Here is a 72,089-nt window from a genome sequence, read left to right as displayed (position 1 = left end):
TTATTTTTAATGATATTCTATTTTTAATTTTGAGATGTTCTTAATTTTAATGACAATTCCAGTCTGAAAATGACCTGGACAGCAAGCCAGAAATACTCTTTGGTGAATTTATTAGGCATTATTTAGGCTTATAACAATCTGTGTTGTAAATCAGGAGAAACTGAACAATTACCCAGATGTCCCCTAAGCAAGGATCACATTGGGTTTGAACAGATTGCTGTCTTTTTTTTTTTTTGTTTTCCTCTCAGTGCTTCATATTGCTTTTCTGCCTTTAAGAATTTGCTTGATGGTAAAAGAGGGAATGTAAACATGAATCTATGTGACAATATGCTACATGACCCACATCTAACACATTGTGGCTTTCCTTGAATAAAGGTTTCATGACAAGCCATTGCAGGAAATACTTCAGGGCTTTATAAGCCTCATTAGAATTTCATTAACTTAATCATAAATTACCCCTGGCTCTTGTCTGCTTGTTACCTTTTCCCTCTCAGTTTGGATTTTGACCCATGGGTTTCCTGTTTAATGTGGCAGCTGCTTAGATCCTATGTGAAGGGCAGCCTTGAAATGCATGCAGTCAAGGGGCTATCTTTCTCAATCTGTTTGAAGTACACCTGGAAATTGTAGGCTTAGCAGGAAGAGAAGAAGCTCAAATGCTGGCGGACACTGCAGCTTGAAGTGTTAAATGGGCAGCACTCTAAGGGAACATGGAAACATGCTGCCTCGGCACCAAGAGTGCTTTGCTCTTAAAAAAATTCAGGTCTCATTTGAAAAGACTGCATGCGGTTTCTTCCTCCGATCTGATCTGAGTTTCAGGATTCACTTAGAATTAAAATCAGGCAGTGGTAAAATATCAAAAGTTTAAAATGTCACACATAAACTCATCAGTATCTGGAAATGGAAAAATGCTGAAGAAGGTACATCTGGAATGTAGTCCAGTATCTCTGAGAGTTATGTGCTGCTCAAAGGTGTTAATCCTGTATCACTTAAGACAGTCTGCTGACTGCCCCAAGCCTGCCAGTCGATAATGCATTGTAAAATCACCTGAATCTGATTTATGTACAAGTAAACACTGTAATGAGAAGAATTACTATGACTGTTAGTGGTGGATGATATCTGAATGGGTGCCAAGATGTTGGCTGATTGTTGGTGCAATGCCAAGCTTTTTTTTTTTTTTTTCTTTTATTTCTGTTTTGTGTGTGTGTATGTGTTTTAATGCAGTTAGATCATTCTGCATTTTAAATTGCCCAGGGTTTTAATTGGCTGGATGAGTGGCATTTTGTTTGGTTTGATCTGGTTTTCTGTGCATCCAAGGGTACTATAGTTAACTCTCTGCTACCAGTACCAGATTGCTTTGCTATCTATCTTTTCAGTTCAGTTCAGTCACTCAGTCGTGTCCAACTCTTTGTGACCCCATGGAAAGAAGCACACCAAGCTTCCCTGTCCATCACCAACTCCTGGAGCTTGCTCAAACTCTGGTCCAATGAGTCGGTGATGCCATCCAATCATCTCATCCTCTGTCATCCCTTTCTGTTGCCTTCAATCTTTCCCACCATCAGGGTCTTTTCAAATGAGTCAGTTCTTCACATCAGGTGACCAAACTATCGGAGCTTCAGCTTCAGCATCAGTCCTCCCAATGAATATTCAGGATTGATTTCCTTTAGGATGGGCTGGTTGGATCTCCTTGCAGTCCAAGGGACTCTTAAGAGTCTTCTCCAACACCACAGTTCAAAGGCATCAATTCTTCAACTCTCAGCTTTCTATAAAGTTTGACTTTCATATCCATATATGACTACTGGAAAAACCATAGCTTTGACTATGTGGACCTTTGTCAGAAAAGTAATGTCTCTGCTTTTTAATATGCTGTCTATGTCATAACTTTTCTTCAAGAAGCAAGCATTTTTTAATTTCATGGCTGCAGTCACTATCTGCAGTGATTTTGGAGCACAAGAAAATAAAGTCTCTGTTTCCATTGTTTCCCCATCTATTTGCCATGAAGTGATGGGACCTGATGCCATGATCTTCGTTTTTTGAATGTTGAGTTTTAAGCCAGTGTTTTCACTCTCCTCTTTCACCTTTATCAAGAGGCTCTTTAGTTCCTCTTTGCTTTCTGCCATAAGGGTGGTGTCATTTGCATATCTGAGTTATTGATATTTCTCCCAGCAATCTTAATTCCAGCTTATGCTTCATCCAGTCTGTCATTTCGCATGATGTATTCTGCATATAAGTTAAATAAGCAAGGTGACAATATATAGCCTTGACATACTCCTTTCCCAATTTGGAACCAGTTCATTGTTCCATGTCTGGTTCTAAATGTTGCTTCTTGACCTGAATACAGAAGTCTCAGGAGGCAGGTAAGGTGGTCTGGTATTCCCTTCTTTTTAAGAATTTTCCACAGTTTGTTGTGATCCACACAGTCAAAGGCTTTAACATAGTCAGTGAAACAGAAGTAGGTGTTTTTCTGGAATTCTCTTGCTTTTTCTATGATCCAGAGGATGTTGGCAATTTGATCTCTGGTTCCTCTGCCTTTTCTAAATCCAGCTTGAATATCTGAAAGTTCTTGGTTAATGTACTTTTGAAGCCTGGCTTGGAGAATTTTGAGCATTACTTTGCTAGCATGTGAGATGAGTGAAATTGTATGGTAGCTTGAATATTTTTTGGCATTGCCTTTCTCTGGGATTGGAATGAAAATTGACCTTTTTTAGTCCTGTGGCCACTGCTGAGTTTTCCAAATTTACTGACATATTGAGTTCAGCACTTTCACAACTTCATCTTTTAGAACTTGAAATAGCTCAACTGGAATTTCATCACCTCCACTAGCTTTGTTCGCAGTGATGCTTTCTAAGGCCCACTTGACTTCGCATTCCAGATTGTCTGGCTCTAGGTGAGTGATCACACCATTGTGATTATCTGGGTCATGAAGATGTTTTTTGTGTAGTTCTTCTGCATATTCTCGCCACCTCTTCTTAATATCTTCTGCTTCCATTAGGTCCATACCACTTATCTCCTTTATTGTGCCCATCTTTGCATGAAATGTTCCCTTGGTATCTCTAATTTTCTTGAAGAGATCTCTAGTCTTTCCTATTCTACTGTTTTCCTTTCTTTGCACTGATCACTTAGAAAGGCTTTTTTAAATCTCTCCTTGCTATTCTTTGGAACTCTGCATTCAAATGTGTATATCTTTCCTTTTCTCCTTTGCCTTTCACATCTTTTCTTTTCTCAGCTATTTGCAAGGCTTCCTCAGACAACCATTTTGCCTTTTTGCATTTCTTCTTCTTGGGGATGGTTTTGATCACTGCCTCCTGTGCAATATTATGAACCTCTGTCAATAGTTCTTCAGGCACTATATCATGTCTAATCCCTTGAATCTATTTGTCACTTTCACTGTATAATCGTTAGGGATTTGATTCAGGTCATACATGAATGACCTACTGGTTTTCCCTACATTCTTCAATTTAAGTCTGAATTTTGCAATAAGGAGTTCATGACCTGAGACACAGTCAGCTCCTTGTCTTGTTTTTGCTACTGTCTAGAGCTTTTCCATCTTTGGCTACAAAGAATATAATCAGTCTGCTTTTGGTATTGACCGTCTGGTGATGTCCATGTGTATAGAGTCTTCTTGTGTTGTTGGAAGTGGGTGTTTGCTATGACCAGTCTGTTCTTTTAAACTCTGTTATCTTTTGCCCTGCTTCATTTTGTACTGCAGGGCCAAACTTGCCTGTTACTCCAGGCATCTCTTGACTTCTGCTTTTGCATTCCAGTCCTCTATGGTGAGAAGGACTTTTTTTTTTTTTTGGTGTTAGTTCTAGAAGGTCTTGTAGGTCTTCATAGAACCGTTCAACTTCAGCTTCTTCAGCATTACTGGTTGGGGGACAGACTTGGATTACTGTGATACTGAATGGTTTGCCTTGGAAACAAATGAAGATCAGTCTGTCGTTTTTTAGATTGCATCCAAGTACTGCATTTCAGACTCTTTTGTTGACTATGATGGCTACTCCATTTCTTCTAAGGGATTCTTGCCCACAGTAGTAGATATGATGGTCATCTAAATTAAATTCATCCATTCCAGTCCATTTTAGTTCTCTGATTCCTAAAATGTCAATGTTCACTCTTGTCATCTCCTGTTTCACCACTTCCAATTTACCCTGAATCATGGACCTAACATTCCAGGTTCCTACGCAATATTATTCTTTTCAGCATTGGACTTTACTTCCATCGCCAGTCCCATCCACAACTGGGTGTTGTTTTTGCTTTGGCTCAGCTTCTTCATTCTTTCTGGAGCTATTTCTCCACACTTTTCCAGTAGCATATTGGGCATCTGCTGACTTGGGGAGTTCATCTTTCAGTGTCATATCTTTTTGCCTTTTCATACTGTTCATGGGTTCTCAAGGCCAGAATATTGAAGTGATTTTCCATTCTCTTCTCTCATGGACCACATGTTGTCAGGACTCTCTACCATCGTCCGTCTTGGGTGGCCTTACATTTCATGGCTCATAATTTCATTGAATTAGACAAGGCTGTGATCCATATGATCAGTTTTCTGTAACTGTGGTTTCCATTCTGTCTGCCTTCTGATGCAGAAGGATGAGAGGCTTGTGGAAGCTTCCTAATGGGAGGGACTGGCTATGGGAGAATCTGGGTCTTGCTTTGTTGGGCATGGCCATGCTTGGTAAATCTTTAATTCAATTTTCTGTTGATGGGTGGGGCTGTGTTTCCTCCCTGTAGTTTGGTGTGAGGCAGGGGTAGGGCTAATAGCAATAATAGCACCTCCTTCAAAAGGACTTATGCTAGGACTGCTATATTCAGTCCCCCTGACCCCAGGTCAGGCCTCTGTTGACCCCTGCCTCTGCTGGAGATTTCTGGACACTCACAGACAAGACTGGCTCAGTTTCTTGTGGTGTCATTGTTCCTTTCTCATGGATCTTGGTGTGCACAGGGTTTTGTTTGTGCCCTCTAGGAGTCTGTTTCCCCAGTCATGTGGAAGCTCTGTAATCGAATCCCACTCACTGGCCTTCAAAGTCAAATTCCCTGGGGCTTCTCAGTCCCTTTGCTGGATCCTCCAGGCTGGAAAATCTGTTGTGGGCCCTAGAACTTTTGCAACAGTGCGAGAACTTCTTTGGTCTAATTGTTCTCTAGTTTGTGGGTTGTCTGCTCGGTGGCTCTCTGGTGAGGCTCACATGCTCTGCCTCCCAGGTCTGCTGCAGCCAGAGCCCCTGTCCCCATGGCAGGCCATTGTTGACCCGCGCCACTGCAAGAGACACTCAAACACTCAAAGGCAGATCTGGCTCAGTCTCTTGTAGGTTCCCCAGGTCCTGGTTCACACGAGGTTTTGTTTGAATCCTCTGAGCATCTCTGGCGTCTGAGTTCTGATTCTAAACATGATTTTACTCCTCCTACCATCTTGTTGTGACTTCTCCTTTGCCCTTGGACATGGTGTATTTTTTTTTTTTTTTTTTTTTGGTGGGATTCAGCATTCTCCTGTCAATGGTTTTTCAATGGTTTGTTGCAATTTTTGAGTCCTCACAGGAGAAGATGAGTGCATGTCCTACTCTGCCATCTTACATCATGTCTATACATCTTTTAAAAAGATACCATAGTTATTTTTGTAAGTGTTCATGTAAATGGACTATTTTATAGATTAAAAAAAAATTTCTTTAGTATTAAAGTTTTGATTAAATTCCACTTTAGTGGAATTCTAATTGTACTTAATTTCTGCCTCTTTACCTGCCTGGAAAATATCAGAGCCTTAGACCAATAGTTCTTAAACTATCTACTTTCTCTAGCTCCGGAAGGAAAAGTCCCATCTACTTTTAGAATTCTATGCTGAGATTATGAGAATGGATTCTTTGAAAATGAAGATTTTTTTTCAAGAAAATCTTTAAACTTTTTGAAAAAAATACAGCTTATTTGAACATTGAGGGACCCAAAGGAAATCCCACTGAAATCTAGATGCATAACCCAGGCCAGAACGCTCACAGCTACTTGCCAGACTCCAGAGTGTTTTCTTGTTTAGGTTCATATAAGTTTCCACTCAAGACAGGGGAGTCTTTCACTTCCTCACCTGTTGAGTCCCAAGATCACTTCTTGTCATAGTTGTACTAAACCAGCATTATACTAAAGTATCAGATTCTCACTGTCCTTCTGCAATATCACCTTAGTAAGTCCAGCTAAACCCAGATGGCAGAAAGATTCCTCTTCTTATAAGTTAAGCATACCTAGGAAAGAAGGGCAAAGAACTAGGGACTTCAAAGAAAAAGAATAATAGGGGAACTGAGGTTCTAAATGCAGTTAGTGCAATAAGGCCAGACTTGATCTTTCAATCAAACATTCACACCCCAAATTTTTGGTGTGCCTACAGCATACATGGTATTCAGTGAGTTATTGAATTGTCAGGAAGAACTGTGAAATATTGATATGCGTCAAAAAAAAAAAAAAAAGAATTTTCAGCATGACTTTTTGGGTTATCTGCCTTATCTCTGATTTTCGTTGTCTTTTGTTATTTTATTACTTCTCTAAGTTGTAGAGAACCAATAATAATGCAAATGATTCTAGTCCCTGGAAATGTAAATTAATTGCATCTGGTGGAATTAAATTGATTATAGCCCTGTGAAAAGACCTGTTTGGCATCTAGTTGCAAATTTATTTCAGAATTCTTTATCCTATTACATATGCATGGTACTTCAAATTCTTCTCTGAATAGGTTGCAACATCTTATTGGTCCCCTCATTAATTACTGAGTTAAATAAAGTCTTTGACATGTTCATTTTATATTTGTTTAAGAGTCATGATTATGCTATCTTTTAAACAGTCTAATAATTTGGTAGTAGAAAATATGACTCATACTTGCTCTTAAATTTTTTGCTTTTTAATTGGGGGAATAAGACAACTACAAGTTAACATGCAATTCTGAGCTCTCTCAGTCAATAAGATTGGTGTTACTGTATATTTTTAGGGCAGATTGTACTAACCAATAACTCTACACTTCTTATTTCATTTCCTTTAACTAGTTGATTACTTATAAGTGAGAAAATTCATATAAAAAATAAAAGGTATCTTTTATAGACTCTTGTAACCACAGGGATTTAAAAAAATCTTTTTTGGATAAGACATTTTTTCATTATCAAAATAAGAGTTTTATTAATATCTATTGATAAAATAGTAAATCATGGAAAATAATAAAATCTGGATATCAAGGAAAATCAAGGAGAATAAAAATAAAAACTTACAGCTGTACTAAGTAATACAGACATTTTCATATGTTCTTGTCTAGATTTTCTATGAGAAGTTTTGTCATTGTTTTTGTTTTTAGTTTTGTTTGGTTGTTTGGTTTGTTTTTCTTGCATAGTATATGTAGGCTGAATAATGGTCCCCCCAAATAGCCATCCTGCTCCATAGAACCCATGAATATGCGAGGTTACATGGCAAAGGAGAAAAAATGCTGCAGATGAAATTAAGGTTGCTAATCAACTGACCTTAAAATAGGTAGGTAATCCTGGATTATGTAGGTGGGCCCTGAATAACTACAAGGATCCTTAAAAATGGAAAATGGAGGCAGAAAAGATGCCAGCTTGCTGGAGAAGAGGGCCATATGCCAAGGAGTGCAGGTGGCCTCTAGAATCTGGAAAAGTGAAGCAATGGATCGTCTCCTAGAGCATCCAGGAGCAATGTAGTCCTGCTGACACCTTTTTTTTTAGTCCACTGAGATGTATTTCAGACTTCTGTGACATAATGCAACAATATTGTTTAAGCTACTAAGTTTGTGGTAATTTTTTTTTTTTACAGCAGCAATATGAAATAAATACAGTGCATGTATATAGATGTTTAAAATCTATAATAGTGTACTTTCGTATTGTATGCATCTACATGTTATTTTAAACTTTTGCAAACATAATTTGTAATGGACACTTCATGATTTACTCAATCATTTTTTTGTTATTGTCCATTCACAATGTTTATTTTTCTATAAAAATGAAATGTTTCTGTTAATATAATTGGGGCATAAAGCTTTTGGTATATTTTACATTGTTTCCCCAGGATAGATTCACAAAAGCAGAATTATTGCATCAAAAGGTAGAAGCATTTTTAGGGCAAAAAGTTGTGAGGAAAGGCAGAACTCATATTTCTGACCCATGGGAGGGAGTATTTTCAGCTCTTATCAAGCCCACTCAGTGCAGGTGAGTAATAATTCTCCTTGTCCCCTTTTCCACCCTTTTCAGTTGCCCAGCATGACCCACTCATAAAGAAGAATGAGGAACATTTGCAAAATCTGGGTGATGTTCTTATACACTCTGATATGGAGCAGCATCAGAGTGACATTATTAACCCTGAAAATAAGTAACTGGTGAAAGACACAGAATTTAGCAGTGCTTCTTGAAGAAAAACAATCTCCTTCAGGTATATTTATAAAGACAGCTTTTCATGGAATTAGCCTTTGTACAAGACAGTGGTCATCTTGGGATAGAGCCTCAGTGGGTGATCACAGTTTTCAGAGTACAAGAAGATATTTTGAGAATGGACAAGAGATGCTTCCTTTGGTATTATGGTTCAAGTGTTTGCTAATTCCTAGTAAGTGAAACTGAAGGTGTTGGTTGCTTAGTCGTGTCTGACTCTTTGTGGTCCCATGAACTGTACACCGCCAGTGTATGTGTTCATGGACATGAACTGTGCATGGAATTCTCCAGACAAGAACACTGGAGTTGGTTGCCATTCCCTTCCCCAGGGGTCTTCCTTACCCAGGGATCAAACCCAGGTCTCCTGCATTGTAGACAGATTCTTTGCCATGTGAGCCAAATGTTGGAATTAACTATATTATCTTAATATGTTATTTATAAACAGCTGCATGGTAAAAACACCAATTATTCTTACTATATATAGCAGGATCAGTGATTTCCAATAAATTCTATTATTATTTTCCTATTGGGTTGTAAAAACAAATCTCTCTATTCTCATAGCTAGCTATCTTGGCAAAATTGACAAAATTGACAAATCTAGTCAGAATTCTGTATATTGGGTGTGCAGACCAGGTAAATAATGTCTTCTTCCTTTCTCTCCCTCTAAGCCTATATGGAATATATCACCTTTATCTGGGTATACTTTACAACACTCTGTCACATCCTGAACTTTGTACTTTCAGAGGCTATCCTTGAAGTGGATAAAATGATGCAACCAGTCAGAGAAAAGAATAATGTGGAATCTTTCAATTAGCTATTTCTTGGATTCCCTAGATAAATAGCAGAAGAGAGGCTTTAAGCTCTTAATCCTATCTTAGTGAAATAAAGACTTCATTCCTAGATATGCAGGAAGAAGTGAATCTGGGGAAAAGAAGTTAACTCAAAGGTCCAAGCATAATGTTAATTATTATATTTAAAATTTTCCATTTATTAGAAATTCCTCAGCCACCACATTATCATCTCTTTGACTTATTCTACATTTGATTTCATTTAACATGCTGTGAGAAGGTGAATCACGATAGGTTGAAAGGTTTATTAGGGGTGTTTGTAGGCTGGGGAGGTGACCTCATGGGACACATCCCTGTATGAATGATGCTCAGATTAAACAGCAGGAAAACAACTGTGTGGAAAATGTGTTGTTCCAGAGTAGAGTTGAACTTTTGCTCTGCTATGGTGGTGGTTTAATCTCTAAGTCGTGTCCAACTCTTGTGACCCCATGGACTGTAGCCTGTTAGGCTCCTCTGTTCATAGCATTTTCTAGGCAAGAATACTGGAGTGGGTTGCCATTTCCTTCTGGTATAAAATTAGAAAAAGGGAGCATTAAGTGTTGACCTTGAAAGACCAAAGAAAGGTTGTAATTTCACTAGAATAATTTTTTTTTGAATGAGGTAAGTTTTATATGGGACTACAAGGAGATTGGGGACTATTACAGATATTTACTTAAACTTCTGGGAGAATAGTCTGCACTCCATATCCACAGTTTCAACCACCTATGGATTGAAAATATTCAGGGAAAAAAAAATCCCAGAAAGTTCCAAAAAGCAAAACTTGAATTTACATAGCATTTACATTGTATTTACAATTATTTACATAGCCTTTGCCTTGTATTAGGTATTGCAAGTAATCTAGAGATGATTTCTGTTCCGTTCATGGAAAAGAACTGATGCTGAAGCTGAAGCTCCAATACTTTGGCCACGTGATGAAAGAACTGACTCATTGGAAAAGATCCTGATGCTGGGGAAGATTCAGGGCAAGAGGAGAAGGGGATGACAGAGAATGGGATGGTTGGATGGCATTTTTGACTCAATGGGCATGAGTTTGAGCAAGCTCCGGGAGTTGGTGATGGACAGGGAAGCCTGGAGGACTGCAGCCCATGGGGTTGCAAAGAGTAGGAGATGACTGAGAGATTTGACTGAACTGAAGAGATGATTTAAAGTATATGAGAGGATACACATAGCTTATATACAAATACTGTGCCATTTTATATAAGGAACTTTAGCATCTGGACATTTAGATATCTGTGCATGGATGCAGAGGGACAACTGTAATAAGGAAAAACACTGAATAAAATGGCAACAGTTGCTCAGGAACCAGCCAATAGTTCCTCTATTTTATTTTTCCAGTGTAGAGACATTTGCTTAGAATGTAATGGATTTCACTTACAAATCCAAAAAATAATCACTTTTGTCCTAAATGAGTGTACCCAGGAAGAAAAAGCTATTAAGCCGTCAAGACAGCCCCTCCCTGTTCCCTCCCTAGGTTTTAAAACAAAATTCTTACAAACCAAGGATCGCATTTTCAAGAGAGGCCTATAAGTTAACAACCTTGTCTATGGAATATCAATTTGCAAACATATTCCAAATATTTGTCTAAAAATATGAGTTCCTAAAATACCAGTTGTTTGGAGATTAGATACTGTGGACACATGATCCACGTAAAGAAGTATACTATAAGACCACTTTGGAGAAGTGAATATGCAAAAAATAGTATTTGAAACTGTAGTTGTTTGAATATTCAATTGTGTGAATAAATTAAGTATTCTAATTCCACATTCTTGCTTTGCATATGTAAATATGGTATTTTGTTCTTGTGGATTTGTTTAGATAATTGGACAGTTAGATTCTGAGCTCAAGAATCAAATCGTTTAAAGATATATTTGGCTGAGAAAAGAGTGTGGCAGTTTTTTTTTTTTTTTCATCTTTGCTTTTTTGGGTTATGAGAAAAGTTCTTTCGGTCAACTTCAGTTCTGTTGCTGCCAACCTCGGAGTGAAATGTTAGTTTGTGTGTGGAGATCAGTGAGTCAGGAGAAAAAAAATGGTGATTAAAAAAAGAAAAAGGGAGATTAATGTGGAAAGATCTCAAATGGTGTACAGGTGCCAAATGCTCATGCTACTGGGCAGTTGGAGGGGACTTTGTATTCAAATATCTGTTGAGTATCCCACAGATGGTGAACACCTTTAGGTGCTGGTGATTCAGCAGTGAACATGCAGATGAAACCTCAAATTCCTAAGGCCAGGAGAGTGCTGACCATAGGAAAGTGCTGACCACGAGGGAAGAACATTTCTGTTTCTACCTCACTGAAAGTGTTAGTCAGTCATGTCCAACTCTTTGTGACCCCATGGACTGTAGCTCACCAGGCTCCTCTGGCCATGGGGATTCTCCAGGCAAGAATACTGGAGTGGATTGCCATGCCCTCCTCCAGGAGATCTTCCTGACCCAGGGATTGAACACATGTCTCCTGTTTTGCAGGATGATTCAGGATGATGTCTGAGCCACCAGGGAAATTCTTTGCCTCACTGACTCCCTATTAACCAGGCAAGTGTCTGAAAAAGCCTTTGGAATGTTATTCACCTCACAGGTTCCCTAGACCTTGAAAGCCAAAGATTGGGGCTTGAGCTCACATTCAGAGAGTTGTCCTTCCAACCATACCTTCAATGATCCAGGTCTGGGTTTTTTAGGTAGGGTTATATGATTCATACAAATAGCGAACAGAAATTATTTCACTTTTCCTGTGTTCCAGACAACATAAAGATGCAATGGTGACAAAATATTCACAGACTTGCCTTATATAGTTTTGAGGCTGGTGAGAGAGACAGACATTAATTAGATAATAAAAAGAAACAAAAATAAGATTGCAAACTGAGATCAGAAGTTTGGGGATCTGCAAGAACACAGAATGAGGGCCACAAAACTGTCCTGGCATTTGAAGGGTGAGTAGAATTCAGCAGGGCAGTGGGTGAGAGGCTTGGTCCAGAAAGAGGCCAGCTTATTATAATTCATGGGGTTGGGGAGGAAGAAGGTCATTACAGCTAGACCACAGAGTATTGGCAAAAGTGTTAAGATTATAGGCAGAGGATGCAAGGAAGGTAGGTACAGAGAGAGGAATCCTCTTGATGCTAGTTTCTAGTCAGGACAGAGAGAAGCACTCTGCTTTATCTAGAAATTGGGAAGATGGGTTGGGTGGTATGGGGAAGGTATTTGATACTTTCTTTTTTTTTTTCAAAGTTGAGCTAACATTGGACAGATCTACTAAATGTGGAGTTTGTTATAACATTCTAACATCAAATAGAGTAAGATATGGTTATTAACCACCAGTGTATCATTGGTTTATCCATATCTAGTCACCTTCTATATTTTATAGACATTAAGGAGTGAATTTCTAAACCCAGCTTGTATATCTGGAAGTTCTCAGTTCACAAACTGATAAAGTCTAGCTTGAAGGATTTTGAGCATAATCTTGGTAGCATGTGAAATGAGCACAATTGTACAGTGCCAAACATTCTTTGGCATTGCCCTTCTTTGGGATTGGGATGAAAACTGACCTTTTCCAGTCCTGAGTTGGCCACCACTGAGTTCTCCAAATTTGCTGACATATTGAGTACAGCAGTTTAACAACATCATCTTTTAGGATGTACAAGCTGGGTTTAGAAAAGGCAGAAGAACCAGAGATCAAATTGCCAACATTCACTGGATTAGCGATAGCAAGGGAATTCCAGAAAAACACCTACTGCTGCATCATTGACTATGCTAAAGCCTTTGATTGTGTCAGTTCAGTTCAGCTCAGTATCAGTGGTCTCCTAATATTTGCAACCCCATGGACTGAAGCACTCCAGGAACTTGCTCTGTCCATCACCAACTTCCAGAGCTTACTCAAATTCATGTCCATCAAGCTGGTGATACCATCCAACCATCTCATCCTCTGTCATCCCCTTCTCCTCCTGCCTTCAATCTTTCCCAGCTTCAGGATCTTTTCCAGTGAGTCAGTTCTTCGCATCAGGTGGCCAAAGTATTGGAGTTTTAGCTTCAGCATCAGTCCTTCCAATGAATATTCAGGAGTGATTTCCTTTAGGATGGACTAGTTTGATCTCCTTGCAGTCCCAGGGACTCTCAAGAGTCTTCTCCAATACCACAGTGCAAAGGCATCAATTTTTCAGTGCTCAGCTTTCTTTATGGTCCAACTCTCACATCCATACATGATTACTGGAAAAACCATAGCTTTGACGATACGGACCTTTGTCAGTAAAGTAGTGTCTCTGCTTTTTAATATGCTGTCTAGGATGGTCATAACTTTCCTTCCACGGAGCAAGCATCTTTTAATTTCATGGCTGCAGTCACTATCTGCAGTGATTTTGAAGCCCCCCAAAATAAAGTCTTTCACTGTTTCCATTGTTTCCCCATCTATTTGCCATGAAGTGATGGGACTAGATGCCATGATCTTAGTTTTTTGAATGTTGAGTTTCAAAAGCTAACTTTTTCCACTCACCTTTTCATCAAGAGGCTCTTTAGTTCCTCTTTGTTTTCTGCCATAAGGGTGGTGTCATCTACGTATCTGAGGTTATTGATATTTCTCCTGGCAATCTTGATTCCAACTTGTGCTTCATGCAGTCCAGCATTTTGCATGATGTACTCTGCATATAAGTTAAATATGCAGGGTGACAATATATAGTCCTGACATACTCCTTTCCCAATTTGGAACCAGTCAGTTATTACATGTCCAGTTCTAACTGTTGCTTCTTGACTTACATACAGAATTCTCAAGTGGTCTGGTATTCCCATCTCTTTAAAAAATGTTCCAGTTTGTTGTGATCCACACAGTCAAAGGCTTTAGCGTAGTCAATGAAGCAAAAGTAGATGTATTTCTGGAATTCTCTTGCTTTTTCTATGATCAGGAGGATGTTGGCAATTTGATCTCTGGTTCCTCTGCCTTTTCTAAATCCAAATTGAACATCTGGAAGTTCAGCTTGAACATACTATTGAAGCCTAGCTTGGGGAATTTTGAGCATTATTGTGCTAGTGTGTGAGATGAGTGCAATAGTGTGATAGTTTGAACATTCTTTGACATTGCCTTTCTTTGAGATTGTATTGAAAACTGACTTTTTCCAGTCTTGTGGTCACTGCTGAGTTTTCCAAATTTGCTGCCATATTGAGGGCAGCAATATGGTTGTTTGGATCATAGAAAACTGGGACATTCTTCAAGAGATGAGAATACCAGACGACCTTACCTGTCTCCTGAGAAACCAGTATGCAGGTCAAGAAGCGACCATTAAAACTATACATGGAGCAATGAACTGGTTCAAAATTGAGAAAGGAGTACATCAAGGCTATATCTTGTCACCCTGCTTATTTAACTTATATGCAGAGTGCATTGTGTGAAATGCCGAGCTGGATGAATCATAAGCTGGAATCAAGATTGTCAAGAGAAATACCATGATATGCAGATGATAACACTCTAATGGCAGAAAGTGAAGAGGAACTAAAGAGCTTCTTGATGATGGTGAAAGAAGAGAGTGAAAAAGCTGGCTTAAACTCAACATTCAAAAAACTAAGATTTATGGCATCTGGTCTCATCACTTCATGGCAAAAAGAAGGGTAAAAAGTAGAAAAAATGACATTTTATCTTTTGTGGCTCCAGCATCACTGCAGACAGTGACTGCAGCCATGAAACTAAAAGATGTTTCCCCTTGGAAGGAAAATCATGACAAACCTGGATAGCATATTAAAAAGCAGAAACATCACTTTGCCAACAAGGGTCCATCTAGTCAAAGCTATGGTTTTTCCAGTAGTCATAAGTGGATGTGATTATTGGTCCATGAAGAAGGCTGAGTGCTGAAGAATTAATGCTGGAGAACACTCTTGAGAGTCCCTTGACTACAAGGAGATCAGACTAGTCAATCCTAAAGGAAATCAACCTTGAATATTCATTTGAAGGACTGATGTTGAAGCTGAAGCTCCAATACTTTGGCCACCTGATGCAAAGAGGTCAATTCAGTTCAGTTCAGTTGCTCAGTCATGTCCGACTCTTTGCAAATCCATGAACCACAGCAAACCAGGCCTCCCTATCCCTCACCAACTCCTGGAATCCACCCAAACCCATGTCCATCGAGTCAGTGATGCCATCCAACCATCTCATTCTCTGTCGTCCCCTTCTCCTCCTGCCCTCAATCTTTCCCAGCATCAGGGTATTTTCAAATGAGTCAGCTCTTCGCATCAGGTGGCCAAAGTATTGGAGTTTCAGCTTCAGCATCAGTCCTTCCAATGGACGCCCAGGGCTGATTTCCTTTAGGATGGACTGGTTGGATCTCCTTGCAGTCCCAGGGACTCTCAAGAGTCTTCTCCAACACCATGGTTCAAAAGCATCAATTCTTCGGTGCTCAGCTTTCTTTATAGTCCAACTCTCACATCCATACATGACCACTGGAAAAAACATAGCCTTGACCAGACAGACCTTTGTTGGCAAAGTAATGTCTCTGCTTTTTAAGATGCTATCCAGTTTGGCCATAACTTTCCTTCCAAGGAGTAAACGTCTTTTAATTTCATGGCTGCAGTCACTATCTGCAGTGATTTTGGAGCCCAAGAAAATAAAGTCTCTCACTGTTTCTATTGTTTCCCCATCTGTTTGCCATGAAGTGATGGGACTGGATGCCATGATCTTAGTTTTCTGAATGTTGAGCTTTAAGCCAACTTTTTCACTCTCCTCTGTCATTTTCATCAGGAGGCTCTTTAGTTCTTCTTCACTTTATGCCATAAGGGTGGTGTCATCTGCATATCTGAGGTTATTGATATTTCTCCCAGTTGTATTGATTCCAGCTTTTGCTTCTTCCAGCCCAGAGTTTTCCTTGATGCACTCTGCATATAAGTTAAATAAGTAGGGTGACAATATATAGCCTTGATGTACTCCTTTTCTTATTTGGAACCAGCCTGTTGTTCCATGCAAAGAGGTAACTCACTAAAAAAGACCTTGATGCTGGGAAAGTTTGAAGTGAAAAGAAGAAGGGGATGGTAGAGGATGTGATGGTTGGATAGCATCACTGACTCAATGGACAAGAGTTTGAGCTAACTCCAGGAGATAGAGGAGGACAGAGAAGCCTGGTGTGCTGCAGTCCGTGGGGTTGCAAAGAGTTGGACCTGACTTAGCAACAACAAAGGAATGATTTGATAACCTATTTCCTACAGTCTAGCACAGTGCCTGCCTGGAACATGCACAAAAATTTTGCTGGTGGGTTAAGTTCAATTTAATCACAATAAGCAGTCCCCTAAGACTACAGCCTAAGGGAAGGCTTATGTATATGATGGAAATCCAAGCATGGGAGTTAGGGGAAGACACATGGGGATCATAACTAAATAATTTACATATTCATCCCCAAAACAAAATTGCTAAGTTTTGGAGAATAGATTCTTTATTAATCACTGGAATTTGGGGATAATTGAGAGGCATTTTCTTATGTAAAAGAATGAGGCTTTATGATTGTGAGAATTTTGTCTACACGATTTACCTTCAAAAGGTGCATCACCCGGGGAGAGTGCGCCCGTCAAGCTCCTGGCTGCCTGAGCTGCTCGGGCCAGGGAAGGCACAAAACGCAGGTCCAACTGAGTCCGCACTTTTGTGGAATACCCGAAAACTGGAACCGCACGCAACGCAGGGCCTGCTCCATATATAGCAGCTGGGAGCCTGAGCAGTGTAGATGGGGAAAGCCCACACCCATCAGAGGGGCAAACCCAGTGTGGCCGGAACATTGTGAGAGCTCCCCACACACAGCGATGTCTGTCTGCAGTGCCCCTCCCTCTCCGCAGCAGGACTGAACTAGCAAACCTGAACAAGAGACCACCTCTGCCCGCCTGTGTCAGGGCGGAAATTAGACACTGAAGAGACCAGCAAACAGAAGCCAAATAAACAAAGGGAACCGCTTCAGAAGGGACTGGTGCAACAGATTAAAATCCCTGTATATAACACCCACTACACCAGAACGGGCCTATAGATATTGAGAAGTGTAAGCTGGAATGAGGAGCTATCTGAAACTGAACCGAACCCACACTGACTGCAACAGCTCCAGAGAAATTCCTAGATATGTTTTTACTTTTTTTTTTTTAATTAAAAAATTTTTTTTCTTTTCTTTTCTCTTTTTATTTTTTCCCTTTTATTTTCTTTTAAAAGTCCCTATTACTCCCCCATTACTCCTTAACTTTCATTTTCATTTTCATATATTTTTACCATTTTTTTTAATTAGGAAAAAAAATTTTCTTTCTTGTTTTATTTTTTTCTCTTATTTTCTTTTAAAGTCCTCTATTACTCCTCTATTACTCCTTAATTTTCATTTTCATTTCACTATAACCTTGCAAAAAAAAAAAAAAAAAAGGAGAAGCCTATTTTTAAACCGAACTTCATATATATTTCTAAAATTTTTTGTGTTTTTGTTTTTGTTTTTAATATTGTATTTTTAAGAGTCTAACCTCTACGTTAGATTTTTAATCTTTGTTTTTCAGTATTTGATATCAATTTTAGACATTTAAGAATCCAATATCCAGTACCCATTTTTACTCAGGAGTGTGTTGATTACTCTCTCCTACTCCTGACTCTCCGTTTTCTACCTCAGAACATCTTTATCTCCTCCCTTCCCCTTCTCTTCCCAATCCAATTCTGTGAATCTCTGTGGGTGTCTGGGCTACAGAGAACACTTTGGGAACAGAGAACTGCATAGATCTGTCTCTCTCCTCTTGAGTCCCCCTTTTTCTCCTCCTGCTCATCTCTATCTCCCCCCTCCCTCTCCTCTTCTTCGTGTAACTCTGTGAACCTCTCTGGGTGTCTCTTACAGTGGAGAATCTTTTTACCATTAATCTAGAAGTTTTATTATCAGTGCTGTATAGTTGGAGAAGTCTTGAGACTACTGGAAGAATAAAATTGAAATACAGAGGCAGGAGATTTAAGCCCAAAACCTGAGAACACCAGAAAACTCTTGACCACATGGAACATTAAGTAATAAGAGACCATCCAAAAGCCTCCATACCTACACTGAAACCAACCACCACCCAAGAGCCAATAAGTTACAGAGCAAGACATACCACGCAAATTCTCCAGCAATGCAGGAACATAGCCCTGAGCGTCAACATACAGGCAGCCCAAGGTCACACCTAACACATAGACCCATCTCAAAACTCATTACTGGACACTCCATTGCACTCTAGAGAGAAGAAATCCAGTTCCATGCACCAGAACACCAATGCAAGCTTCCCTAACCAGGAAACCTTGACAAGCCAATCATCCAACCCCACCCACTGGGTGAAACCCCCACATTAAAAAGGAACCACAGACCACCAGAATACAGAAAGCCCACTCCAGACACAGCAATCTAAACAAGATGAAAAGGCAGAGAAATACCCAACAGGTAAAGGAACATGAAAAATGCCCACCAAGTCAAACAAAAGAGGAGGAGATAGGGAATCTACCCGAAAAAGAATTTAGAATAATGATAATAAAAATGATCCAAAATCTTGAAAACAAAATGGAGTTACAGATAAATAGCCTGGAGACAAGGATTGAGAAGATGCAAGAAATGTTTAATAAGGACCTAGAAGAAATAAAAAAGAGTCAATTAAAAATGAATAATGCAATAAATGAGATCAAAAACACTCTGGAGGGAACCAAGAGTAGAATAACGGAGACAGAAGATAGTATAAGTGAGGTAGAAGATAAAATGGTGGAAATAAATGAAGCAGAGAGGAAAAAAGAAAAAAGGATCAAAAGAAATGAGGACAACCTCAGGGACCTCTGGGACAATGTGAAACGCCCCAACATTCGAATCATAGGAGTCCCAGAAGAAGAAGACAAAAAGAAAGGCTATGAGAAAATACTCGAGGAGATAATAGCTGAAAACTTCCCTAAAATGGGGAAGGAAATAGCCACCCAAGTCCAAGAAACCCAGAGAGTCCCAAACAGGATAAACCCAAGGTGAAACACCCCAAGACACATATTAATCAAATTAACAAAGATCAAACACAAAGAACAAATATTAAAAGCAGCAAGGGAAAAACAACAAATAATACACAAAGGGATTCCCATAAGGATAGCAGCTGAACTATCAATAGAAACCCTTCAGGCCAGAAGGGGATGGCAGGACATACTTCAAGTAATGAAAGAGAATAACCTACAATCTAGATTACTGTATCCAGCAAGGATCTCATTCAGATATGAAGGAGAATTCAAAAGCTTTACAGACAAGCAAAAGCTGAGAGAATTCAGCACCACCAAAGCAGCTCTTCAACAAATGCTAAAGGATCTTCTCTAGACAGGAAACACAGAAAGGTTGTATAAACGCGAACCCAAAACAACAAAGTAAATGGCAATGGGATCATACCTATCAATGATTACCTTAAATGTAAATGGGTTGAATGCCCCAACCAAAAGACAAAGACTGGCTGAATGGATACAAAAATAAGACCCCTATATATGCTGTCTACAGGAGACTCACCTCAAAACAAGGGACACATACAGACTAAAAGTGAAGGGCTGGAAAAAAATATTTCACCAAACAGAGACCAAAAGAAAGCAGGAGTTGCAATACTCATATCAGATAAAATAGACTTTAAAATAAAGGCTGTGAAAAGAGACAAAGAAGGACACTACATAATGATCAAAGGGTCAATCAAAGAAGAAGATATAACAATTATAAATACATATGCACCCAACATAGGAGCACCACAACATGTAAGGTAAACGCTAACGAGTATGAAAGAGGAAATTAATAGTAGCAAAATAATAGTGGGAGACTTTAATATCCCACTCACACCTATGGATAGATCAACTAAACAGAAAGTTAATAAGGAAACACAAACTTTAAATGACACAATGGACCAGCTAGACCTAGTTGATATCTATAGGACATTTCACCCCAAAACAATCAACTTCACCTTTTTCTCAAGTGCACACAGAACCTTCTCCAGAATAGATCACATCCTGGGCCATAAATCTAGCCTTGGTAAATTAAAAAAAACTGAAATCATTCCAGTCATCTTTTCTGACCACAGTGCAGTAAGATTAGATCTCAATTACAGGGAAAAATTATTGAAAATTCAAACATATGGAGGCTAAATAACATGCTTCTGAATAACCAACAAATCATAGAAGAAATAAAAAAAGAAATTGAAATATGCATAGAAACGAATGAAAATGAAAACACAACAACGCAGTGTTGTAAAAGCAGTGCTAAGGGGAAGGTTCATAGCATTACAGGCCTACCTCATGAAACAAGAAAAAAGTCAAATAAATAACCTAACTCTACACCTAAAGCAACTAGAGAAGGAAGAAATGAAGAACCCCAGGGTTAGTAGAAGGAAAAAAATCTTAAAAATTAGGGCAGAAATAAATGCAAAAGAAACTAAAGAGACCATAGCAAAAATCAACAAAGCTAAAAGCTGGTTTTTTGAAAAAATAAACAAAATTGACAAACTGTTAGCAAGACTCATTAAGAAACAAAGGGAGAAGAACCAAATTAACAAAATTAGAAATGAAAATGGAGAGATCACGACAGACAACACTGAAATACAAAGGATCATAAGAAACTACTATCAGCAGCTCTATGGCAATAAAACGGACAACTTGGAAGAAATGGACAAATTCTTAGAGAAGTATAACTTTCCAAAACTGAACCAGGAAGAAATAGAAGATCTTAACAGACCCATCACAAGCAAGGAAATAAAAAATGTAATTAAAAATCTTCCAGGAAACAAAAGCCCAGGACCAGATGGCTTCACAGCTGAATTCTACCAAAAATTTAGAGAAGAGCTAACACCTATCTTACTCAAACTCTTCCAGAAAATTGCAGATGAAGGTAAGCTTCCAAACTCATTCTATGAGGCCACCATCACCCTAATTCCAAAACCACACAAAGATGCCACAAAAAAAGAAAACCACAGGCCAATATCACTGATGAACATAGAGGCAAAAATCCTGAACAAAATTCTAGCAAACAGAATCCAACAACATATTAAAAAAAATCATACATCATGACCAAGTGGGCTTTATCCCAGGAAATGCAAGGATTCCTTAATATCCACAAATCAATCAATGTAATACACCACATTAACTAATTGAAAGATAAAAACATATGATTATCTCAATCGATGCAGAAAAAGCCTTTGACAAAATTCAACATCTTTTTATGATTAAAACTCTCCAGAAAGCAGGAATAGAAGGAACATACCTCAACATAATAAAAGCTCCCTTCTCGAGGGGATCTTCCTGACCTAGGTGTCGAACCCAGGTCTCCTGCATTGCAGGTGGATTCTTACCATCTCAGACACCAGGGAAGCTGGCAATAATCACTGAACATCTGTGTGTGTTAAAATGAAATATTACTTAGTCATAAAAAAGAATGAAATAATGCCATTTGCAACAACTTAGATGCAAATAGAGATTATCATTTTAAGTGAAGTAAATCAGAAAGGAAGATAAATACCATATAATGTCACTTATGTGGCATCTGAAATATGGCACAAATGAATCTATGAAACAGAAACAGAATCACAGACGTAGAGAACAGACTTCTGGCTGCCAAGGAGGAGACGGGTGAGGGGAGGGACGGAGTGGGAGATTGGGGTTTGCAGAGGTAGGCTTTTATATGTGGAATGGGTAAGCAGCGAGTCCTATTGTATGGCACAGAGGACTATGTTCAATATCCTATGATAAATCATAGTGAAAAAGAACATTTTAAAAACAGTGTATATTTATACGTACAACTGAATCACTTTGCTGTATGTCAGTAATTAACACAACATTGTAAATCAACTATACTTCAATAAAAAATTTAAAAAAATAAGCTATATATGACAAATCCACAGCAAGCATTACCCTCAATGGTGAAAAATTGAAAGCATTTCCCCTGAAATCAGGAACAAGACAAGGGTGCCCACTCTCACCACTACTATTCAACATAGTTTTGGAAGTTTCGGCCACAGCAATCAGAGCAGAAAAAGAAGTAAATGGAATTCAGATAGGAAAAGAAGAAGTGAAACTCTTGCTGTTCACAGATGACATGATCCTCTACATAGAAAACCCTAAAGACTCTACCAGAAAATTACTAGAGCTAATCAACGAATATAGTAAAGTTGCAGGATATAAAATTAACACACAGAAATCCCTTGCATTCTTATATACTAACAATGAGAAAACAGAAAGAGAAATTAAGGAAACAATACCATTCACCATTGCAACAAAAAGAATAAAATATTTAGGAGTATATCTACCTAAAGAAACAAAAGACCTATACATAGAAAACTATAAAACACTGATGAAAGAAATCAAAGAGGACACAAACAGATGGAGAAACATACCATGTTCATGGATTGGAAGAATCAATATTGTCAAAATGGCTATACTACCCAAAGCAATCTATAGATTCAATGCTATCCCTATCAAGCTACCAACGGTATTTTTCACAGATCTAGAACAAATAATTTCACAATTTGTATGGAAATACAAAAAAACCTCGAATAGCCAAAGCAATCTTGAGAAAGAAGAATGGAACTGGAGGAATCAAGCTGCCTGACTTCAGGCTCTACTACAAAGCCACAGTCATCAAGACAGTATGGTACTGGCACAAAGACAGAAATATAGATCAATGGAACAAAATAGAAAGCCCAGAGATAAATCCACGAACCTATGGACACCTTATCTTCGACAAAGGAGGAAAGAATATACAATGGAAAAAAGACAACCTATTTAACAAGTGGTGCTGGGAAAACTGGTCAACCACTTGTAAAAGAATGAAACTAGAACACTTTCTAACACCATACACAAAAATAAACTCAAAATGGATTAAAGATCTAAATGTAAGACCAGAGACTATAAAACTCCTAGAGGAGAACATAGGCAAAACACTCTCCGACATAAATCACAGCAGGATCCTCTATGACCCACCTCCCAGAATATTGGAAATAAAAGCAAAAATAAACAAATGGGACCTAATGAAACTTAAAAGCTTTTGCACAACAAAGGAAACTATAGGTAAGGTGAAAAGACAGCCCTCAGATTGGGAGAAAATAATAGCAAACGAAGCAACAGACAAAGGATTAATCTCAAAAATATACAAGCAACTCCTGAAGCTCAATTCCAGAAAAATAAATTACCCAATCAAAAAATGGGCCAAAGAACTAAACAGACATTTCTCCAAAGAAGACATACAGATGGCTAACAAACACATGAAAAGATGCTCAACATCGCTCATCATCAGAGAAATGCAAATCAAAACCACAATGAGGTGCCATTACATGCCAGTCAGGATGGCTGCTATCCAAAAGTCTACAAGCAATAAATGCTGGAGAGGGTGTGGAGAAAAGGGAACCCTCTTACACTGTTGGTGGGAATGCAAACTAGTACAGCCACTATGGAGAACAGTGTGGAGATTCCTTAAAAAACTGGAAATAGAACTGCCATATGACCCAGCAATCCCACTCCTGGGCATACACACCGAGGACACCAGATCTGAAAGAGACACGTGCACCCCAATGTTCATCGCAGCACTGTTTATAATAGCCAGGACATGGAAGCAACCCAGATGCCCATCAGCAGACGAAAGGATAAGGAAGCTGTGGTACATATACACCATGGAATATTACTCAGCCATTAAAAAGAATTCATTTGAATCAGTTCTAATGAGATGGATGAAACTGGAGCCCATTATACAGAGTGAAGTAAGCCAGAAAGATAAAGACCAATACAGTATACTAATGCATATATATGGACTTTAGAAAGATGGTAGCAATAACCCTATATACAAAACAGAAAAAGAGACACAGATGTACAGAAGAGACTTTTGGACTCTGTGGGAGAAGGCGAGGGTGCGATGTTTTGAGAAAACAGCATCGAAACATGTATATTATCTAGGGTGGAACAGATCACCAGCCCAGGCTGGATGCATGAGACAAGTGCTCGGGCCTGGTGCACTTGGAAGCCCCAGACGGATTGGGTAGAGAGGGAGGTGGGAGGGGGGATCGGGATGGGGAATACATGTAAATCCATGGCTGATTCATGTCAATGTATTACAAAAACCACTACAATATTGTAAAATAATTAGCCTCCAACTAATAAAAATAAATGGAAAAAAAAAGGTGCATCATATCTGAGGAAGAAACTTGAAAGTAATTTAAAGAAGTGATTCTACATGTTCTCAGGAGTATTTTGTAGTATAAGCTCTTGTATCAAGACTAGTATTTTGCCAGTAAATCTATTTCTATTTTTAGTTGGTTAAAAAAAGTTTGTTTATCTTGTTTGGATTTAAAGCAGCAGTTTTCAGACAAGGGTCCATGCAAACCTGGAAGTACACAGGCTGTGCAGGAGCTACAAAGGCATGAATACCTTTAAGGGAGTCAATTTCCAGATCCACAGATTCTAATTGGACTCGTTCCTGAAATGAATCTTCCAGAGAGAATAGCAGAGTAGAATCCCATCCTTCCCCACTGCTCTTTCACAGTCACTCTCCTCTATTCTATGTAGTAAAACCACACGTCTACCCTCTCTCTCTTCTCACTGTGGTGTGTAACAGTGATACTTGAGGATGCATGGCTCCTGAGGGAGGATCCTGGAAGAACAAAGCAGAGGAAACTTTGATAAGACTTACTGATGCATACTGTACCTTGTTTCTGTATCATCCCAGCAACAAACTCATGTCTTTCTGTCACCGTCTGTCTCACAGTGAATTTAAATTTATAGGTAATAATAAGTTAAAATTTTCAGCTCCAAAGTTTTGACAAATATATGTTTGAAACATGTATCAGTGTAAAGTATGTTGGTAAATACATCCTCTATAATAATTTGAACTTACAGGAAAAGTTTTAGACGTTAACCTAAAAATATGAAAGTGGAGATACATTTTTTTTTTAAGCTCATAGATTTAAAATATTAGCAGATGGGAAAAAGATAATGTGTGGCACCCCAGTGAATGAAAAGCAACTCTCAAGCTTCTCACTAGGAAAATGATTTAGCAACCTGGTGGCTCAGATGGTAAAGAATCTGCCTGTAATTCTAGAGACTAGTGTTTGACTCCTGGGTTGGGAAGATCCCCTGGAGAAAGGAATGGTCTAACCACTCCTGTATTCTTGCCTGGAGGATCCCATGGATAGAGAAGCTTGGCGGTCTATAGCCCATGGGGTCACAAAGTGTTGGACATAACTGAGTGACTCGTACTTTCACTACTTTATTTAAGCTTTTTAAACATTAAGTATACAGGTTTTCTGGAGAATAATTACATATATATATATATATATATATATATATATATATATATATATTTCTCAGTTTTTCAGGGGAAAATGATGGATCTGTTTTTTTCATTGACACTCTGCTCTTGGGGAGCATAGGCTATTTTTTTCAACAAAATTGTCTTCCAGGAGTTGAAAAACAAATGTCATTTCAATTTTTAAACACTCTGCAGCCAAGACCAAGAGAACAGTGTTTTAACCCCAGATTTACTACCCAAAGGTCTATCTTCTCACTGTGAAAGTAATGTTTGTCGTTAAAAAAAATTTGAAAAGAACAAAAAGTATATTTAGAAAAAGCCCAGCAATGCATTGCCATTTAGTTCTGTATGTATCTGATTCATTTTTCTCTGTATAGAAATTACTTTCTTTTTTAAACTTTGGGATCTTACTGCTATAGTTTGCAAGTATTTTTAAATTTTAAAAATAGGTCTTGATAATTTCCCCATTTCATTAAATATTGTTCAATATTGTGTCATTTCTAATGATTAAGTAGTATTCCATTGGAAAGAAGTACCATAATTAATTAACTCTACCTTTCTCAGGCTTGAGCAAATACATGAGTCCTTTTCAAGGGAAAAATAAATTCCCATGCTCCCTCCTGGGTTGATTTAATGTTATTTTTATTATGTAGTTGCTCTCTATATAAAAATATAAAATTGATATTAATTATCCACGATCCTAACTTGTCTACAACTATAAAACCAACACAGATTTGCATTTAAATTTAGATATAAAATCAATATAATTAAGATGTTAACAGTTATTTAAGGTGATAGTTGATGTTTAATAGTAGGATGATAAATTTTTCACATTTTCTTTCTTGGCATGGTTCATTTTGTTTTGAGCCTGATGGATCAACATCTGAGTTAACTGCTATTATCAATATTTTTTTCTTTTAATAATAAACTAATTTTTAAGCCTGTGGTCATTATTTTCATGGTTCAATTTAATAGTATATCCCAAAGTACATCAACAAAAATTTAAATCAAAACTCTCTGCTGCTAAACCTATTTTTGTTAGGTACAAAGTCAGCTACTCATAGTGTTAATGTGACATTGACAGTTATTTACCAGTGGTAACTCAGTCCTCCCACAACTCTTCTCTGAACTGCCATGTTGACTTTGTTCTTAAGAGTATCTGTGGAGTTAGCCTTCCCTTGGCACTACTAATGTGCTATAAACACAAACACAAACTTGGGCATTGAAATCATAGCATAGCTGTTAGTTATAAGTTGGTCTACCAGATGGTTCAGAATATCTTTACATGAACATTTTTAAGATTATCATCAAAATAAAAACACTGGATTAAAACAAAAATCTCTTTCATAACTCAGGCCCTCAAGTATAAGGCTTTTGGAGCCCTAAATGACAATTGACAATTTAGCCCTAAAGTCTCTATTACTTGATATCTGGTATGGTCATTTTTCATTGCTGCCATTACAAATGACCACAGTTCAGTGTTTTAAAAGAACACAGTTTCTTTAGTCTTAGAGAGATCAGAAGTCCTAAAACTGTGGTGTTAGCGTGGCTTCTTTTCTTTTGCAGGATTTAGGGGGATATTTCTTTGCCTTATTCCTTTTTGTAGAGACTGCTGTGTTCTTGGATCATGGCTCTATCCTCAATCTTCAGAGATTTCACTCCAACTCCTGTCCCTTCAGCTTCCATGCTGTTAACCCATTTGCTTTCCTCTTTTTAGAAATTTTGTGATTACATTGAGCCCATCTGGATAGTCTCGGGATAACCTCGAGATCCTTAACTTAATATTCAGATTCTTAACTTAATCATGCCTGCAAAATCCTTCTTATCGTGTAAGGTAATATATTCTGAGGTTCTGGGGATAAGGATGTGGACATCTTTGGGGAGGCTATTATTCAGCCTACCATAGCTGAATACTAAAGACTTCCCTTATTATAAATGAGGCTGTGATGTTGTACATAAATTACAAACAAGGCTATGATGTCACGTTGGTGTATTCATCAGCCATGGTTGTTCTTTCAGGATAAATTTCTAGGGATGAAATGCATAAATCACAGGTTTCTACAATTTTTAAAAAGGAGTTTTTAATAAACAATGCCAAATTACCTTCTGGAAGGGTTGTACCAAGTTATATTGAAAGTCATGTGTAGAGTACTTTCCTTGTCCCCTGATTACAATGGGTATTATTATTTGCTAAAAATTCTTTGCTAGTTGATAAGAAAAAAATATTCACTATCGTTCTGTTTTTGCTGTTGTTGTTGTTTAGTTGCTAAGTTGTATTTGATTTTTTCGCAATCCCATGGACTATAGCCTACCAGACTCCTCTGTCCATTGGATTTCCCAGGCAAGAATACTGGTGTGCATTGCCAGTCCCTTCTCTAGGGAATTTTCCCAACCCATGGATCAAACCCATGTCTCCTGAGTCTCCTGCATTGGCAGGGGTATTCTTTACCACTGAATCACCAGGGAAGTTCCTCATTATTATTTTATTGTAGGATAATTTGATATTAATTATTTTGATGAGATTGAACATTTAAAAATATTCACCAGTCATTTGTACCAAAGAAAATAAATGAAAATTTTAGTCATGGCTGCATTGCTTATAGGGGTTTGCTTATGTCATATGGAAACCACTTAACCTATAAGCGGTATCTTTCTGAATTTGCAGCATCAGGAATAACATGTAAAATGCCTTTGTACTAAAGTTTGTGTCTCTGAGTGTTTAGGAGAGTGAGCTAATTGTTTAGATGGATGCAAGGATGACACCATTCAGGAGGAAATTAATTCCACCCAGTGTGTTCTGCGCATATGGGCGTTATGCCCCTCTGACTAAGGATAGGTCATACAGAGAGACAGGTCAGAGCTGGAGAGTATCACTTGTCGCTGCTGCACGAGGCTGTGGTCTTCCCTCCAGGGAAAACATCTTGTGATATATTTACATCTTTGCTTAATAGAAGCTAGATATTGTGTCTGGTACCAATCACTACCTCATTATGACTATAGATATATGAGTGACAGAGAATTGTTTAAATATATGACCATTTGAAGGATTTTTAGAAATTGTTTTATGATACAGTTATTACAATATTACAATGCTCAGTGAATAAACACTTTAAATTCAGATAAGCAAAATGGCTCAGATGGTAAAGAATTTGCTTGTAACATGGGAGACCGGGGTTTGATCCCTAGCTTGAGAAGATCCCCTGGCATGGCAAGCCCCACCAGTATTCTTGCCTAGAGATTTCCATGGACAGAGGAGCCTGGCGGTCTACAGTTCATGGGGTCACAAAGAATTGTATATGACTGAGTGACTAACACAAGCACAAGAAAAAAAAGAAGTTACAGTGAAGAAGGAATATTTTGTAAAGCCTCCTTTTATCCTCAGGATGGTTAAGAAGTTAGAGGCCTGCAATGTGAGTAACAGAGAGTTGAGAATGGTAAGAATGAACATGTTAGAAACAGTGGGTAGAATGTTAAAGGTGACTAGAATGAAAGACTCTAGCTTTTCTCCCTCCAAAGAATTTCTGACTTGTTGCTGAATTACAAAAAACAGGCATGACACAAGGCATTGAACCCCGTGGAAACCTTGCTAAAATATTGCTTTTAGAGTTTGGGGAGCCAAGGATATCCTCCTTTTCTTTGTTGAATCACACCAGGGCTATGCTTTCCTTGAAGACAAATGTCAGTGGTTTTCTTCCTTTAAGAGCTCCAGGAGGAGGCTGTTTTTAGCTAAGAGCTGCTGCTTTGCCTATCACTGCAGTGCTGTGTAGGATGCCTGGTAGAGAAGGCAGCTGGAGAGGAGGAAGTCTGAAAGTGAGCACGTGTAAGGAGGGAGCTCGGCAATCAGAAGAGAATGTGCTGGGACTTCAGTACCCAGCAAGTGCAGCATGTAGGCATAGCCCACCAGGGAGCTTTTGGCAATATCTAGTCTTCCCGGTTCTTTCATTTGTTCCCTGTGCTAGGAAGACGATTTATTTCTATCATTTTGCTCATGTTGTGAGGTTAAAAATGTTTCCTTGTGCATGGTAATTAACAACAGCCTCCGCAGAATGGAATATTCCAGGACTTTGAGACTGCTAGGCATTTTATCAGCTGTAGCCAGCAGATGGTGGTAGGGTTCCATAAAAAAAAAAAAACAAATAAATTGTGCTTGGTGAAGCTGAGAGGTTCAGTTTTGTTTTGCTTTGTTATTTCAGCTTTGACAATGCCCATCTATATAATCTGTGGGCACAGAGTGTTTGAGCCCAGTCTGATCTTACACTTGTTTTATGATTATATCATTATTTTTTACTGCTACAAATTAACTGTCAGTTTCAATCTACCCCATGTTTCAGCTGCCTTCCTGGATCGTCTTGTCAGTTATGCAGCTTTCTGATTTTATGGCTGAGATCAAGAATGATTCCTTAAAGGCACATGGGAAAACACAAGGTGTCCTTAGCATGAGAAGTGGGAAAGAGGATGTGAACTTTGCCACGTGGCCCGTGCAGCAAAGATAGATAAGGGCAAAGACTAAGGCCCCTTTCTGTTTGAAATCTGAGTGTCTTGACATTTACTCAGGTGCAATCATTCATGTAAGTATCCATAGTGACCTACTGTCAATGGAGTGAAATGGAGCTAGATGAGTTCCTGTATTATCTTTCAGAGTTATATTCAAACATATGAAAATGTAAAGAGGAACTTGCAGGCAACACTGGTGCTTCCTGATCTGCAGGTGATTCTTTCACTAGACGAAAAAGCATTACTTAGAGCCATTTGTTCATTCTTTCTTATATCTAGCACTATTGAGTGCCTACTGGATGCCTGCCCTTGTTCCAAGTGCTGGGGAGTGCTTGCACACTTATTGGGCAGAAACTTGATTGCTGCCTGATCTTTCTTTGAAATGTAAGGGCAAAAGAGATTAAGATTCCCTTTATAGAGCTGGCACAGCACCATTGATTGATGATGAACTTGAAGGAGAAGGGGTCATATTCCAGTTTCTCTAGTCAAAGAGTCCCATTGGTAACACACTGTCATAAATCTCCCACTGAATTCTGCTACCAGCTAGCACACTGTCCCAGGATATACTGAGACAAGGAGAGCGCCTTTCCAAAGTATCTGCAGTCTACAAAATGCTACTCTAGCTTCCCGAGTAATGTGATACCTGCTCCTAGAACTTGGTGGTTTTTATCAGAATTGAATAACAATGTCTATCCAATAGCATGTTCAATATGGGCCAGGCATTTTCTGGGTATTATTTCAATCTTTTTAACACTTTCCAAGGTAGCCATTATTATACTCTTCTTATGTATGAGATAACTGAGGCTTAAAGAGGTTGATTCACTCCTACGGTTAACAGACAAGCCAGGAATTTTGCAAAGGTCTGTCCATGCTCCTTACACCATGCCACACTCCCCCTCTGTTGAAGCATTGTTTGCTGTGACACTGTTCTGTTGGCCAGAACAGGTAGGGAAGAGAGATGAAGGCAGCCATCCCAATATCTGTGCTGAGAGGGTGATAGATGTAAGGCTGTCAGGCAGGATGCGCCCTGAGCTGGCCTCGCATCTAGCCTGTAGAGCTTTGAAATGTTGGGGAACAGTATCAGCAGACATGCCTGGAGTTTCCCTGATAGCTCAGCTCGTAAAGAATCTGCCTGCAATGTGGGAGACCTGGGTTCAATCCCTGGGTTGGGAAGATCCCCTGGAGGAGGGAAAGGCTACCCACTCCAGTATTCTGGCCTAGAGAATTCCATGGACTGTATTGTCCATGGGTCGCAAAGAGTTGGACATGACTGAGCGACTTTCATTTTCACTTTAGCCAGCAGAAATCGGGTGGCTTGTTCTGGGCAAAGCCTTCGGGGCAATAGACAGGCTCTGAGCTAAAGGCAGAGGACAAAGGATAGTTACAGCTACCACACCAGGAGAATCTTTGCTTGAATTCAGGGTGTAGAGAGGATAGAGAGTGATGCAGTGGTCTTTTCAGCTCCACTCTTTGACAGGGATAACAATGTGGCCAACAGAAGCATTTTGAGATTCAGACGGCCACTGATATTTATTTATAGAGAGAAAGCCCACAGGGTGGGATAAATGCACAGAAACACTTTGAACACTAAGCATAGTGCAAATGGGTCCACTATTGATTCTTAGCGGAAATGTTCATGTCTGCCTCATGAACAGATATTACTCCTGAGACAACCTTTAACAAAATATTTAGTCTGACCTCTCCAGACTGCATTTACAAGCTCATCTCTCTCTTTACATTCAAGGCTTTCCGCTGAGATGGAAATAGGCTCTGTACAGCAGTCCCAGAAGACTTACACAAGAAGAATTTTAGACAATAGGAAAAAATGCTAAGTCATTGTGCACTGGGTTTCCATGAAAAGTATCATATCAATGCTGCAGAAAAAGAATGAAAATTATAGGAAGTGAATATAAAGAGACATAAAGGCACATTAGGGTATAGCATCTGCTGCTGTGGAATGCCAGGAAGCAAAACTGTCACTCCCTGCCTTTTAGGTTTTCACCCCAACTTGCCTCCTTTTCCACATGGACATGATTGAATCCACTGTGACTGTGGACAGAGCCAAGTGTACAGAACTACTTAGGGTAGTTTAAGAGTCCATTAGAATCATTAGATCTCCTCTGAGCTAGCCACAATAATCAAATTTATGTCCAAGTGGAGCTAGTTTAGCTGTCGGTCTTACTTTTCAAAAGAATTGAAAGGAAAATCTTATGCAAGATTCACTCACAAACGCTTTCTAATGGTTCTTTAAAAACATTCTACTCCAGCAAAATGGTTTCATATTTATGTTACTGAAGGTCATTTTTCAAAACGTATTGTGACTTCATTTTAATAGTCAGTGAACTCAGATTACCCATAGGATGGTTTGGAATTGAGCAGTCTGTGACTATAACATAAGTGATGTAAAAAAAAAAAAAAAAATTAAGCTGCATATTTATTTGATTGCTCACATTTCTCAGTACATTATCTGGATAGCCTGTCCATTTTTGTCTGAGTTAGTGTCAGAAATTTTCAATTGCAAGTCCCTCCTGGGCAGGACTGATGTCATCTCCATCACTCTGAGAGCCCCAAGCTCCCCATCCAATAAGCATTTCTTGAGTGCCCATTACAAGACAGGAATTCTTGACTGGAACATAGTGCTTCTCCATCTAGAGATGGCAGTGAAGACATTTTCTTTCCTGCATAAATAACTGTGTGGAGAAGCAGGCCCACCCCACCCCCGGCCCCGCCCCTTCTGAAAGCTCCTCTTACCTCTCTCCTGATCCTGCAGAGGGAAGGAAGGGCAAAATTAGATGTATAACTTTTTGAATCTTGAGTGTTCAGTTGAAAGCTCAGGCTGATGTAAATACAATTTGCTCAGTGTTATGGTGATTGCTATTGTGTGTAGACACCTGGCTGTGTTTGATCTTTCTTTCTCTCTCTCATTCTCTCTCTGTGTCTCTGTCTCTTTCTGCTTTTGCTTTTATGTCAATTACCACAATTACAGCCACTGCTGCCCTTTTAAGCCTCGGGGCCTGCTACCAGCAGCTTGGAGGCATTTTTGGTCATTGAATTGCCTTGAGCCTGTAAACCATGTGATGTCTGCAGCAGATGTAGAATAGGAGCCCAAAGATACCAGTCAATATTTTTAGATAGATCTCAAAGATCTATCATTCTTAGGATCCTCACATGTTCAAAACTCTGCCTTTGTGGAAGCATTTTTGGTATGGCTATATAGATATCTAGACTATTTGCCTGTTGATAGAAATAATTTCTATCTGTAGAAACTATTGTATTCTTAGATCCTTATTCTTATTTTATATTGTATTCTTAGATCCTGTCCTGAACAGTGTTGCCAAAGGCAGGGGGTGTTGTGTAAAGCCCAGGGGATGAAACCTATGATATCACTTTGAAACTTTCAGAGTAGAGCAAGTTATTCTCTACAGGTCTCAGTATTTCTATCAGTAGAGTGGTAGCAATAACATCTTCCTGGGTTTACTTAATATAAGAAAATGTAAGTCTTTTAAAATTCCAAAGTAAGTGCTTGATAGGTATATGGTTGGAATGAAAGATAACATTTATTCAGCCTCTTCTCTGTGTGACAGCCATGCTAAGGTAATAAGCCATGCTTGTTGTACATAAATAGAACATCACGGCACAAGCACCAAAGCAGCGTTAGTTTCATAGCTAAAAATTGGATTTTGGAGCCAGGCAAATATGGACTCAAATTCTAGCTTTGCCATTGTGACCTTGTCATTTAACCTATTTTCTCATCCATAAAATAAAGCTAATACTTTCTATTTTAAGGAGTTTTGGCAGAGACGAAATGAGGTACTGTATGATAAACTCTGTGGCACAGTATGAGTAGGAAATGCATTTATTAGTTAGGAACTCATGTATTTTTCTACCTCAAAAGGTAATTTGTATTTGCTTTAGGTGAAATATTATGCCATCATTTAAGTTATTAATTCATAAGATTTATATTTTTTATTTCATAAGCATGCTTGAATTTTACATGAGGGAAATCTAGTTTTCTCCTGTATTGACCTCTCCCACTGAGGAACTAACAAATCTGTGGCAAGATCAGATTTTGTGGTGATTAATCACTGCACTATTCTATTAATAGACTCATGATCTATTAATAGACCATGTTCTATTACCAGATCACAAGCTTCTGGCCAAAAAGCACCTATCATCATCTTGTTGTCCTGCTCCTGCTCTGTCAGAAAGGGCTGAGTTGAAATCATGTTGGATCCTGGGGAATGTGCTTGTCAGGAAGGTGTTAAGGTTTAGCACATGGACTTTAGAGATAGGTCACCTGAACTGTATCCTAGTTTTGTTCATTAATCACTGTGTGACTTTGAGAGAGTTACTTAACCTTTTAAACCCGCACTTTTTCACCTTTAGCCAGTGGCTAACAGTCAATGGCATCCCACTCCAGTACTCTTGCCTGGAGAATCCCATGGACGGAGGAGCCTGGTGGGATACAGTCCATGGGGTCACGAAGAGTCGGAGACGACTGAGCGACTTCACTTTCACTTTTCACGTTCATGCTTTGGAGAAGGAAATGGCAACGCACTCCAGTGTTCTTGCCTGGAGAATCCCAGGGATGGGGGAGCCTGGTGGGCTGCCGTCTATGGGGTCGCACAGAGTCGGACACGACTGAGCGACTTAGCAGCAGCAGCAGCAACAATAACAGACAGGAATTTCTTAAGCTCATTCCATATACCAGGTTTATGCTGTGTTTTCCATATAGTAGCTCATTTAACCTCACTACAGCCTGTATATTGGGATTACTTCCAACACTCATTTTAAAAACAAATCAACAAACATAGAGAAAGAAATCTAGAAATGTATTTTCTGGGGATATACAGCTAGTAAATGTTCTAGCTGGGCTTCAATGCTACCAACTAGCTTGTGTTCCAGAAGTGATAACACTTCATAGTATATTAAACTCTTAACAGTGTCTGGCACCTGTGAACATGAAAACAAAAGTCAGTTACTTTTATTAGCAGGAAGGCTATTCCTCTGGTTTTAGTGCTTTTGTCCACTTAGGTTCTCTTTTCCTTTTGAATTTCTGAAGCGGTAAAATTTTCAGTTATGAGACTATGCTCAAGCTCATTAAAGAGGTAAATTTGTGTTAGTGTTAATACAGAGAACCAGTCTAATCTTAGACTCCTATAAACTCCACAAATTTTTACTAAGCTTTTACTTCTTTCATTCTCCATGTTCCTGTCCTTACTTTATGAATACATTTTATAAAGATATTCATTGATCCTTCCAACTAAATACAAGTATTAAACATCAAGTCTTACGCTCTTGCATGGATAATAAAACCAGAAACTGCCAATTTGCTCTCACAAATCAGGATTCTGATCCCCAGAGATAGTATATCAGCTTGATCTGAGTATGAACAAAACTGTGTTGACCCTCAATACTACCTCTGGAGAAGGTCAGAATACAATTGTGGCCACAAGAATGGCCACTGAGCCCGGATATAAATAGCAGTGAATTGGTCATGCTGACTGACGGCTTTTGTTGCCCCTAGGCTACAAGATATTTGGAGAAGGGCCAGTGAAAGCTAATTATAACTTGAGGGTCTTGCCTGTATAAGGCTAGGGTTAGAAGCCTTTGAGAAGCTGAAGTTTGCTGTGCTGTGGGGAAACGATTTTTTTACAGATGGGGATGGAGCCGAGGAATAAGAGGGGGGATGCCAGAGGGAGCCTTGTAATAGCTTACAGCTGTCTAACCGGAAGTCAATCTGCCATTTTCCTCTTATCCTCTGATTCTTGGTTTGTAATTTTTTTCAGTGCAGCAAGTATTCTGCCTTCTTCCCTGTCACAGAAAATATAGCTTTCCTTATCTGTAAGGTGTCTTAATTTAGTGGAAAATAGAATTCAGTCCACTGCCCACTCCCTGTTCCAGGAATGTTTTTCTCAAAATAGGAAATATATAATGTGTAGGCTGGGTGGCTAGAATTAGGTTGGATCAGTATGAAACAGGGAGATTTGTTTGCTTCAGAAAAAAATCTCCCACTGCCTTGGCTGCTGCAGAATCCAGGACAGATATCTGGACTCAGAGGTAGAGAAATCAACTATTCTGAGTGGATTAGTATAATGATGACTCTCCCTATGGATTCCCACATGCCCTTTAAAGGAAATCTTTTGTGGCCAGCTGGCATTTCTAGTTAAGATTTTGAAACCATTATTTTTAGTGCCTTCTCATATTGATTAGGTCAAAAGGGAAAGAAATGGGGACTTTCCTATGGAGATAGGCAGATCTTTTCCTTCTTTCTTGGTTTTTCTAATGAACTCAAATATAAAGCTGGCTGGTTCTCTAGACATCCAGACGAAATCAATCAGCTCACAATGGAGAGGAGGAAAGTTGCAAATGTACCGTGTTATGTCTGAGTTTTTTGGTGGGTTCAAAATACCCATCTGAGTAAAGACTACCAATTTATCAGAAGCCTTTGGATTCTTATTTACTACCTGTTGGATAATAAAGGCTTATATTTGTTTTGATTGTTTCTGTACATCATGGAGATGAAGATGTGAATCAGTCCATCTCCAGCACAAAGTCTTGGAGGAAAGATGGGGGAAAATGATTTACAGCATGTTTGGAATTTGTAGTGCCCATAACTGAGAGATGGGGAGGGTCGTGAACCACAGCAGAAGTGTATGTTTCCTATTGAGTGAAGGATTTCCATGTAACATGACTCATGGAATGCAAATAAAACTTGTACCTTAGGAAAGGAAACTTCTTTCTACTGCCCCAGATCTCTCAGCAGAAAACCTCATTCCTCTGTTAAAAAAGAAATGTGCTTCGCAATTTATAAAGGCTATTGCTTTTTCTTTAAGTTGAATGTTAACGTTCTGCCTTGTGCCCTTAACTTAATGGATATTCTCAAAATTGACAGCTTCTCTTTCATGCGGGAAGAAGGAATAATTCTGAATTAAGAGCACCAAAATAGGTTAAGGATACATTATGTCAGAGACTGTAGATTGTTAACAAGCCAAGGAAGCACAAGTCATAGGGTATAATACAATTAAAGGCAACTGGGTAAGGTTGCCAGCCATTCCATCTCAATGACTTCACCTGTTGATGTAAGAGGCGACCCTTTCCAGTCTGTCTAAAAGTTGACGGAGTCCTAGGTGTTTTTTTTCCTAATTTCTGAGTGAATTGCAAGTAGCATAGTAGCTACTGTGTGTGCCCTGCCCACATCTCTTTCCATTTCTTCTTCAGCTGCTGTTGGTGGCTAAAGGCCCACAACTGCATGCCCTGCCTCCCTCCTCTCTCTCTGCCCTCTTCCAGAGAATTGCTGAGGGCAGCTGACTCTCCCAAGAGGTTATACAGCTAGTGATTGATGGGTATGGGGCTACAAATAGCTGGCCTTCTTGCATCAGAGGAGAGGGTCATAATTGGTTCTGTGGTGTGATCACATGGATCAGGTCAGACTGGACTGCACATGGGACCACATCCTTCCTCGCCCTTCCCTCTGTCCTCTCCTGCTTGTTACCCCTGCCCTGAAGAGCCTTTCCCAAAGAGCTCTCCTTCAGTGAGCTTCAGGCACCTACTGCCTCAGGCTTTGATTTTCCAGATGTATGACAGTGAGTCTGCTCATATATTTTAACTTATTTTGTCCCGATGAATTAAACAATACAATGTCACTTTAAACAATGAACTATTCTCTCTGAATTGTTGAAGTCTATTCTATTGATGCTTAGTAAGCCTTTGTCACAGAAGAAGAAAAGTTCCTCCAGTTCAGTAGCGTTCTCTGCACAGCCTGTGTCCATCAGCATATAGAGAAGAAGCATGGTTGGTGAAGGACCAAAGCCACAAAGGTTGGAAATTTGAACTCTGACTGATAACTGTTCCCTTCCTTCCAATTGTGGTAGTTTGTCTAATATTAACTCTATTTATAGCATTATTTCCAAGTTAGATTTCCAAGTTAGAATGATGTGCTGTCATAATAGGAACAGTTATTATGGCCATAGTATATGGTAGTCATCTGGATGATGTGATAAAAGATTTTCACTTGGAATTAAACGGTCCATCCAAGCCTGAAATGGTATGTATTTCTAGGGTCTTTTGTAATTAGAAATCTAATTGTGTAAACGTCTGAAAATCTGTACTAGTTTTAAAGATAATGGCTTAGAGCCCATTCTAATTCAGCTAAAATTTGCAAAATTTGAAGGTCTCCTTGTATTCCTACCAGCTAGTGGTACAAGGGTGGGCTGATTCAGCAAGTGGAAGAATGGTGATTCTAGCTGACAGGCACAATCCTCAAGGAAATGTCAGGTTGACCCTGATGCTTGGAAAAACAGAGCATACATAGAGTTGTTAAAAAAGGACACAGGGAACAGAAATATTTTAAAGGAAGCATTTCTGTTGCATCGGGCAAGGCTTCATGATTTCACAGTGGAAGTCTGAATCCTTCACAGACATCAAAACTGGGCTTTGAATCAAATATAACGTCCAAATATGTTAACTGATGCACTGAATTAAATATTACTGATTCTCAATACGATATTTTGGTCTAGAGAAATTATAAAATTCTTTGATTCCACCATGCTATGGCTTATTTATAATCAATATCTTCTAATTAAATCTGAAATATTCTTTTTAGAGCAAGCAGGTGCTTGCTGTTTTCTATTTAGCCATGTGATGTTCATTTTGGTTGAATACTTTCATGCTTTCAAGTGATTTTTGCTGGATTTGCAAGATGAAAAGTTGTTAGCATTTAATTTTTGAGATTCATCCATATAAAGGTCAGTACTGAAAAGTCAGAGAATTGTTTTTAATATTATATAATTTATGATTTATTTGTGAAAATCACATAATTTTATGTTCTAAGACTATTTCCCAGGGATTCTGTTTCAAAAGATAACTGCTCTTTAAAGAAATATAAACACATTTTTTGCTGTTGTTGTATTTCCAAACAAAAAGGCTTGGAACTTACTTTTTATTACCAAGAAACTAGTAGTTGTTCAATCACTAAGTCATCTCTGACTCTTTGTGACCCCATGGACTGCAATACACCAGGCTTCTCTGTTCACTACCTCCTGGAGTTTGCTCAAACTCATGCCACTGAGTCGGTGATGCCATCCAACCATCTCATTTTCTTTCATCCCCTTCTCCTCTGCCATCAATCTTTCCCAGTATCAGGGTCTTTTCCAATGAGTCTGTTCTTCACATCAGGTGGCCAAAGTATTGGAACTTCAGCATTGATCCTTCCAATGAACGTTCTGGATTTATTCCTTTAGGATTGACTGGTTTGACCTCCTTGCTGTCCAAGGGACTCTCAGGAGTCTTCTCCAGCACCACAATTTGAAAGCATCAATTCTTCAGTGCTCAGCCTTGTTTATGGTCCAACTCTCACATCTGTACATGAATACTGGAAAAACCATAGCTTTGATTAGACGGACCTTTGTCAGCAAAGTGATGTCCCTGCTTTTTAACACACTGTCTAGGTTGGTCATGGCTTTCCTTCCAACGAGCAAGCATCTTTTAATTTCATGGTTGTATTCATCGTCCACAGTGATTTTGGAGCCCAAGAAAATAAAGTCTGCCAATGTTTCCATTTTTTCCCCATCTATTTGCCATGAAGTGATGGGACCAGGTAACATGATCATAGTTTTTTGAATGTTGAGTTTTAAGCCAGCATTTTCACTCTCCTCTTTCACCTTCATCAGGAGACTCTTTAGTTCCTCTTTGCTTTCTGCCATTAGGGTGGTGCCATCTGCATATCTGAGGTTATTGATATTTCTCACAGCTATCCTGATTCCAGCTTGTGATTCATCTAACCTGGCATTTCACACGATACACTCTGCATATAAGTTAAATAAGCAGGGTGACAATATACAGCCTTGATGTAGTCCTTTCTCAATTTTGAACCAGTCCATTTTTCCATGTTCGGTTCTAACTGTTGCTTCTTGATCTGCATACAGGTTTCTCAGGAGATAGGTAAGGTGGTCCGGTATTCCCATCTATTTAAGAATTTTCCAGTTTGTTGTAATCCACACAGTCAGAGACTTTAGCATAGTCAGTGAAGGGTTAGATAACACATAAAGTATCTCTGAAAGTTGGGTAATTCCTATCCTGTTTGGCAGAAAGAAAACATGATTGAGTCAAAAGAAAAAGAATTATTTCAGAAAAATCTGAATTATTCCTTATACTTTCCCTGTGGCCTGCATGCATTTTATAACCTTATCAATCAAAATGAAAAATCTGCTAAATTTTGAAAACAAGAATAGTGGCACGGACAAAATGTTTGTGTTTAAGTTTTATCAGACAAAACTTGTAAATATAAAAGTGAACCTCAAATTTTACATTTTTATGTACTGTGTGATTAGAATACTTTATTCTTTAACTTTTATATTTGTAAGATTTATTGAAAGGAAATTCACTGGCATTTGAAATGTTAAAATCCCATGAGGGTAAAATGTTGACAGGCCAAGCATCTCTAGTAGCATTTTTCTGAGTTCCTTTTTAGGGTAAAATAGTAGGTAAGAGCCTTCCCTGGTGGCTCAGAGGATGAGTCTGGTACAATGTAGAAGACCCAGGTTCGATCCCTAGGTCAGGAAGATCTCCTGGAGAAGGAAATGGCAACCCACTCCTGTATCCTTGCCTGGAAAATTCCATGGATGGAGGAGCCTGGCAGGCTACATTCCATGGGGTCTCAAAGAGTTGGACACAACTGAGCGACTTCACTTGATCCAGTGGGTAAGAGGAAGAAGACATGTTATAGTGATTATATCTTCTCTGAGTTGGTTTAAAATATTGGTTTAATATTTAATTAAAAACTTTCCTTTTCATAATTATTTCTTGCCTATTTTTGGAAATAAACTATGATTTCTTGAACTGGAACTAGAACTCCACTATTAACCTCTCTTAGAGGTTTGGTCAAGTAATTGTTTGACCAGACTAATGGTTTTTAAGTCATTAATGCAAGTTAATCATCTATGAATAAGTAATTATTTTTGTAGATACAAATATGGTAGTGCAGATCATTGATATAATGGAAGCTTTAAAATAGTTAAACATAAACTATATATTTCATTAAAAAGTCAATGATAATCCAAGAGATAAATACTTCTTCAGAAATCATCTGATAAATGATTACATTTATTTGACTGTTACAGCAGATTTTCTTCTATAATTAAAGTGTTTAACATCAAAATTAATTTTCATTCTTTGAGTTTCTACCAACTAATGACACAGTGTGGTCATCTATAAATATTTGGTGTTGAAGGTCAGACACTCTAGAAATAAAATGTTTATTTTATGCAGTTAACTTACTAAGTGAGTAAACCACATTCTGGATAATTGAGAACTATCTTCAAGTGGGAAAAAATACAAAAGCATGATAGTTTCATGCACAAAAATGCAAAAGTCTCCAAGCCTTTGCAACACATTATGGTTATTATTTCACTGTGTATATAAAATATTTTCTAAATTAAGTCGTGCAGATTCTCAAACCATATAATAAAACCTACTGTAACTGTACTGAGACAGGATGAACTGGTATGTTACAGGTTACCTGCTGCCCTTCCCTAGGGCCATCCCTAGGCTGCAGAGGGCCTTGGGAAACATTTTTTTGTAGAGTTTCTGTCTATAAAAATTTCTTGATTTAAAAGAGTGTTATAAAATTCATGGACCTATACAATGTATGGTAATGTCAATCAAGTGTTACAGTAATGGATAAAGTAGAACTATTTACATATTTGTTTATTGTCCAGTCATCGCATATAAAATATTTTCACAGTGGCTAGTACCTAGGTGCTGTTTCTCCTTGTTCTTTATTGTCAAATGCATGGTTACTGGTTAATTTCATGTCTCCCACTGTGTGAGGAGAAAGGTAGTAAAACAATTATTGTTCACGTTCACAATGTCATGGCTTTCCAGATTCAGTTTTAATGGAAACAATATAGATCTTCTTGCCTCTGTGTTTTCTAATGTCATTTATTAAAGGCTGGTTACGTTATTACTCATGAGTCTGCATCATCCATCATGCCATGATCACTGGTTTCCCAGGACTGTCTCAAAGGTTGTTGCTGTGCTTTGCTGATGATGATCACTAATGTGAGTCTTATCCAGTACATGCAGGAAATATGAATGATAAGTTGTTTTCTGGTCATGTCAAATTTAGTGCTCAGAATTTTATAGCATAAACATAGAATGATGCATCCTTCACTTACGCTTTCTCTTGAACTCTTAGGTGGTGACCATGGCATTCTTAGATTATGTTCTCTTTCAATGTTGACTATTCCTCTGCCTTTTACCACTTCCACCAGTGGGGAAGATAGGAACAGGAAAAGTGGTCCTGTTTGTATAAGAAAAGTCCATCCATTGTCCAGAATGGCTTAAGACCAGCTTAGCAGGGAACAATATCAACACGTGATGTAGGGGAAGAGAGGACATGGATTGGAAGAATCTCTGGTTATAGGGGAACAAAAAGCTGGAAAACTCTGGGGAGTTTGTGGAGGGTGAGGCAACCCTGGGGAAACAGCCTGACACACGATGTCGGGCTCGAGGAGTAAGTGGAGTGACAGCCCTAGGTGAAGAACCCCTGCCGGCGCCGTGCCCCCTCGGGGCTGTCGACCACAGGTGGCACCTCGTCCTGAGAACGTGGAACCAGCCCACAGGCCTGACTCAAGCTTAGGACTGACAGTGTACCATAGTATCCCAGGGCCCTAGGTTTGTGCTGTGTCTCTCAGAAATGTGGGTTCCCCAGTGTGGAGATTCCTTAAAAAACTGGAAATAGAACTGCCATATGACCCAGCAATCCCACTCCTGGGCATACACACCGAGGAAACCAGATCTGAAAGAGACACGTGCACCCCAATGTTCATCTCAGCACCATTTATAATAGCCAGGACGTGGAAGCAACCTAGATGCCCATCAGCAGACGAATGGATAAGGAAGCTGTGGTACATTTACACCATGGAATATTACTCAGCCGTTAAAAAGAATTCATTTGAATCAGTTCTAATGAGGTGGATGAAACTGGAGCCCATTATACAGAGTGAAGTAAGCCAGAAAGATAAAGACCAATACAGTATACTAACGCATATATATGGAATTTAGAAAGATGGTAATGATAACCTTATATGCAAGACAGAAAAAGAGACACAGATGTATAGAACAGACTTTTGGACTCTATGGGAGAAGGTGAGGGTGGGATGATCTGAGAGAATAGCATTGAAACATGTATATTATCAAGTTTGAAACAGATCACCAGCCCAGGTTGGATGCATGAGACAAGTGCTCAGGGCTGGTGCACTGGGAAGGCCCAGAGGGATGGGATGGGGAGGGAGGTGGGAGGGGGGATCAGGATGGGGAACATATGTAAATCCATGGCTGATTCATGTCAATGTATGGCAAAAACCCTCTACAATATTGTAAAGTAATTAGCCTCCAACTAATAAAAATAAATGAAAAAAAAAAAGAGAGAAAGAAATGTGGGTTGCCCTAAATTGTCATGTCAGCACTACTCCAGAGGTCCAATTTCATTCAGATTCTCACAGCTTCATAAGAGAATTACTTTGCTGGCTAGGAGAGTTTTCCTCCTGAAGGCTCTTTTGGCCGTTTGGTTTACCCCTTGCACAGGATAGAGGCTTAGACAGCACCTGAAGGGGTAAAACAGAAAAAGGCCCACATGGGGCCTTATTGGACTGAGTCTTCCTATCTGATGACGTTGCCAACCCCTAATGGTCCCAGGCACCAGAGGGGAACTTAGAATATTTTTAAAATATTCCTTAAGGTGTAGGACTCCCCGAGGAGCAGGCACAGGACAGAGTCTCTGCTTGTCTGCATCTGTATGGGATTTCCCCATAGCCTCTTGGTTGCAGTTCTCTCCCTGGCAGTTGCCTCAAACAACCTTGGGGTTTATCTTAAATTGCTGCTAGGTTTTCATGTCCCACTAGTTAACCTGTAGAGATATGTGTTTTTAGGACATCTCTTTGCAGTAGAGATGAGAAAGTCTAAGCTTTTAAGAGCAAATCACACATTCTTCAAAATTAACATGAGTTCTTAGGCATTCACATTAGGTTTAATGGCCCATCTCTACTTTCGAGCAGTGGACCAAGCTCTGAAGAGGAACTTTTGACTCATGGATGCCTCACTCAGAGAAAACACTGATGGAAGTTTGGGCCATTATTATCGCTTACTGTGTTTTCATTTAAATTGATGAAAGCAGAACAACTTGTCACTTCAGTGTAAAAAAAATTGAATGTATGAGTTTTGTGGAAGCTTTAAGACTTGCAAGTTATGACCAGTAATGCAAGTCTATTTTTTAATGTCTACTCCCCATTTAAAGAACAGTGAAAGATAGTGGAAGTCTCATTGTCTTTTTGTACTTAGGAGAAACAGATATGAAAAATTGGTATTTTGAAGCCATAGATCAAACATTGTAGTTTAAGAACTTTAGAATGACAATAATTAGAAAGAAATGCATGGGTTTTTTTTGGAAAAAAGAAATAAAGTGCTTTAAAAAATTTTTTTGGTGTTGCTATGGAGAAAGGATGTGGCCGTGGTCAGAAGGTGGAACTTTATTCTTTTTCTAAAGCATAGAAAAATTCCTGACTTTAATTTTAACTGATTTATTCTGCTTTTCTATTTTCTTCCTTCTCTTCCCCTCTTCTCCCCTTCCTCTATTCCTCCTTCCTCCTTCTTACCTTTCTTCTTCTTTTTTGGTATCCTTCCTTCACATGTGAGGACATTCCATCAAGACCTTTTTGTATCCAAACAGATCACTTCCTCCAGAAGCTATTATTTAAATTTACCTTGGAGAAAAATTACTTGATTCTCTTCCAAACTAGGGATACCTGGGGGAGCCCATCTGCTCTATGAGAAGTAGGTGTTTCAGGTAGAACAATGGGTCTGATCCAGACTCTGCACACAGTTTAAAAATCCTTGAGATAATAAATAATCTGTCTTGCTTTTAAGGATGATTCATTCTTGATCACTTTGTTTATTCTTATGTAACTATTAAAGAAGTAAAATGCTACTCCTGTGTAGCTGTGAGAAAGGCTGATGTAGATCCATATTTGCAAATAAGGAACACGTGCCCAGAAAGATTAAATGAGAAAAATGAGGTGCCATCAGATCCTGGTTATTTAAATATAAAGAGAAAATGTACAGGTGCCTATATATCTTCTATATTTTTCCTGGAAGAATATATAAGAAAGTTTTGACCATGGTTATCACCACAGTATAGTGTTGGGGAGGTAGGAAAAGGCTAATTTCTTTAATTTCCATTCAGAACATTTTTGCAACATTTGAATTCCCTTACTATGCTCTATTTATGTGGTAGGTAAAATTCTAAGACAGACCCAAGATTTATTACCTCCCTGGAGGACAGACCCTGAATAATTCCCAGATCTGTGAATATGATAGATTTCACTCTTGTGATTTTATTATGTTAGGTGGTGTAATCTACTTTAAGAGAGATTATCTCAGTGGTCCTGACCTAATCACAGGAGGACTTTTAAAGCCTGAGAGTTTTCTTTTGCTGCTTGAAGAAGAGGCAGTCAGAGATTCAAAGCACAAGAAAGATTGTGCCGTTGCTGGATTAACAATAAGAGGGACTAACTGGTAAGGAAAGTGAGCCGCTACTAAGAGCTGAGAGCAGTGCGAGGATGACAGCAAGGCAGTGGGGACTTCCATGCTACAGCTGCTTGAAGGGAACCGAGCCCACCTAGCAAGGATGAGCTTGGAAGCAGATTTTCCTCAGGGCCTCCAGATGAGACACTCTGATTTAAGAATCCACCATGTACAGCAGGGATTATCTGGGCATTAGGATTATGGACCACTTCCCCCTACTTAATAATTCATTAAGTCAAGTTTAATTAAATCAAGTATCTTCGGAAGTGTTATTTAAAAAGTCTACCTCTATTGTGAAGAGAACATTCACTCTTTCAAAGCGGGATGTAAAGTTACTTTACCTAAAGTAAGTCAGATTTTCTCGTTGATTTCTATTGTATATTTTTGTTTATTCATTCCTGATTCATCATAGCAAAGCTGTTATATAACATAAATTAGCAGTGTGTTTCCATGAGAGAAAAATTCCCTAAAATTCAACAAACAAAATAAAGCCCCCCAAAAAAACCAATTTGATAACTTTTGGCAAGAGAGTGACTGAAAAAGGAGTTTATTCTAGGGCATATTGGGATTGTAGGAGGGAAGGGTATGTCTCGGTTTGCAGTGAACCAGTGAACCCGGCACCTCCACAAGTCTTGGTATGCGGTATGTGCTCCATGCTTACTTGTGAATAAAATGAATGTGCTTGCTGTCATTGTTGAGTTTCAAAGTCTATAGGTTTTCTTCCACTCAAAGTCTCCCTTCCACCATTTTGTTTCATACTTCAGAGCAGAGAAATCTCTACTCTTGTGTACTCAGTCGCTTACCTGTACTTTCCACTGTTTAGATTCCTTTCATCTTCATTCTGGAAATTCCAGCCTAGCTACAAGATCGCCATTAACTATCTCAAGTGACTGTTTCTCAAATAACAATTTCCTTAAGGCTGAAGATTTATTATTCTTGCATATTATTTGTTCCCTCTTGCTTTGCTTCTGTAAATTCTAATTCTTTGTGTAGGGGGCTCCCAGCACTTCCAGTTGCTCAGGAGATAGAAAATTCCTAGTTGGTAAAGACTCTTCTCTTATCAGTCTTATCCTTAGACCCAGCACGTACAGATGTCCAATAAATGTTAATAAAATGGGTACTTTTATTGGGAAAATGTTTCTTATGGATAAAAACTCCCTGTGGTTATTGGATAATTCAGGCCTAACTGCTTTTATTTAATATCTGAGAAGTCTAGCTTACAAGGGAGTTGGTAAAGATCTTTCAATCTCTGACAATAAAAAGAGTGATACTAGAAAGAAAAAACAAAGAGAACTAAAGAGTCAATGGAATTACATCCAATTTCTCTGGTTAATTTTGGGGGCAATCCCGTAGGCTAAGAGTGAAAGTGAAAGTGAAGTCGCTCAGTTGTTTCCGACTCTTTGTGACCCCATGAACTGTAGCCTACTAGGCTCCTCCATCTGTGGGATTCTCCAGGCAAGAATGCTGTAGTGGGTTGCCATTTATACTGCTTTTCTCCATTCATTCTGAGAAGGAAGTGGCTGGGGGACTTCCTTTTATTATGAAAGAATTTAAAATTATTGATGTAAAGTCCCTAGGAAATTTGATTTTTCAAATAAGGGCACATTACCCAGAATACACTGCCTTTCTTTGCATGTTCTTGGGGTTCTGGATCTGGTTAACCCCCACTGGACCTTAGAGAACACAGATAATCCATGTGCATCCATAGAGCTTCAGGTGGTTGCAAGCATAAAGTTTCTCCTTAACAAAGGACGTCTTGCCCCTTGTGCTAAATGGGTATCAGTTTCCCCTTCACAACACCCCCGCTAATTCTGAGCTCTGAAGGTTCAATTTAGCATCCAGAAAATTGAGCTGTGTTCTTTTCCTTTAGTTCCTCATTACTAACAATAAAGAATTGAAGAATTGGCATATTGGCTGGCCATTTGGCTATGATATATGACAGAACAGAGTGCAGACTTGCTTTTTGTCATCTGTAGGACCTCCAGGTTATTGATAGGAGGAAGCATTTTTCTACTGGAATATAAAAATGGAATAGTCACAGTATATGCTCAGTTTACCCCAAATACCTATCCTTTTGATAGGGGCTCTGCAGGTAACCCACAAGTAGGTAGTGATGCTGATAACAGGAAGTGGGGCTTTCCCATAAGAGAACATATAACCACCTTTCTTTGTGACTGGTGACTGTCTCCTCAGGGCATTTATTATGCAGAATTACCAGCAGTCTTTTCACAGATGCAGTTAGTGGCAAGAGAAATTTTCTTACAAGTTCTGGCAAGGGTATTTTTACATTTTCTATTTCCCTAAGAAAAATTTTGTGTTTTTTCTCAAGGCAAATCCAATCCTGTCAGTAGTATTCCCATGTATGTGCCTCGGGGAGAGGAAGGAGAACCCAAGAGTTCTCACTTACAGATCCGGAGTCAGAAACTGGTGGTCTTGCCAAGGCTACATGCGGACAGCAGACAGAGTTCCAGTCCGCTCAAACAGTGTTTAAGATGATTCGAACTAGTTGCCAGAAATTAAAAAAGCCAGGAGGTTTTCATGTAAAAAGTAAATCTGAATTTTGGCTCTTCTTAAAAGACGTGGAAGCTTTGGCAGTCCTGGGCCTGACTTCCCACATGGCAAATGGAGTTGGGCGGTGGATGCCAGTTTATCACAAATCCAGGGTGGCTGTTGTCCCATCACTTTCTGGGAATTAGCAAATGCTCCACCTCTAGGCAGATGAATGATAAGGGTGTCCATAAGAGAGGTCAGAGCCCACTTGTAACTGCTTTGACACCCCCTCAAACCATGTTACTCCTGCATGAGCCCTTCAGGCATCCGAGTCTGTGACCATTGGCCAAAGCCCCGGGAGACGTGCTGCCTGCAGCACACATCTGAAGGACGAGGGCTGGCCTGGAGGGTTTCCTTGACTGCTTGCCCACAGAAGTGGAGGCACCGGCATCTGTGTGACGTGGCTCCCATTTTCCCTGCGAAGACAGCTGGATGGTTTCGCAGGAATCATCTTCCGAGGCTCAGGGTTCATCCTATTCCCAAACCTCCACACTCCCCCCAGCCCATGCTGATTCGCCATTTGCCCATAATTTCAGCCTATGAGAGGGTGTGTCGAGGCAGGATAAAGTATGATTTCTCTAGCATGACACGGGAATATGACTCCTTTAACTTGAAGAGTTTAAGGCAGACGTCTTGTCCCATCTTTGAATTAGCTAATTCCAGTATCTATCTCTGTTGACAGCTTGCGCTTATTAAACTGTGCCCACAGTGAGCCCCGCAGCCACTGACAATGGACAATGCCAAGGAGCTTAGGAGCACCTCTGTGGCCTCAGCATACCTGAATAACAGTCTCTGTGTGGCTCTCTGAGAATCAGGAGCAACTTTTTCTTACCATTAGTATGACAAACATTAAAATCATTTACGAAGTGCAGTTGTATGTGATGCTGTATAAGGGGTGATGAAATGAAGTTAATACCATACCATCAGAGAGCTTATAAAGGGATTCATAATTAAGCACAGTTGGGTAAGTGATATAATTAGGAGTCTGTTTTGGTAGTTTAGCATGGATTTCAGACTGAGGTTGAGCACAGACCATCAACACCCAATAGTTACAGGAACTTGGATAAGTCTTTGAACTCTGTGACCTTCAAAAGGAAAAACAGTTAAATTGTAATATGATGAATGAGAACTTCGAGTAGTTAAGAATGCTGGAGTTCCCTCACTCTCCCCACTAGTTTGAGTAGTAGATTAACTTCAAAAGTCTCAGGTGTAAAAACAATACCTTTTTAATAGGATTTGTTTAATTAAATGAGACAGTGCTTGTGTCTAGCTGTGTCTAGCATGTGGTAGGTACTCAGTACACTTGACCATTGGCTAGCCCAGCCTGGTGTAAAGTAAGCTGTCAGAAAGTTCGTTCCCTCTCCCCTATGCTTGTGTCTTCATGCTTTGGGCACTGTGAATTTTACCAAGCAGGAAAAACAAATGGCTGTATTGCTCAATATATATTTATTGAATTGATTTTACAGTGTAAAGTCTTTAAGCATTATGAATATCAAGCTGTTTTGCTAAAGGTATAGCTTCTTTAGTGGGGCAGTTTGTGTGCAGAGTTAAAGGTAATTTTACAGTTTCAAATACTACAGGATAATGCAATGGTTAAAACAAAAATAAGAAGAATGTATCTCTAATAATATGACTTATTGCCTGTTCCTTTTAGAAATGAGGTTCTCACCGCAGAAGTCTTTATCTCGATACCCAGATCAAGCAGTATACAAAGGTCCAACGCCAATTTCATCTAAAACTTGTTTTGCAGTGTCAGAGCCTTGGTTTTTAGGAAAAGACTTGTGGTTGCTATGGAACTGTTAATAATGATTGCTGCCTGTGCCTCAATTCCTCATACTCCCAATCTCCAACATAAAATCACTTGGACCTGGGCTGCAGGGCAGTAAACAAACTTTTGAGCAAGAATTAACTGGGCTTGGGCATTAGTGTCCTAATGTATCAAATGACATTTGTTATAACCTTGACTTGCACTAGTGGCTCGGCTGTGTCAAAGGAGCTTTTAGTTTCTCGATAGTAGACTGAAATATAGGATGGTCAAACCTTATTCTTCTGCATGAACATCACTCAAAGCAGAAGCATTCTGAGTGCTCCTCTTACAATAAATGTAAAAAAAAAAATCTTTAGTTTGCATAGAACTGGCCTTAGTGCCAGTCTTTTATTTTTATTTAGAAAAAGAAATGCAATCCTCTACTAGATTCAAAAATGGAAAGGGAGAGAGGAAAATATTCCTGTTGAAATATATGTCTATATATTTAAAAAATAAGATCTCATGGAAAAATGACATCTTTGTTGTATTTCTGTGAGATGTGATCTATGTAATCAGGATCAGTATCAGTTCAGTTGCTCAGTTGTGTCTGACTCTTTGCAACCCCATGGACTGCAGCACATCAGGCTTCCCTGTCCATCACCAACTCCCAGAGCTTGCTCAAGCTCATGTCCATCGAGTTGGTGATTCCATTTAATCATCTTATCCTCTGTTGTCCCCTTCTCCTCCTGCCTTCAGTCTTTCCCAGCATCAGGGTATTTTCCAATAAGTCATTTCTTCAAATGTATTGTAGCCAAAGTATTGGAGTTTCAGCTTCAGCATCAGTTCTTCCAATGAGTATAGGACTGATTTCCTTAAGGATGGACAGGTTGGATCTCTTTGCAGTCCAAGGGACTCTCAAGAGTCTTCTTCCACACCACAGTTCAAAAGCATCAATTCTTCGGCCCTCAGCTTTCTTTATAGTCCAACTCTCACAACCATACATGACTACTGGAAAAACCATAGCTTTGAATATATGGACCTTTGTTGGCAAAGTAATGTCTCTTCTTTTTAATATGCTGTCACATTAAATGACCATATGTCATTTGGTCATAGCTTTTCTTCCAAGGAGTAAGTGTCTTTTAATTTCATGGTTGCAGTCACCATCTGCAGTGATTTTGGAGCCCAAGAAAATAAAGTCTCTCACTGTTTCCATTGTTTCCCCATCTATCTGCCATGAAGTGATGAAACTGGATGCCATTATCTTCGTTTTTTGAATGTCAAGTTTTAAGCCACCTTCTTCACTCTGCTTTTTCACTTTCATCAAGAGGCTCTTCAGTTCCTCTTGACTTTCTGCCATAAAGGTGGTGTCATCTGCATATCTGAGGTTATTGATATCTCTCCCGAAATCTTGATTCCAGCTTGTGCTTCATCCAGCCTGGCATTTCTCATGATGTACTCTGCATATAAGCTAAAGAAGCAGGGTGGCAACATACAGCCTTGACGTACTCTTTTCCCAATTTGGAACCAGTCTGTTGTTCCATGTCCACTTCTAACTGTTGCTTCTTGACCTGCATACAGATTTCTCAGGAGGTAGGTAAGGTGGTCTGGTATTTCAGTCTCTTAAAGAATTTTCCACGGTTTATTGTGATCTACACAGTCAAAGGCTTTGACATAGTCAAAAGCAGAAGTAGGTGTTTTTCTGGAACTCTAGCTTTTTCTATGATCCAACAGATGTTGGCAATTTGATCTCTGGTTCCTCTGCCTTTTCTAAATCTAGTTTGAACATCTGGATGTTCTTGGTTCATGTACTGTTGAAGGCTGGCTTGGAGAATTTTGAGCACTACTTTGCTAGCATGTGAGATGAGTGCAATTGTGTGGTAGTTCGAACATTCTTTGGCATTTCCTTTCTTTGGAATTGGAATGAAAACTGACCTTTTCCAGACCTGTGGCCACTGCTGAGTTTTCTAAGTTTGCTGGCATATTGAGTGCAGCACTTTGACAGCATCATCTTTTAGGATTTGAAATAGCTCAACTGGAATTCCATCACCTCCACTAGCTTTGTTCATCGTGATGCTTCCTAAGGCCCACTTGACTTTGCATTCCAGGATGTCTGACTCTAGGTGAGTGATCACACCATTGTGGTGATCTGGGTCATTTAGATCTTTTCTGTATAGTTCTTTTGTGTATTCTTGCTACCTCCTCTTAATATCTTCTGCTTCTGTTAGGTCCATACCATTTCTGTTCTTTATTGTGCACATCTTTGCATGAAATGTTCCCTTGGTATGTCTAATTTTCTTGAGGAGATCTCTAGTCTTTCCCATTCTATTATTTTCTTCTATTTCTTTGCACTGATCACTATGGAAGGCCTTCTTATCTCTCCTTGCTATTCTTTGGAACTCTGCATTCCAATGGGTATATCTTTCCTTTCCTCCTTTGCCTTTAGCTTTTCTTCTTTTCTCAGCTATTTGTAAGGCTTCCTCAGACAATCATTTTGCTTTTTTGCATTTCTTTTTCTCTTAGACCTGATAGGCAGAGTGCCTGAATCCATGTAATAGACACTTCTTATTCTTGAATTATATTTCTAAGATATGGATCTCGGTGCTTATTAACATATTACCAATCCTTGGGGGAAAACCAATCCAGTTCTTGAGCTCCAGGCACAATGTTAGGAATGGGTTATTGCATGGGTGTGAAGAAGACATAACTAATTTGGGGACTTCAAAGCCCCACCAGTATGCAAATAATTCAAGAATAATACAGAATAGTTTTCATTTCCACAACTGGTACTCTCTCTAATCGCTACAGTACGTATTTTCTGACATTCGTCTCTCCTGATTCTCTGTTTTATTGATCAGGATTTTAATGTGTCAAGTGAGGAATAGAGAATAAATGTCTGTCAGTCAAATCCAAAAAGATACCTGAGTGCAGTTTTTCACTGACATGCAGATAGTTTCTAGGAACAAGTGACATAAGCATTTTTGAAAAGGAAATGTAAATATTGCATTAGCTCTGGATCTCCCAGCTCCTCAGCTGCAAGAGGTAACAGCAACTTATAAAGGTTAAACAGGCATGTTTAGGACCCTGAGTGAAATTAAGTCTTCAACCAACTGGATGGCATTGTAGAAAGCAAAGGTGTATCTCTGCGAATAAACTGAATGTACAGTTCAATACATACAGTTCAACACATTCATTTTTGCAGGGCTATTTGAGGTATTATAAGGCCTGGTACAAAATAATAAAAATGCAAATAGAACTATCAAATTCATCAAGCTGCTACAATAAATTCAGATGCTCTCCAGAGCTGGCAAGGTGATGTCAAGAAAGTTAAATCCATGGCTGATTCATAGCAATGTATGACAAAACCCACTGGAAAAAAAAAATAATAATAAAAATTAAAAAAAAAAAAAAAAAAAAAAAAAAAAGAAAGTTAAACTTGAAGAATGAGTCTTGGATTTCTAAATGAAATCAGGGAAAAAAGAAAGCAGATTTAAGAGACGAAATCAAGACTGAAACAACCGACGTTACAGCCTACATTTTGAAGAGAGGTTAATAATCAGTTCTTTCTGCTTGTTTTAAAATTGTTCCACCAAGAAATTGACATTATTATATGCTTTTTATTTTTTGGTTTATTTAGCCTTCTTCAACAGTCATTGTTAGTTCAACAATATGACATATGGGGTACATTATTGCAAAATAAGGACATAGCTATATCAGTTATGCCATCAGTACACTTGTTAATACTCTTCCTTTTATAAGGCAAAGCATAGTTTGTTAACACTGTTTCAGATTATCTATATAAGATTACTTATAGTGAGTGGTATATACTGAAGGTAGGAAATCGGCTCTCTGATATAACTGTCTTTAAACTATAATAGTCTTCTCAAAAATTACCATTCTGTAATTAAAAATAAAGCAATATTTTAGTATAATGTTAGGCAATAGTAATAATTACCCTGTCTGAGTAAATGTGCACATACACATAAACACTAGCATACTTTAAGAAGTTAAGAAACATATCAATATTCTGTGAAAATATATAAATAAAATATGACCTGGAATGAAATTACTGTTATGTACAAAAAAAGGAAAACTAGAATCTTTCCCTTCCCAACCTGTTGATTCTAACAGCTTATAAACCTACATTACATCATTTGGAGTGCAAGGATTATTTCAAATTTGGAAAACAATAAAGAATAGTATGATTCAACTTCCTAAGAAAAGCAGTATGTATTAAGTTTGAAGATTAATGTTCATTCCAATGTTAAAGAGACATTCTTTTGAATTTCCTTAGAGAGGTACTTGTAGTGTCTTTTATTAAGGAAAAATGCAGCTTTAACATAGTAAAATGTTCTTTTACATTATTTGAAAATATTAGAAAATAAAAATATTGTGAAGATATAACACTATTCCTATATATATATGTTTCTTTAGTATTGTTATATAAGGGTGAAATACTTGAACTAATATCATAAATATTTTACTTTTGAGCACATGCTTTTTTCTCTCTGTCTTCATTCTCTTTGACATTCTTTGTTTCCTGTTTCCCTATTTCCAACTTCTCTTTAGTTTTTTCTAATAGTCCTGACTTTTCTACATATCTTACTTCATTAGCTGAATGCCTTTCAATTTCATTTCACCCTGTTTCAATAAACAGTGGTTTCTACTATGTGAACTTTCTCTTCTAAATTTTTTCTTTTAAGAAAAGTGTTTTCTTCTTGAAATATAGTTACCTCTTTAGCTTAAATACATATGTATATTATATAGTCACACACTTGAAGAATATAGATTCACAGAGTTCTATGGAAATTCAATATATTATTGATGCACTGTTCAGCAAGCCCATGGAATGACAAAAAATGAATCATATTTCATAATTAGTGTCTTACATAGCCTCTGGCGATTCTGACTTAGCCGCATTGATCAGTGTTTTATGACTGCTCCATTTCTTCTCTGGGGTAGTCTTGAGGAACTACAGAAATGGAAGTAAAGGGTACATTAGAAGCATAGAACCTGGCAGGCTGCCTTCATAGTAAATCTCGGTAACGGCGTGTATGTCCACTGTGGAGCAAGTGATGACCGCCTAGACAGTAACATGGCGTGAGTGGGGAGGGCTGGAGGTGCGTAGGAGCTTGCTTCCAGGCTCTGGTCACCCAAGCTCGCTCACAGAGGGCTGTGAATTTAAGCAGTCTGGTCCACCTGGAGCACAGCTGGCTGCACGGGCTCCTCCTCTGGCCGCTCGGCCTCGTGGGAGGCTAGCACGTGGTCTCCCGCATAGCGCACCTGCTGGGCCTGTTCCAGGACCACTGACTCCTCCTCTTCATCTTCCACAATAGTCAAGTCGACGTTGCTGTCCATGGCCGAGTCACTCCCTCTCGAGGCCGCGGTCCCGGCATCCCCCTCCGGGCTCTTCCCTTCCACCAGGGCACCGGTGAGAGACGCTTCGGAAAGACCCTCTGCAAACGAGCTCTCCTCGTAGTCATTTGCCATCTCACTGCTGGGCATGTCTTCTGATTTGGTCTCATTCTCTGCCGGGCTTTCTCCCTCTCGGACTTTCTTTCGCCCAAAAGTGAGAGGAGAGACCTTGAAGGGGGAGCTTTTCCCTGAGGATATTTTCTGGTGATTGGAAGTGAGAGATTTCTTAATCTTCTCTCTCCTCTCTACAGATACGATCTTTGTCCCCAGCTTGTTCATCTTCTTCTCAATGTTCTGGCGAGAAAATGCCTTTTTGAGGCTATCCACTTTCCGGAGACTGGATCTTTTTATTCTCTCTGCCCTGCTCTCTTCCATCTTTTCTTCTGCGCTGTCTTCCAGGGCCTCCTCATCCTGGGCCAATTCATCATCGGATGAGAGGTCCACTGTGTGCAGAGTGTCCTCCAGGGACTTGTTTTCATCGGCGTGCTCCCCCTCCTTCCTTTCCCCTGGGCTGGAAACTGGCTCTTTCACAAACACACTGGCAGGGATCTCATTTTCTTCCTGAAAAGATGGGCAGTGTAGATTTCATGTTAATAACACATGTCACAAATAGTCCTGAACTGCTGTAATTTCTGTGTTATGTGTTTTTGGCATGACAGAAACCCAATGTCTGTGGCTTACCTTTCTAAAATATGAAGGGTTTATTCTAAACTGATCAAGTCATTCCACCTCAGGCTGGGTAAGGCCAAGGGCTGCCTGTTGGGAATATTACGAGGGCATCTGGCAAGGGCTCTATCAGTGACAGGCAGGGAGGGAAGTGGGCTGTGGTTCAGATAGACCAGGAAGCTGCCTAGATAAAGGAGCTAAAGTAAGTTACTGCAAACTCAGAAGGGCCTCTCTCTCCTACCCTTATGCTCTATTCCTGCCAAAACCCACTGCAAAAGAGCCTGGAGGTCAAATTAGAAGATAAAAGTGAGGACTTCCCAGTTCTCGCCCCTGCCCCCATCTTTTCCTCAAATGTTACTGCTGCTGCTGCTAAGTCTCATCAGTCGTGTCCGACTCTGTGAGACCCCATAGACGGCAGCCCACCAGGCTCCCTTGTCCCTGGGATTCTCCAGGCAAGAATACTGGAGTGGGTTGCCATTTCCTTCTCCAGTGCAGGAAAGTGAAAAGTGAAAGTGAAGTCGCTCAGTCATGTCCGACTCTTCGCGACCCCATGGACTGTATCCCACCAGGCTCCTCCGTCCATGGGATTCTTCAGGCAAGAGTACTGGAGTGGGGTGCCATTGCCTTCTCCTCAAATGTTAGACACCAACATTTGTTAGACACCAGGTTCCCTCCCCATGTAGAAGTCAAAAGAAAAGGTATAGTCAACCTTCCTATCTGTTTTTTTTAATTTAAATTTTATTTTTTAAATTTTAATTTTTTTTAATTTAAAATTTAAAAATGCACACTAATTTTTCTAATGGGGCTTCCCAGGTGGCACTAGAGGTAAAGAATCAGCTTGCCAGTGCAGGAGAAATAAGAGATGTGGGTTTGATCCCTGGGTCGGGAAGGTCCCCTGGAGGAGGGCAAGGCAACCCACTCCAGTATTCTTGCCTGGAGAATCCCACAGACAGAGGAGGCTGGCGGGCTACAGTCCATAGGGTTGCAAGGTCAGACACAACTGAAGCGACTAAGCATGCATAATTTTTCTAATGACATAAATTTGGAGTCAAGGAAGGAAGGTCCAGCCTTACTGGGGACCCAACTCATGAAACCCTGTGGTTTAGAACGTCCTTTGTGAGCACTATAAGGAGAGGTGATATACTATGGCCAATTTCTGGAGTCATCGGGGGGACACATGCTGCCAGGCATAGCTTATCAAGCCTATCTGTTAAGTAGGACTTCCTTGGGCAAGAATACTTCAGCCCCCACCTACAGTGAACAGAGAAACTCAGGAATCTGTCCCCCTCCCCTTATTCCCAGCACACCCCTTTCTCCAGCTTCTAGGTGTATAAGGCTCTGGCTCTTGCTAGGCCGCAGGGAGCAGAGCCTGAAAACTTGCTCCAAAGTGCAAGGGAGATGGCTTTCCAGCATTGCAAAGCAAAGAGATTTGAATTCAAACAGCCTTGGGTCACACAACAGAGGAATCCCTTGATTTTTTATAGTTGTCTTTAAATATAGGACAATGAGAGCCAGCCAGTAAGGTGCCTTCACATTTTCACTGGGAGAAATGGCCCTGGGCAGAGCTTGTGGCAGGAGGCCTGAGTCTCAATTCCTGGGGCACTGTACAGTGGCTGGGAGGCTTTCAGTAAATAACTTAATCTCCTTGGGTCTCAGTTTCTTCCAAATGTGAGCAAGAGGATTTGACCTAGATTAGCAGCTTTCAGACCGCATTCCCAAGTATGTGAGGGGTTCTGCAAGAATGCTGAGGTGGGCCAGGCTCTGGAGCCCACTGCCAGCCGGGTTTGCAAGCTGAGTCTCAGTGTTACCTAATTGTATTGTGGACTGTCCAGTACAGTTTCAGTTTGAAAAATAACTGGTTTAGTGAATTTATAAGTCCATGTGGGAGCTAAACTTCTTGCAAAGTTTATGTTAATGGTAAGAACTTTCCTTCCCATTTGGCAATTTTGATTGACTGAAAAGTCAATAAAACTGGGGTTATGATCACAAATATGTTCTACGGGTGTATACCTTTAACTTCTCCCTACAAAGATTAAGTGAACTATGTTTTAATCTAGAGAAAATTAAAAATCCCTCTCCTTATTAATCACCAAGTAGTATAATTTCATTACTCTCTGAAAAGATACAGCCCCATGTCTCCCCCTTACACACACATACTCATAACAGAGTCCTTTCCCGGCATTGCTTCGAAACAAAGTTTTGGGTAGAGCAGAAAGCGGGGCATCTGGTTGAAGAGACTCCTTGGTTGAATGAAGAAATCACAAACTCTGTTCCCCAGAGCTTTCTCCACACTCTCCCATTTTGAATATCACAGAATGTGTCAGAAACACAGTATAATAAAGTAAAAACCTGAAAGGTGCTCGGGATTCCCATGAGTCATTTATAACAAGGCCCTTTACAGAGAGCAACTCTGCCATGTTACAAGTCTCGACTGGTCTTTCTCGTTGATGTGTATTCCCTGAGACGGTGGGAACTTGTGTCTCTCGTTCACTATTATGCCTCACTGATTAGGGTAGTGCCTGACAGCTAGCAGCTATCTGGCGAATGAGTGTGTGTTGGGTGAGGAGGCTTCCTAAGAGAGCACTGGGGATGGGTGGAGTGGCGCGTGCCCCTCTGTCGGACACTATGAAAGAATGGACTTAGCTCTGTGCCTTGAAGGACGTCTGCTGACTGCTGCTGCCGCTGGGAAAAGAGAAGAACCAGGCCTATGGGGCTCGATGGTTTTCATTTTAAGGAAGGATTTTATTCTCAGTGGATGAGTGGCAGACTGCGGAAATAGCTAGGGCTCTGATACTTAGTCCAGAAGCAAAATTACTTCTGGGATTTGACAAGAGGGTTGGGAAGGTTTGACAGGAGTTACTTGCAGGAAAGGAAGAAACCAAAAGCTCAGTGAAATGTTATTAAAAGTCCTCAGTGAAGAAGGCAGAAAGTCAGGTGGAAAACTGTAAAAATAAGCCTTGGTTACTAGATAAGAAGTACATTTTGTGTAGTATAATCTCAGGGTAATCAAAAGATTTCTCTGATAACTTCCCTTTCTTCAACCTCCATAAAAGATGGACAAATTAATTGTATTTCTAAAGACTTAAATTAATAATATTTCATTTTTAATACAGTATAAATTTTACAGTCAAAAAAGCACAGTTAACTGTTGAGTCTTAGACTTTTGTCTCGCTTATCACATGTCCTTTGAGGACAGGTTTGGGAAAAGTCCATTATCAGGTGAATCAGAAGTCATCTGTTGGTAGATCACACTGCATGCATGAAGGTAGTTGAGGGAGGGTGGGAAACCCAATGGAATTCGTTCATACAATGCTGGGGAAACTTATACAAGAACTCTTTGATGCTAACCATGAAAGTAAACTTAGCAGATACAGACATAATCCAGAATGAGTTGGATGTGTCTTTATGCAACTGGAAACAAGTGAGGTATGTCTTCTTGGCCAACTGCTATGCTTCTGCTATCATCTTAATTACGCAAGCGGGATTTTGTGTTATGTCTACTGGACAGTGTTTATTTTATGACTTCTTATAGTTCTGTTCTGAAGGTCAGTCCTTTCCATTCACACAGGAATTTGTGAACATCTAAGTACATTAGGTCTTACACTTCCATAATGGTTGTTTAGAAGCTGAAGAATGCTAATACTCTTCAAAATCTCTATTCTTTAATAAAATATATAGATGCATTTGACTATCAAGTAACAGTTAGAGTGGTGGAAATTCAACTTGAACTGCAGACAGTGGCTCCTCTGTAACTGCACTGTTCCCCAGGTGTCCAGTCTCACCTGCTCACCTGTCCTTGTTTAGTCCCTAACATACATACCTCATGGAAACACTTGATATCTTACCTGCCTGTGGGTGACGTGATACTTCTGCCTTCAGCCTCCTGCTGTAATGTTTTAAATCTATTTTCTCTTATATATTCTAAGATTGATGGCTCTTTCAAGGGAGAGGATCAAATATCATCCTCAATTCTGTCACTGTTTAACTATGCTAGTTACCTATATATTCACTTCGGGTTTGTAACTTCTTAATATGGCATTGAGAATCCCTTATGGGTTGTGTAGCTTCCATGGGTAGTTCTTCCCAGTAGAGGCCCCCCAGCAGCAGTTGACTGTTTGCCCTGCAGATTTATTTGCAAAAAGGTATGTAGCCCCACTGATGCAGCTGCTCCTGGTTCTGACCTTTTACAGGAGCCTCGCTAAAGTGAAAAGTGTTAGTCGCTCAGTTGTGTTCGAATCTTTATGACCCCATGGACTGTAGCCCATCAGGGTTCCTCTGTCCATGGAATTCTCCAGACAGGCATGCTGGAGTGGGCCATCATTCAGCACACTTCTAACATATATTTATATTAATATTATTTGAATATGTTTTCATGCTTATACCATGAAAGAGAAAAGGAGTGAAAAGAACTCTTGAGAAGCGGTATTTTTCCTTGAAGTTTCTCTTGTTTGCTGTTCATATTGATTCTTGTGGACTAATAGTCTCCATCTTGTATGTAGATATCAACATAGAGAAACTGGAAAACATGCTGGGCATTTCTTGGGTTGATGCTCATGGAAACAAAGCCTCTTTGCACATAAAAAATAGATATACACACAACGTTAAAGGAGAAGAAGATTCTATGACTAGCATTAGAGAAGGAAGCCTACAGTAAGTCATTTAAAAGCTTGAATAGGCAGTTTGCTCTCCTGTCACTAACTTATCATTCTCATTGTTAGGAAACAATAACAAAGGCGGTTACATTCCCACAGGGATGTGGTGGCATCCTGGAGGGATATGAGGACCATAAATTTGTGTCCATGGAATGTTTTATCCAATAATCTCTAAATACTAGTTATTAAAATGGAACTATGCCCACCTGACATTCTGATTTATAGGTCTCGTTTACACATTGATGGTTTTCTCCAATTTGTGTTTCTGGAGGTATAGATTGCCAAGTGGATAAAGCCATTGATTAGAACTGCACCCCTAAGGCAGGTGTCAGTGGAATCAGCAAGTCATAAGAATAAAATGCATTAGTTATCATCCCTGAGCAGTCTTTCACATTCTCGAGGATTTAAAAGTTTCATTATTTTTCAGTGTTATCAAGGGTTCAATTCTTTTTTAAGATCACACTGGTTAGGTGTTCTTTGTTGTACACAAAAACCCACAAAACAAAAAACAAACTACACTGAATTATTTAAAAGCTCTTGTAGAAAACCCAGTAAACATGAACTTTGCCATAGTGAGATTATAGTGTTTGTTTTCACTTATTTCATAATTCATCTACAATTTATATTATTAATCAAATGAAACCTTGCCAGTCACTTTGTTTCTGAGGGCCTCTGCTCCTTTGATATAAAATGAGGTTAAACTAAATGATTAATGAGGTGCTGATGGCTCAGACAGTAAAGCGTCTGCCCACAATGTGGGAGACCTGGGTTCGATTCCTGGGTCAGGAAAATCCCCTGAAGAAGGAAATGGCAACCCACTGCAGTACTCTTGCCTAGAAAATTCCATGGATGGAGGAGTCTGGTGGGCTACAGTCCATAGGGTTGCAAAGAGTTGAACATGTCTGAGTGACTTCACTTTCTAGCTCAAAAATACTTGGTTCTGTGATATTAACTTAAATCTCGCAAAAACTTGTTAACAGACTGCAAAGTGATCTCACAGGTACAAATGCAAAACATTTTTTTTTTTTTCCATTCAAGAATCAAAACTGTAGGACCTGAGTTGCACTGGAGAACATTTATCATTTGTTCAAACAGATACAGATTACAAAACAGCAGAGGGGGCAACATTTACTTGGAAGCCTTGCATCTGAGAATCTAGACTTTTAATATATGAGAGAAGTAATGATTTTTTTGAAGAAATACTGACAATAATCAGTTATTTGTTTAAAATGCCTGAAACAATGCTGACATTCAGTAAGTGTAAATTATAACATAAAAACTAGTATTTTGTTTATCTTCTCAACTAAAGGTCACTGGATAATTAGCATATCAAAACCAAAATCCCCTTATTGGAATATTAATCAATGTGACATAAATATCGTGAGTTGTCATATAAATGTGGCTTTGATTACCTATATGCCCATTTCTTATAAGTCTGTACCAAATTAATGGTTTTCAGAACAGTGGCTTTGGATGAAGTATAGTCTATAAAAGAATCAATTAAAATAGTCTGAAGATGTTATATTTTTAGCACCTTTCTAAAATTCTGTTCTTATCAAAGGAACCCAAATGATGAATATTTGAACACATTTATAGGCTTGGTTCTCCATGAATATAGTCATAGTAAATATCTAACTTTTACTCTTTTCACCTAATTTCACAATTTTTTGTGGATGAAAGTGTAAACTGTTCATGAGTACTCTCATTTTGTTCCCTGGATTTGAAATCATTCCCAGACTGCTTTTTCAAATAATCATTACTAGAACTTTAAGAGCCTTAAGTGGGTATCACACCCTCAGGGCCAGTTACTGTGAAATTCTAGTCTCTTCAATCAACAGAGAAAATTTCCTCTTAACTGTAAATTCACTGATTTTCTGTACAGATTTTATTTTTAGTAAAAGATACCTATGCACTTACAAGCAAAGTATTAGTCTTATTAGTCTTTAGCATTTGCTTTATGATCAGCAACCCCAGTGAGTCTTATTTCATTTATACCGGCTTCTGTCACAGTATTTTGAATTCAAACATAGATCTTAAGCTATTATTTTTAAAAAATATAAAAAGGGAAGCTGCTAAATTTAACAGGGATTTTACAGTTTATTGCTCAAAAGGAGATGAATTTTCTCCAGTTTTAGATTCTACTGGTTATAATTTGAAGTAATTGCTAATGCATGAGAGGCTTAACAGCTACAACAATGTTATAAGTTCAGCACAGACTTAAATGACACTTTAAATGGGACAAATTTCAGAATTAAAAAAAAAATGCTAATATATAAATATCTAGTAGATCAACAAACCAACCAACCAAAAGGAACCAGCAGATTTTAGACAACGCAACAGGACTTCACAAACTGGAAGCATAATCTTCTAAACGCTACAGGGCTGAATGTGTTCTGGTCAGATGACAGACTTTCTTCCCTCACTCTTACTTTTACATTAATTTTTTTTGTCTGAAACCGGAAAGTCTAGCATAGGGGTCAAGTAGACCAAAAGTGACAAACAGCTTCAAGACCTGAAGGGGCGCCTGGTGCGGTCTCTGCCCTCCTCACTCCTCAGGTCTAGAAAGCATCCACCCTGTGCCCCAGAACAGTGAAGACTACGCAGCCACTAGAAGCGGGTATTTAGAGCAGGCCCTCTGGGCAGAGGTCTGTGCTCTTAAAGGATTTTGCTTTCTTTTGCTCTCGTGGTAACTGATTTCACCAAGCAGTTGTTATACAATGTATGGCAAGGAGTGGGGGTGAGTGAATGAATGTGTGTGTGTGTAGCTTTTAATAAATAGCACATAAAAAAGCAAAAGCACAGCTGTTTGCAGATCCTAGGTAGGGTGGGATCAGTGTTTTTACTAAAAAGCCATTTTTCTAACCAGCACAGGTAGAGCTGCCTCTCCATGCAGGTCCACCCAGGAAGAGCTTCTATTCTTTGAGCTCTTATACCATGACAGTCACTAATCATTTTGAATATGTTAATCCACTTATTTCTCACCCTATGAGAGAGAGATGTGGGAAGAAGCATAAGCATCAATATTTAAGAGCACATGCTTTGGAATCAATTAAATATGAGGTTAAATTCCAGCTTGACCACTGCTTACTAAATAACTTCAGACAAAATGTAAGCATCTCTGAATCTCAGCATCCTCATCTGTAAATTGGGGCAACTGAGATAAACAACAGAAAGATGCTTAGCAGATTCTGCAGGGCTTATTAAGAGCTCAAAATACTTTTGCTCTTATTAATATATTCAAATATTAATAAGATGTACAGATGAGGAAACAGAAGCTTGGAAAAGCTAGAAAATGTGCACAAGAGCACATAATTGACTAGCAGTGAAACTAGGATTTGAAACAGTGTCTGTATGACAAAATGTGTCTTTTTTCAACCCCTATACTGGACCATTCTATAACACAATTTATTATTATATCCATTGGCATAATGAATATAGTAATATAAGAACTGTAATGGATATAATAATTTACTACTCTAAAACCCCCTACTTTAAAAATAGTCCAGAAAGAGGAAGTTTCCCACTGAAGGACTTCACTTGCATTTGTTTTTTCAAAATGGTCAGTTTGTAGTGAGTGTCCTGACAGTTAATATTTCTGATATACTTTAGGCTAATAAAAGATCTTACATGACTTAATAAAGGTCCAGTTCCTTGCCTCTAATCATTTATCTCCTAAACTGTTCTTTGAAAAATGTCCTTGGGGGCTGTTTGCTAAGAGGCTCTGAATGGAGCTGAACACACTGCTTTGGATTCTTGTAGCCTCTACCGTAGTCTTGAGCCCATTTCACCTTATCCTCACTATATGGAGAATTCCTATCATTTCTGGCTGTAATTTCACACCTGTCAATCCACTGTGACAAAAAGACCACGGCAGGGCTTCACCAGCAGGACATGTCTTTAAGTTTCCAACAGTTTTTTTTTTTTTTTCTTTTTTCCAGATGTTATATTTACAGTTCCCTTGAAATTTTTATTTACTTATCATCCCCCACCCCTCTTTCCAGCACCCACAGAACATCCGTGGCAAAACAAAACAAAAACTGATGCTAGCATATTGTGATTTCCTCTACTAGATAAATAATTTCTTGTTTTTCCTCCTTCACTGAGGGATAGGACAAGAGATAATCTCTCTGATTCATACTGGAAGAAGGGAAATTTCCTTTGATGACTCAGATTTAAACAGGTCTGTACATGTTTGGTTTTGTTTGGAGATCAGTATTTAATTTAGAAATGCCTTGAGAGTTGAGATTTATAATATCTTTTAGGCTAATAATACAGGGATCTTGTATGACTCGAGAAAGGCGCAGCTACCATATCTCTCTTCAGTTCATCTGGTGCATGAAAAGCTATTTCATTTGCATTAAAAGCTAAAAAATTTCCAGGGTGCAAAAGCCTGCAAGGTATAGGAGGACATCAGCTGCCTGAAGCTTTATAACATCAAGTGTAGTTTGGGGAGGACAAAAAAGCAGCAAGATGAGTCTTTCCTTTTATGGAGGAAGGGGGCTTAGGTTCTGACTTGGCAGAGCAGATTCATTTAGAAAAAGAAGGCTCCCTCGGTTTAAATTCCAGTCTCTAAATCTCTTTGGGGAGATGAAGGCTCTTCTTGTGTGCCTTTCACAATCAAACAGTTGGTTATAGCCTCTCCCCTCCATGGCTTTGAAATCCTCTCCTATTCACATGGTCACAAGCAGACAGCCCTGGGGCAGGGATGGCAGTTGCTTCCTGGGCTCCACACTGGCTGGGTTCCACCGGGCGGAAGGGCTTCCAGCATTAGGCAGGGCTGCCCTTGGATTGACAAATGCCCACTACTTAGCGGAACAACAGCCCCAGGCAACCTCCCTGTCCCCGAATAGCCTTTTGCTACATTAATTGCATCATTGAGGCATTAAAAAAATTAAGTGGCCTTTTTATTCCAAGGCAACCATTTGAAGAAGAAAATATTCTGGACTAGCCTTTGTAACTATTTTACTTTACAGTTATGGTCTCTCTGAGTAATGAGAAGCATATCTAGCGAGCGTGTAGAGTTATGCTCTATAGTTTTAGTGCATCATTTGCTAGAAAAGAGTGCAACAAGATTACTTGGGCCAAAAGTCTTCATAGGAAGAGGCTAGTTCATTTCTAATGGAATCAGTCATCAATACTTAGTTCCCCAAACACTGGTGACCTTTGGACAAAGGGACGCTTTAAAAAGTTATGAATTTGCTCGGGCCTGGTGCACTGGGAAGACCCAGAGGAATCGGGTGGAGAGGGAGGTGGGAGGGGGTATCGGGATGGGGAATACATGTAACTCCATGGCTGATTCATGTCAATGTATGACAAAACCCACTGCAATGTTGTGAAGTAATTAGCCTCCAACTAATAAAAACATAAAATAAAAAGTTATGAATTTGACTTGTTGCTTAAAAAACAAAACTTACATGGTTCCCTCATTTCCACAAAGAGTTAATAAATAGCCGCTGAATTAACTTGCCCTGTCCAGCTAACAGCTGCAGTCAGAGCCCCACGTTCACAATGCAGAGAGAAATGAATTTGACTAGGTTGCCTGCACCTAGTCACCTTCCCAACCTGTACGGAGTGCATCCACCTGCTCTTGACAAGTGACTCCACCCTGCTAACTCCTGAGGCACGGCTTGGGTTTAGGCGGCAGTTATCCGGGAAATTCCCACCCCGCGTGTGCAGATTCCACAGGCGCCTGCAGAAGGCAGAGAGGACAATGCCTTGTGTGTGTGTGTGTGTGATCTCTGACAGGCAGGACAGCTATACAAATGGCTGGGACTGAGATCTTGGCTGCCCAGGAGGCCCAGCTGGGTGGGAGGAGAGCAGGAGCACTGACCTGGAAGATGAGCACTTTGAAGTGGTTGCGCCGGAGGAGCTGGGCGTGGTTGTCCTCCAGCCGCTTCACCTGCGCGCTCTGCCTCTCCATGCGCTCCTTGACGGCGCGCGTGTGCGCGCTAACCTTGCGCGACTTCTCCAGCAGCTTGCTCACCGTGTTGCTGGTGGAGGCCTGGTACTTGGAGAGCTTGGTGAGGTCGTTCTGGATACCCTTCACCGAGCCCTCCAGGCTGATCTGCCGCTGCTCCATCTTATGCTGGTTCTCCTGCACGGCGTCGAGCATGTTCACCAGCTTGTCCAGGAGCGTGAGCACCGTGACAGCGTTCACCTGCGAGCTGTCCCGGATGGCTTCCTCCGTGCTCCCCAGATGCAGGCTGGGGCTCGGCGTGGAGGACGGCACCGGACTGGAGCTGGCCGGCTTCTCCGGCCGCACGTTGGGACCTGGGTGCTGGAACTTTTCGGCTTGTACGGCGTCCTCCCCCATGGCTGCTGCACAGGTGGGAGCTTGCCTCTGGCCCCGGCGAGAAGGACGGTGGTTAGGGGGTGCCGAGCCTCGCCCTCTGGTTGGAGCTCAGAGCACCGCTCTCTAAGACTGGCAGAGGTTCAGACAGTCAACAACTGGCTACACTGATCAGGGGAACCGCATTCCAGCTGCTCTTAAAAGCCCTACTCCACCCAGTGGGAGGCGAAGGATACAGAACTGAGAACCACTCAGGGTTCAGAGGCATGTACACGGCTTCCTAAGCGCGTTCTCCTTGGCACAGGGCCCTTTCCTGCAGGTTTACCTTTTCTTTCCTGTGCCTCTTCCCTTTTAAGAATAAGTTCAATGTCATATTTCACTCCTGACTTCATCTAGAGGCGGAGAAAAACATGCTAATTTGGCCCAGCGCCACAGGCTCCAATTGGCTAAAGCTAGTAAACTTTTCTCTGGCAGCTATGCAACGTATGCTACAGAGTGCCTGGTTGTTTTTTTTTTTTTTTTTCTTCTTCCTGGATACAAGTTATTGTAATGGAAAGTATTGTTTGCCTTTGCCCTAGAACAGACTGATGCTTCAGAATGCCTGGTGTCCACTGAAAGAGGCCAAATTTAAAGGGTACTTGTAGTCAAGCCCGTAGTGTTAGTTTTTAATTTTCAAAGGGATAGAAGTAACTGATAATGACAAGAACAGCCCAGTTCTTACTCTTGCAATTGGAGATGCAAGATAAAATGAAAGAGACTGAAATTCAGGGATGTTAAAACACCCAATCCTGTTATGGACGGTTATCATGTAATATAGATGGGAACTTTTTGAATAATCACTTTAAACAGTTTCTTATGAGAAGTAAAATTGAAACAGGAAAGGCCCAATAAAAAAGGTGTGGTCTGTTTAAGAACCTACCATGCTGATTTATTGTAACTAATTTTGAATCAGGGTGGAGGGGTTTTCTCAAATGCCCACCTCTGCAAGGCATTTATTGACAGGTGCCCAGAAGTACGACTCTCAGGCAGGTTGAGCTGGAGTTTCTGAAGTGCTTCTAATGTTTGACATTTCCAAATTCCTACTCAGTGAAGTGGCACACCTGTTCTGAAAAGTGGCCCTGCTCAGCTGAGCCCTTGGGACATGGGGATTATTTCCTGAAACGACTTTACATGCTTGAATTGGTTTTAAACGTATCCAGCCTTTGGAAGAGCTTTAGCAGGAGGTTTATAATAGGTCTTCTATGAACAGTTTTGAGAACAAATGCCAGCAGGTTTTGGGTCAGGGATTGATAATGGATAAAGTGCCGTTCTTCAGTGGCAGTATCTACATGTGAACCAGTCAGCCATTCATTGTCACATTTATTGAACACATGAGTCCACACTGTCTGCTCAGCCCTTTGCTTGGTGAACTGTCTAGAGGACACTCATAAAGTGTGGTCTAAGACCCTGTCCTCAGTGCGTATGCCTGCTAATTAGGGAGATGAAGCAAAGATTTTACAGAGGTCCCCAATTTTCTTCAGATAATTAGTACCCTCCCAAACCCACTTAAATTGAATCTTTTAAAAATAGGGAGGAAAAAAGTAAAAGTATTTGGTTGAGACATTATATTATCTTTTAAAAAAAAGTAAGAAAATTATTAAAATTGATTTACCTTACATTTAACAAAATTTAGTTGGTCAGTGATGTGTTAAACATTGGAACAAAAGCTGAATCAAGTTTTGATTTTGAGAAGCATAATTTTCTAACAAAATTATATGGTATCATGACATAACATCCTTTTTACGTTTGACTTCTGTGGGCAAATCATAAAGAGGGTCATTATTGCAAAAATATTTGAGGGCTTCATCAATTTTCCAAGAGCCTCTCTTGAATTTTGACATTCTAATCATTCCCTTTTGAGGCACTTACTGTGCCATCATCTGTGTGGATTTTTTTCTTCTTCAAATGTTAACTATTCCAGCTGCTGATTCTCATTTCCCAGAAGAGTTGCCCACAGTTCAGGGGCTTCTCTAATGTTACCTTCATCAACTTCATGATTTCTTAACATGTTTTGAAAGATTTGCAATTTCATGCTATAATCACTTTGCCCTGATTTTGCCTTGATTTGCACTGATTTTGCATTGCATTGTTGGAGACTGTATAATCAGTTAGATGAATAGAGACATTAAAGACATGGAATGAGATGGGAAAAGGAGAGAGGCTAGTTGTTAAACAGGAAAAAAGGTTTGCAGGTGGCTTATTTATTTTTTAAAATTAATTTTGAATAACACAAGTAACAGTTTATTGCTGTGGAAGAAACCAGCCTGAAATTCAGTGGCTGAAAACAACCGTCATGTGTTTTCTTTACTTATGATTCTGGGATTGGCTAGGCCGGGCTCAGATGGAATGGGTTATCTCTACTAGACATATTCACCTAGGAATCTGAGATGGTCTCAGTCTCATTTCTGGCTCGTTAATTGAGATGAATGGAATTCTGGAATTTCTCTGTCTTCTATCTTTAAGCCTCCAGGGACTCTCCCTCTGATATCTCTAGTAGAGAACCGGGTTCCCAAGCAGTGGAAACTAAAGCTGCAGGATCTCTTAAAGCTAGGCTCTGGAACTCTGTCCCCTTGTCACTTTCTTCACATTCTGTTGGTCAGAGCAGGTCAGTCAGTTTCAAGGGAACAGGAAATAGGCTTCACCTCTTTAGGGGAGGAGCAGCCAAGTCCCATGATACAGGTTGAGCAGCATGGCAAAGATTGTTGTAGCCATCTTTGGAGACAGTCTGCCTCAGCCTGAATCTACTTTTTCTTTCAAAAAACTATTACAGATAAAACCAAAGGCCCTATTAGTCACCATTTTTGTTTCATTTCCTTTTGCCTTTTGTCAGAAATAATCATTTTTATGGATTTGGAGTGAATGATTGGAAATTATAGGTGATTAGTTTTGTAGTGGGCTTCTCAGGCATCTTGGCAGTAAAGAATCCGCCTGCCACACAGATGTGGGTTTGATCCCTGGGTCATGAAGATCCCCTGAAGAAAGGAAATGGCAACCCACTCCAATATTCTTGTCTGGGAAATCCATGGACAGAGAAGCTTGGAGGGCTACAGTCCTTGGGGTCGCAAAGAATCAGACACGATTTGGTGAGTAAAACAACAACAACAGATTCTTTAGTGACTAGTTTCATGTTATGATGTAATTTGCTGTGTTGCCCAACCGTATAATCATAGGATCCATGAGGAGCTGTTTAATAATATAATGGGAACCAGTCCTGTACAAGATAGCATATGACTAAGTAATAGTGTGTGACATAAATTCTAAGGGCATTGAGAGTTTGTACAAGAAGAAAGTAAACACAATAAAAGAAAGAACTGTTGGTGAGTTAGAATTTGAGGAAATCCTGAGCAGATACAGTCGCTTTCTACCTGATCTTAAGCCCTATTTCTGTCTGAGAGAGATTAGTGAAATTCAGCAATCAATTCCTAAGAGAAATTTTTGGAATATTAAATCTACTTACTGCATACTGTGATGTTCCTCAAAAATTAGGTAATGGAGTTAGACTTGATACAATGGCAGATAGAAGGCTCTTAGAGGTTTTTGAACATGTGTAAGTATGTGTTTAAGAAGAATTAGTAAAGCAATAAAATGTAGCAAGAGGTTGCTTGGTTTGCAATGGTTGTTGAATGGGAAATAAGTGCTGGGTGTTGGAGCTGCAAATGTGATTAATATATATATTTGTAGCCGTTTAAAAGCTCCCACTTTACTGGGAGGACTAAGCAGGTAGACAAATGCTGGTATAGATATACAGGCGTGGTGTTGGAATGGGGTGACATGAGGGGGATAGTTAAGGGTCTAAATTCTTTAACTGACTTCCAGCTGTCTACTGTTACATCAAATATCTAAGTGATTTAATCACAGAAGTCACTCCAAAAAAATGCTTTATTATTGGCTAAGGCATCCATCTCAATCTCCATGTGGTTTCCTCTTCATTTTTGTTGTTGTTTAGTTGCTCAGTCATGTCCAGCTCTTTGTGACCTTATGGACTGTAGCCTGCCAGGCTCCTCTGTCCATGGGATTATCCCAGACAAGAATACTGGAGTGGATTGCCATTTCCTTCTCAAGAGGATCTGCCTGACACAGGGATTGGACCTGTATCTCTTGCAAGTCCCCTTACAGGAGGATTCTTTGCTGCTGAGACACCAGGGAAGCCCTTATTGCAGATTATTAGTAAGCTCTAAATCTTGGTTAACCCTTAGTATAATTTTTAAGCCAGAGGCAGATCAGTGTCCTCCTTGGTTGGCCTGTTCCATTTAAACCCATATGAGAACCCTGATATTCTTGATCTTCCTATTGTGTCAGTGATAGGAGGCCTGGAATAGTGTGCCCACAGAAAAGAAAGTTCTTCTCAATGGCTAAAGAAGCAGAGAAGGCTAAGCTGGGTACTCCATGTATCTTTTCTTTGAGCCCTTAGTATTCAAAAGCCTTTCAAATGATGGCTTGCCTCTTGACTAGGTCATACAAATATATAAACCCTATGAAAGAAAGAGGAACAGCATAAAACATTGAGTGTTTTTTGTTTTTGTTTTTGTTTAAGAAGTAGGAGAGAAAGAGAGAGAAATAGAAACAGAGGAAACAAAAGGAAAGTATCTTCCAGGAGAAGGAGAAATCTTCACCTTTTACCTCTTCTTAATGAAATATCTTTCTACCATCTACCATATAAATGTGATGTCTCCTTTACGTCCCTAACTTCTGGCTGTTGAGAGGCAATTCTCCATGATTCTTCATATTTCTGAATGTCTTTTGAGCAGAAACACTGACAATCTTTTGTCCTGGTCTGCCTTTTCAAAAATTTTTGTATAGTGAGCAACTTTGAAAAGTAGAGATAGTCGCAGAGAATAGAGAAGGAGCAGACAGTAGGGCTATTTGATGTCCAGTGTGTTAATGTTTTCCTCTGGGGAAAGGTTAGGCAGGTTGTTTGCCAACCTCTTATGAAAGCTTGAAGTTTCCTAAACTTGGGGCTCCTCATAGGTGATGCAAATCTGTAATGTGTAGCATCTACCTGTACCCACCTCTGTGTCACTCTCATGGGACCTGGGGGGGAGGCAAAAGGAACTAATATGAACATGAAGTTTATGTTCCTGCCGTATCTTGAGTAGTAGTCTTTGTCTCTAAGTCTGGAGTCTCTGAACTTCTGCCACGAAAACTGTGGCAGGTTTAACATGTTTGTTTGCAAGTATGGTTAAAAAGTCTGATCATTCACAG

General features: G+C 39.5%; 1 protein-coding gene across 1 annotated transcript; it reads right to left on the bottom strand.

The window, feature by feature from the left end:
* Window positions 1-53,423: 53,423 nt before the first annotated feature.
* On the bottom strand, window positions 53,424-67,202 carry CAVIN2 (caveolae associated protein 2). Its single transcript, XM_061149113.1, has 2 exons — window positions 66,390-67,202; window positions 53,424-55,802 (listed from the first exon to the last, which is right to left on the bottom strand). Exons 1-2 carry the CDS (start codon window positions 66,870-66,872, stop codon window positions 55,008-55,010), a joined length of 1,278 nt encoding a protein of 425 aa, XP_061005096.1. The 5' UTR covers window positions 66,873-67,202; the 3' UTR covers window positions 53,424-55,007.
* Between the last annotated feature and the right edge of the window lie 4,887 nt (window positions 67,203-72,089).

This window comes from Dama dama, chromosome 8, assembly GCF_033118175.1.
Source record: "Dama dama isolate Ldn47 chromosome 8, ASM3311817v1, whole genome shotgun sequence".
In the NCBI taxonomy this organism is placed as follows: domain Eukaryota; kingdom Metazoa; phylum Chordata; class Mammalia; order Artiodactyla; family Cervidae; genus Dama; species Dama dama.
This window is presented reverse-complemented; position numbering and strand designations above follow the sequence as displayed.

What these genes read in the sequence shown, in the direction of transcription:
- CAVIN2 (XM_061149113.1), bottom strand. Translation starts at nt 66,872, where the DNA reads ATGGGGGAGGACGCCGTACAAGCCGAAAAGTTCCAGCACCCAGGTCCC. An exon ending in TCAAAGTGCTCATCTTCCAG is followed by an intron (nt 55,803 to 66,389) that starts GTCAGTGCTCCT and finishes CCATCTTTTCAG; the next exon opens with GAAGAAAATGAGATCCCTGC.